Source organism: Chenopodium album, chromosome 2 (genome assembly GCF_948465745.1).
Source record: "Chenopodium album chromosome 2, dcCheAlbu1.1, whole genome shotgun sequence".
In the NCBI taxonomy this organism is placed as follows: domain Eukaryota; kingdom Viridiplantae; phylum Streptophyta; class Magnoliopsida; order Caryophyllales; family Amaranthaceae; genus Chenopodium; species Chenopodium album.
Genome location: NC_137835.1, coordinates 43,709,987 through 43,782,075, shown reverse-complemented (window position 1 = coordinate 43,782,075; position 72,089 = coordinate 43,709,987). Strand labels below are relative to the sequence as shown.

The window sequence follows — 72,089 nt, the reverse complement described above, 5'->3', positions numbered from 1 at the left end:
TTTTATAGATGTGGCTTGAAAAGAAGGGAAAAAGCTCAAATGGTTAGCAAGCAGGCAAATGTGAACCCAAAAAGCTAAAATAAAGAAAACTCAACCTATAAAAAGAAAAATTACCACCCCAAAAAGATGTCTTTGTCCTCCCTAGATGGTTCGGTCTCGTGTTTGAGAATTATGAGTCAAGATTCAAGATTAGGTTTGCAATAGTCAAGGATCCATGCCACTCATTCAAGTAATTGTAGAAGGCTAGAAAAATATGTAAACCTCACATGGATGTAGCAAAATCTCACTAAAGGTGTCAAATTGACCATAGGAAGCAACTACCAAGCATGCCACAAAAAAGTAGAATCGGGTTTCATGATCCCCTTAGTTCTTAAACATGCTACTTGTTTAATTTGTTCATTCAAAAGCAAAAGTCCGTTGGTATATAGTCCAATTCACAAGAAAGTCAACAAAAAGAAAAAGGAAAGCCTCAAAAACTTTATTCAAACCAAAATAATAAAGAAAGAAAAATAAGGAAAATGTAAAGAAAATAAAAGAAAAATAGGAAAAACAAAGATAGAGGAATAGTAGGAAAATAAAGAAAGGAACAAAGATGCAAGTAGAACATGTAATTCCCAATCGTCAAACAAGTGGTCATTCGACAACAACGTCAATGACCCCAAACACTCTAAGGTGTTACAAGCATACATCCTCGAATTGTTCAAGTTCTCCTAAACTAATCATAATCTATGCATCCATGAAAAGAAAATAAAATAAAGCGAATAAGAATGATCTCACCGGGCTTCCAAGCAATGCTAATAAAAATTAGGCAAAAAATCTACCACCTTCATTAAGCTCCAAGAATCAATAGCATCATCAACAAAGCTAAGTTAGAATAAGAATAGAAAATAGAGCTATAAACAAAGAAAACGGTTAGTAACTTCAAAACAAAGTAGAAGAAAGTAAAAAAAAAAAAAAAAAAAAAAAAAAAAAAAAAAAAAAAAAAAAAAAACTAGAAAGCAAAAAGCAAATGAAACTACCAAAAAGAAAGTAAGAAAAGTAGAGAAATCTAAAGAAATTAAACATTAAACTGGGAAATTTTGCCAACAACAACCTTTTAAATTACAATAGAAAAACACAATTACAGGTCAATTATCTTTAATTTTTCATTAAATTTTATTTGATTTCTCAATTAAATCTTGAAATTAGGGTTTATGGTAAAAAAAAATTGAATTAAGGGCTTTACGAAATAGGGGGATTTGGGGCAATTGAAGTGTATAATCCAATTAAGGGTTAATGTAGTGCAATATTATCATTTAATTTGGGGTTTTTGATGGAAATTTTATAAAATAAGCCCCAAAAACAATAAATGTGGTAGTGCTACTCAAACTTTTTGTGTTTTTGTGGTAGTTTATTCAAAAGAAAATTTTAAATGGTATTTGTTATCAAAAGTGGTCATTTAAATGGTAGTTATTCGCAAAATTTCCCATTAAACTGGCATCTAATCATCTAAACTACAAGATTTGGATTCAAGGGATTTGGATATTAGGGCATTGGATTTGCGGGAGCAAACAACATTCATCATCATCAACGCAATCAAAACAACAACATCATCATCAAGAGAGAAAGAATAGAGATGAAAAGGTGAAAGAAACAACAACCAAACAACATCAAGAGGAGACTAAGGCATGCAAATATCAATCATCAAGGCAAGAAGTAGACAAGGCAATTTCCAACAACAAGATTGGCCACCGAGACAAATCCCTAAGAAAATTAAGTTCCCCCAAGCTAAACATGAATACATCTCAACATCTCTTTAATACAAGGTAAACAACAGTTAAGTAAGGGATGGAGGAACAATGCACAAAGAAGGAGAACTAACTACCAATCGACCTGGCATTATCAGTATTATTCCTATCGTAGGAAAACTGGGATGGCCAACCATAAGGATCCCATCCCCCGGTGTAACCGGGTGGCCAACCATAGTGCTTCTTGAAGTATTCTTGTTGCCAAGGGGCAATGGGAGCATATTGCTCGGGAAAGGCGAGCGGTAGTGGATGATTAGGGTGCATATAGGGGTAGTTAGGATCACACCTATAATAGTTCCCACTGGGAACACGGTAATTGTAGTTACCGTGCTCATCGAGGAATGAGCGAGTCTCGGTGTTGGACCTCGGGGGTCCTTGCCAATAAGGATACCCACTTGATGGAATTGGACCAAGTTGGGGTGGAAAGTAAGGATAGTTAACCGTGAGAGAGATTTCCCCATGGTTAACACTAGCATCATATATTTGTTGTTGCTGGAGAAACATACCTTGTTGCATCTTCGAAATGCCTCTCATTTGATTATACATTGCTGCAAAATCTTTATCATACATACATTCCAAATGAATCTGCATCCCCTATATTTGGTTGCTAATAGCATCCATATCGGGGTTTGCAAACTCGTAATCTTATTGTTCTTAATGTTGTTGTTGTTAATGTTGTTGTTGTGGTTGTCGTCGTCGTTGTTGTTGTTGTTGTTGTTGTTCTTCTTCTTCTTCTTCTTCTTCTTCTTCTTCTTCTTCTTCTTCTTCTTCTAATTCTTCTTCTTTACCTTCACCCATCTCTTCATTAAAATCATCATAGGGAAGGAGGTGAATTAAGGGTACATGCAATACATTAGGCACATCCTCATGGTGGATAGAAATCAAGGAAGGATTAGGGAGATAACACAATTGCTTGTTCTCCATAAGCCACTCGAACACCTCATCATCTACATTCTTTGCCAAAAATTCCACTTGCTTCAATTGTACAATATCAAGGTAGAGAGTGCTTGAACTACCCACCAGAGTACAAGAGGGCAAGTAGTGGCCAAGATTAAGGTTGGTCTTAAGCCGCAAGACCATACTACCACAAGGAATCTCACTGGACTTCCTATCTTGCAAAATCTTGCAATATTTCAAAAATATGAACCCCAAGTTCAAGAGATCACGGTATTCCTCCCGGGTAGCCAACCAAAGAATCCGGAGCTCTAATTAACTCATTTTTCCTATTTCTTGCTTCGAGATCACCGAGTACCCCAAAAGCCGATGAAGAACATGAAGACATGGTTGGAATACTTTACTAATCGAAGCATACCGAGTCTCAAATTCACCACCCCCGAAAATATCATCCCACTATGAGTGTTGGTCATAAACATTGTTGAAGAAGTATTCAGGGTCCAAAATCTCCGCCCCCGGATCAAAATCAAGAGCCGCATTGAACTATTCAAGAGAAATATCTTGATGAATGTTGAAGAGTTGAAAAGAGACTCGGTAGTGACCACCTTCTACTGCCCCATACGAGACCGTGGCCAAGAATTACAAAGTAGGCTCAAGATAAGTATGGTAGCTTTGGTTTATGAATGAGCTCATTCGAAGATTAGCAAACAACTCCCTTAAATCCTCGTCAATGCCCAATTTTATCATATCTTGTTGGAAATAGTGTCTAGCGGGCTTGAGGGAACTTTATGCTTTTAACTTGAGTTATCGAGCATTTTGAATTGGGTCGGTGATTTTTATTTTGGGTATAGGAGTGGGTTGTCAAGGTTGTTAGGTAGAGGGGTTAGGAGTGGGTTCTTCAATTGTAATGTTGGTTTTGCGCTTCTTAAGAAGGTTCTTTACATGTTTAGACATGATGATTCTTCAAAAATACCAACTTAAAATTCAATCAAGCAACACAAAAAACACCGCAATAGCACCAACAAACACTTCCAGTTGCCAAAATCACACCCCTTAGCCAAAATCACCAATCACACACTAAGCACTTCACCACCAAAATCCAAAAATTTCAACTTCTCAAATTCACCACAATTTCGCACAATTTTACTACAAAAACAATCAACAATACAATGTGAGGCAATAACAATCATCAAAGAACACAAATAATCAACCAAAAATCAATATCAATCAACAAAATCATCAAAACACATACTACTACTATACACAACAAAAAAAAAAACAATTTAATTCTTGCAACAATATGATATGATAATGCAATTAAGAGTAAAGCAAGATGATTATACCATACAAGAAGCAAGATTCAACCACAATTAGCCACCAATTCCCTCAAGAATGAAAGGTTCCAAAATTGTTCAACAATGGATGAGAGATATTGGAGATTGAAATGGATGAAAGTAGGGTGATTTTTGTTGAAAATGATAAATTTGAAGAAAGAGTTTGATGATTTTTGATGAAATTTGGACAATTAGATAATGAAATTTGATGAGAGTATGGTTAGGGTTTGTGCGGTTTTGAGAAGGGGTGTGTTCTAATAATATGATAGGGAAGAAGGAGAAATGAGGAAAAGAAAGGAGAAAGAAGAAGAAAAGGGGTCACAGCTCTGGGGTACGCGGTTGCGCTGCCTGGCAGCGCGCCCGTGCCAGTGTCGTGCGTGGCCGCGCCCCACCTTGGCACACCTGCGCAGCTCGGCACTCCTCTTTTCTCGCTTCCTTGGTGCATTCACCTGTGGGCTCTTCGTTCAATATCATTCTGGGGCTATTGAACCCACAAAATATGGCAGTTTCAAAACATGTTGATAGTGGCTTCAACATCCTAAAATAATGATATCACCACAATGAACCCACTAAGTTCAAACTTACATCAAATTATAGCACAATTTTCCATATCTTACCTCACTAAAATTTCTTACCCTTTTACCTCAAAATTCAATACAATCGAACATAATCACATTGAAAACCGCAAAACGTCTTTCCATTGCTCATGCTCACTTGAAGTAATCCAATTCTCATGAAATTGACCTATCAATCCAAATAGAAAACAAGTGAAAGAAAAGAAAGAAACAAAAGAAAAAGAGTTAGAAATCCGGGTTGCCTCCCGGGAAGAGCTTGTTTAAGGTCTTAAGCTCGACCCGTCCTCCAAATCATGGAGGTTCAAAAAGCACCACCTTATCCAAAGTGGTGGAGATGGAAAAATCATTACAAAGCTTGTGCAAAATGAAATCATGAACCATGTCATCTTGAATCATAGAAACCGATTCAAACTCTTTAGACTTCATCTTCCTCTTGTATTTCTTGGAAATTAAATCTCTTTCTCTTCCTTGATTTCTTCTTCCTTGGATCCTTGAGATCCTCAAGTTCACCTCATGAAAAACTATTTTTGTCTTCCTTTATAGAAAGATCAAACCAAAAGGGCATCTCAAACTCATCCTCAAGCTTCGAATGATCCTTGTCTTCTTCACTAAAAACCTTGCTTTCAACACTTTTAGGAACATCATCGCAAGCTACAACCATATCATTAGTAGAAGATATAAACATGGAATAATTAACATTCAAAGATAATGAGTTTATGCACATAATTCCTTGCACATAAGATAGAGACTCATGCGACGACTTGAGCGTAAAACTTGCCTTACTATCACAAACACACAAGGTAATCATGCTGCCTTTCACATCTATTAAAGCACCCGAAGTTTCTAAGAATGGCCTCCCTAGGATGATAGGAATGTTTTCATCTTCCGCAATCTCTAGCATAATGAAATTAACGGGAATAGTGAACTTTCCTATTTTGAGGGGCACATCCTCAATTCTACCCTTTGGGAACTTTATAGAACGGTCGGCTAATTGAAGGGTCATGTTGGTTGAAAGGAGCTCACCTAACTTGATTTTCTTGAAAACGGAGTAAGGCATGATGCTAACACTAGCACAAAGATCACAAAGGGCATTTTGAAACAATTTCCCATTAATATAACAAGGAATAGAGAAATTTCCGGGATCTCTCATCTTTGGGGGCAAGTCATTATGGATAAAGGCACTAAAACATTGCCCCAAACTCATCGGTTCAACCACATTGCAATCTTTCATACCGCTCAAGATTTCCTTAAGAAATTTAGAATAGTTAGGCATTTCTCTCAAAACATTGGCATCGGTGAAAGGAAAAGAAAGATGGATTTTCCTTAACATCTTGATAAATCTCCCAAATTGTTCATACAACTTGTACCTATTGAACCTTTGGGGATATGGAAGTCTCGGTTTGAAATCCTCATCTTGCTTCCTCTCTTTCTCAACACTCTTCTCATTAGAGTAATCACTCATCTTGCTAGGTTCATCACTCATCTTTTTCTCTTGAACTTCCTCCTTGCTCACACTTCTTGACACCTCGTTCTTATTTTCCTCACTTAAATCACTCCTCTTCTCATCCTCCTCACTCATCCGAGAATCTCTCTCTTCTAGCACTTTCCCACTCCTTGTGATGATGGAATAAACGGGGTTCTTAGGATAAACTCTTTGAGAGGGTAACGAAGAAGGGCTAGCACAATCTTTCAAGGTATTAGCTAGTTGAGTGATTTGGGTTTCAAGCATCTTATTGTGTGTCATTATCTCATTAAACTTTTTGTCACTCACCGACATGTAAGTGTTCAAAATCTTTGTTTGTTTCTCAAATATCTCCTCGAAGGTAGTCTTGGAAGATGGGGGTTGAGCATAAGGATTATCACCATTGCCTTGAGGTCTTGGAGTAAATCTGGGGGTCCCCTTTGGTTGTTGTTTTGAAAATTGCCCCAATTTTAATTGTTCCAATTACCTCGGCTTAGATTGTTGCCAAAATTTTTGTGTTGGCCACCAAAACCATGATATTGGCCTTGATTTCCATACCTTTGGCTTTGGTTTTGATTACTATAACCATGGTTGTTATAGTTACCTCGGAAACCTTGATTTCCTTGGTTCCTATAACAACAATTTTAGTTATCAAAACTACCTTGTTGGTGAGTATTCCTATTCCCAAAATTTCTTGGACCATCAAATCTCTGGCCATTATTATTGTTGGAAACAAAGTTCACTTGCTCACAATAATTGTTTTCAACATCATCGTAATTTTTCAAAATCATTTGAACAATTAGAAGAGTCATGGTCATAAAACCCACTGTAGACACCCATTTGTGTCTCCCCAAAACCAAACCCAGTGATGAGTACCTTTCACGTCGAATCATAATCGAATGAAGTGAAAGTGTGGAAAGTCTAGTGTTGCGGTTAGTTTTTTAATTCATTTCTTTCTCTCTGTTTTTGAAAACCTATTTTATGAAAATAGCAAATCCAATTTAGTTTTATCAATGGAAAGGGTCCAATAATAGTATATTTGGATTGGGTTCGAAAAGATCTTTCCAACGATATATTATAAGCCCAATTCCGATGAATAATGAGGAAGTTATGGACAAATTAATAAACTGGGCCCGGTTTGATTTTTATATGCGGCCTAATGATCTAGAGGATGGCCTATTATGATTTATCAATCCTAATGTAATTAGAATTGATTATAGTCTTCTAGAATCTTCTAGAAGGTTCTTTTGAATCCTAATTTAATTAGTATTGATAAATTGAGTTTTAAGAGTTTTATTTAGAATAAAAGAAGTGTTTTTAAGGAAATTACAGTTTTACCCCTCGTACGCTTGAATTTTATCGAAATAATAAAATGTGTGGAAAAACTGATTGCAGCGCCGCAACTACAGTCATTCGCCTGGCGTCACGGCAACACGTCTATCGCCTGGCGACAGGGGCGTGTTTGGCGACTACGTCGTATTTTATTCTTTTTGAAACTCTAATTCTTTTTTTTTTATCATATCCAGCTGATTTTCTTTAGAAATAGCCTCCTAAAGCCTCCGTTTTCAATCACCAATTCTCACCAACTCTCATAAAGAAATTCTTGATTCTCTTTCTCTCCCTTCTTCTAAACCAACCTTTTACAAACAAAATTTCGCATTCACAACCTTCTTCTAACCAAGTTCGAAGTTGCCTTCGCCATAGACATGAAAGGTTTGGTATTTCTGAGGGTTTGGTCCCAAATCTAGTCTAAACAATCTCTATTTCAATTATTTAATTTAACGACTATTTCACCAAATGCCACTGAGCAATTTAAAAATTCACCAAATACCATCGGATTTTTCAAAATTCACCAAATGCCACCGAGTTTTTAAAAAATTCACAAAGTGCCGTTATTGTCTAACGGAGTTAACTCCGTTAATAACTAGGGCTTAATCATGACACATGTGGACACGTGTCAGTCAGCTATTGGTTTAAAAAAATTTTAAAAAAATTTTTAAAAAAAAATTCAAAAAAAAACTCTAAATCTTAACCCAAATCAGCCCCGACTACCATAAGCACCACCCAAAGCCAACCGACAGAATCCCCTAACCTCTTGTCGGAATCCGCCGGAACCCCCTAACCTCCCTCTTGAACCCATTGACCCCACCAAAACCACTGACTCCACTTAATCCCCCTTTCCTCCTCCCGATAAATCACCCCAGCCACCGCAAGTCCGCAACCGTCTCACGCAATGCCCAGTTGCCCACAATTCCGCCTGCTCGACGACTACAGCACCTTGACGACGACCTACAGAACTTCGCCTACCCGACATCCCCGTCGTGATCCCCACTCCGGCCCCCGCAACCACTTCACGCACCAACACAACGCATCACCATAGCCACCGAAATTGACCATGGAAACCCAAAATTGAACCCGACTATGGAAACCCTTTACCCTCAAACGGCCAAAATCGATCATGGAAATCCAGAATGGTCGATTTCTATGGCCGATTTCGTCGTTTCAAGGGTGGAGGATATGAGTGGTTTTGCGCGGTGGTCATGCTGTTGTCAAAGCTCGTGCTCGCTGTTGGTTTTTGGGGTCGGGGCAGTTTATGTGGGTGGTTTTGGGGGTCGGCGGTGGGTTAGGTGGGGTGTGAAAGGGTCGACCGACCGATATTTGGTTGTTAATGTGGTGGCAGCCGTTTTCTGGCGAGATAAGGGGAGGAACTAGGGTTTTGCGGTGGTGGGGGTGGCTGGGAAAATTTTGGAGTTTTGTTTTTAATTTTTTTAATTTTTTTATTTTTATGAATTAAGATAAATGGACCAATTATATTATGACATGTGTCATGATTAACCCCTAATGACTAACGGAGTTAACGGCCGTTGGTCATTAATGGCACTCGGTGAATTTTTATAAAACTGGGTGGCATTTGGTGAATTCTGAAAACTCCGATGGCATTTGGTGAATTTTTAAAGTGCTTAGTGGCATTTGGTGCAATAGCCGTTAATTTAATTGTTGATTTTATATTTTCCTTAAAATTCCTAACATGTGTATTTTGTTATTAGAAAGAGATACGAGGCATCCAAGTAATTGCTTTAATTGTTTTATTGATATTATCATATAGAAATCATGTTTAGATTATAATTTTGATTCCTAGTGTCATGTTAGGATGCTTTTCTTAGTATAATGTTTAGGGTAAAGAATAAGTTTCTTAATTATATCAATTATGATTTTTTATGATGCTTCCTATTTTTTTCCTAATATTCATGTTAGTATAATGTTAGGGCTATATGTTAAATATTTGTTGTTTATTGTCATGCTAGAATTTGTTATTAATCTTGTTAATATCATGCCTAGGATTTTGCTATTAATATTATGCTTTAACATGATTATGATAATTATGATTATGATTATGATTATAATTATGATTATGATTATGATTATTTTTGTGTCAAATTATATAATTTAACTAGCGAATTGTTTCGAGTAATTTGTTAATTAGCGAGTTGTTTCACGTAATTTGTTTATTTACGAATGGTTTTACTTAATTTGTTAATTTACGAATTATTTCATGATATTTGTCAATTGACGAATAACTTATATAAAATTTAATTATTATGTTGCTTGATGTCTATTTTTATTGCTTGATCACACCTTTTATGCATGTTTAATGGGAATTGGTACTTGTAATCACGCTAAATAAGATAATTAATAATCTTGTGTAGGGTTAATTTGATTATAATTCAAGTTATCGCTAATAATAGATTTGTTTGTGCATTAATATTCAACCAAAAACAGATAAACATGTTTAGGGAAAACCTATTGATTGCATGTTAGTCAGAAAACGCACAGGAATACGAAAAGAATAAAGTAGAGGTCTATTATTAGAGCAGGTTCAATCTCTTTTAGGTTAGTTAGTACCTTCATCCCCGAACTACCAGTCATGGTTCCAGACCTATTGGAGTTGACGATCTCTTGGATCGTTAAGGGGTGTAACCTTCACCTTGTGAACGGTTTACAAGCTCCTAAAACTTGTTGGCGACTCTTTTGCTCTATCTTCCTTCCCTTTGGACCCCACCATACTGAAGTGTATGATCACAATGGGGTTCAAGTTTGGGGTAATGCTTGAAATATTCCCTACAGTTTTTGGCGACTCCACTGGGGAAAATTTCTATTTTGATTCATAAAATTTATTTTCGCAATGATTTAGAATGAGTGGATAAGACTCGAAAAGTTTTAAGTATTTCATGTGCGTAATTTTGTTTAACCTTATTGTCATATGAAAAAATATCTTTTTGGAAAGACCATCCGTAATGAGTTAAAAACATAGGATTTTTTACACGTAGGAAATTTGAGGAATATCTTTCGTAACTAGGATTGAAATAATGCTGCGAAAAACTAGAAAATTTTATCGAACACAGAAAGCTGCCGAGCTGTGTAGGAACTTGCGTCAAGCAAACATAGCCTGTCGCCGAGCGAAAATTCTGTCGCCAAGCGACAGGGCTAAATTGCGGCGACGGTCTGTGTTAGGTGGCGCTGAGTTCTTCCAATACCGAGCCAGAAATATGAGTTCTAATTTCGACTAGTTCTAGTACTATTAGCTCGATTCTACTTCCTGATTGAGTTTTTCTCTTTTTTCTAAAAACTCGTATGTGCTCTACATGGTTACCACGAAACCCTTGGGTTACTTAGTTCCTATAACAACTATTTTGGTTATAATTATCGTAGATCCCATGGTTGTGATAGTTCCTATTTCCAACATTCTTTTGAGCATTAACTCTAGATCCAAGATCACTATTTTCAATATAATTTACATGCAAATTTTCATTTTTATCGTATTCATCACAGCCATCACAAGGAACATTTGGACAATTAGACGCATCATGATCATTTCTTGCACATAAATCACAAGCCAAACATTCTCTAATCATGCAACAAGAAGTGAAAAGAGGGTTAGAGTAAGAAGATGTACCTTTCCCCTTAAATTGGGAGGAAAGATCTTGTGCTTGTGAAGATGAATTTTCAAGCTTAGCTTTGATAGAAGCCACCTCCTTCCCTAAGTCCGAAAGTAGAGTACACAATTTTTTTATGGCATTGACTTGATTAACCGAGGCACACTCGTTTGCTAAATCTTCCTCAACCTCTTGCCAACTCATGTAGTTCCTCACTACATCATCTATCACATCAACAACCTCTTCCACCGTCTTGTTCATGATTAGGCCTCTGGCTCCGGCATCTAAACTCGACCTACCTTGAGGACTCAAACAACCATAGAAAATTTGAATTATTTGGTAAGTTGGAATTCCGTTGTGAGGACACTCTTTTTGATACTCTTTGTACCTCTCCCATGCTTCATTGAGATTTTCATTAGGCCTTTTCTTGAAATTTAGTATTAAAGCGCTTGCCTCCGCCATTTTCTTTTGGGGGTAGAAACGGGATAAGAATCCTTTGGTAACATCGTCCCATGTTCTTAAAGAATTCAGCTTGACCTCTTTGTCCAACCATTCCAAGGCTCGCCCTATGAGGGAAAAAGGGAACAATTTGAGCCTTATAAACTCTTGTGCAACCCCACTAACCCTAACAGTGTTGCAATATTTCTCAAATTCCTTAAGGTGGTTCAGAGGACTTTCATTCGATGCACCACTAAATTTTCGCCTCTCAATCAAGGTAATCATTGCCGGCTTGATTTCAAAATTGCTATTCGGAATCAACAATGGAGCAATCCCGCTCTCATACTTGTATGCACCCGGAGTGCCCAACTCCTTCAATGTAACTCTTTAAGCTTATCCCATGTTCACTTGCATACACAATCTCAAACAAAAATATTAGTAGCATGGCTACAAATGTAGCCTAATGTTAGGTTATACGATTAATACAAGAGGGGGGGTGGATTGTATCGAGTTCCTAATGTCTACTTTTGCGGAATAATAAAACAATGCGTATAGGAACTTGCAAGAACACACAGATTTTACGAGGAAACCTTCAAGGGCCCAACTGGAAGTAAAACCTCGACCCTACCTTAGGGATTTCAAACACACACACTTCACTATAATAGGGAAAACACCAAGTTACAACCTATTAAACATGGACCTTTATTTCACAAGTTCCTCACTGGACTTGCTACTTGATAGGACCCTATCCTACCCAATCTAAGCACCACAATTAGATTCACTGGTTCTGCCAAAGTACAAACCACTTGTACCACCTAAGTACAAAAATAACCGCTTCACCTAGAAGCTTACACAAACTGTATGTAAAGTAAATAACAAAATCACTCAAATAACCCAACCAATACAAATGTATGACTACTAGTACATGATAGGCAAGCTATGCACGAAATCCGAAACTAATATGACAAGTTAGAAGCTTGGTAAGCTTACTAAATTATAGCAATGTGATTTCTCCACGCATAAACTCACAAAAACCTAAAACCATTTTACGCTCTACTATTTATATAAGTATGACTCGTATAGAAAGTAGGTTTTCTATAAGATAAATAAGTTAACTTTACTTATCTTTAAACACGGTTTTATGTAAATCAATATAGGAAAAATATTTTCTGGAAAATAAGATACAAAAGATATTTATTAAAAAGAATTATCTTTTTAACAAACAGATTTTAAGAAACAAACTCTTTAGAAAATATTTTCCTAAAATCTATCTTTTATATTTTCCATATTAATTATTTTACCAAGCCAACTTTCCACGCTTCTAATAAACTTCGTGCATTAACCTACTTAACATATTAACAATAATCTAGAAGATAAAAACCTTAACCAAATTGAATTGCCGCGCCGCGCCTTTGTACAGGTGAGTTACTTGGGCTCCAAGCTTACTAAGTTCCACCAAAGATCTTAGGCTTGCTGTCTTCAAGTTCCTGTTAGGGAACGTTCCTGTTAAGGAACTCAGTTCTTGCTAGAGAACTTAGTTCTTGTTAGAGAACTATTCCTCTATTTTGTTTAACTCTTTAAATAAAGATCTCTTTATGTCTTCTTAGTTCCAGTTACTTCTTCCATCACCATGATCAACTTCACCTAAACTAATCAAACACTTTAAAACCTTTATTAGTTGAGTTTGCTTTAGTTTAAGTTCCTCATCATCAAAACCTTTAAGCTTCAACAATTTTCCCCTTTTTGATGATGACAAACTTAAGCAAACTCTTGAAACAAGTTAAACAAAATAGAAGGGCGTATTTTGGTATTTTTTTGATTCATTGACAAAAGGATAAACACACAAATAACTAAAAATACAAAAACAAGAAATCAAAGATAAACGAAACAAAACATAAATAAGACTAAGAACTAAAATAAGCTACTTAGCATCATATCAGAGAAATTTCTAATACTTTCTCAAATAGAACCCAAAACAATTTTCGCTTCCAAGTTTGCTTCTTCTTTTCCCTCTTTTGGCATTATAAAAAAGTCATGCTTTTTAAGTTTATTAAACATCTAGCCACAACCCAACAAGCAATTCATCGAGTGTGGGAAACTGAAGGCAGCGCTGCTAACTTACCTTAATTTAGTTCCACTCTCCTGCATAAGCATTCATAACATACAAATGCATACAAGTATAGGCAGTTCCAAAAGCATTCATTAAAAACTAAAAGTTAAACAACCTGCTGAACAAATTTTTACAAACCAAAATAAAATATTCAGACATATAAAAAAAAATTGAAAATGTTCATGGCTGAAATGAGAAAAGGCTAAGATAGGCTAAGTAGGCTAGGTTGAGATTTAGGTAGATCAGGTCTAAAGGAGCTCTAGAATCTTCTTGTTGTCCTCCTTAGTTTGCTGTGCAGAGGCTTCCAGCTTGTCTTCCATGCGTTTGATAGCCATCTGGAACTCCTCCTTCTGAGACCTGAGATTTCTCTCAAGTTTCTGCATAGTTTTCTCCAACTGATGTACCTTCCCAGTGACAACTTTGATCTCCCCCAAGGCACCCTTAAGCTGTTTATCAACAACTTCAACCCGATCAGCAAGCTCTGCTACCTTCCCAACCAATACCTTGTCATCTTCGGCATCAGGTTCCAGAGGTTCATCCATGATTGTTTTAGGAACAGCACTAGCAGAGAGCCTCCAGCTCTTTTTTACAGGCTGCTCTGGAAGTTCTTTCCCTTTTCTTTTACCTCCAGCACTCTTTTTCTCTTCTACTCTTCTCACCTTCACATTCACTACCTCTAAATTGATGCCCTGTAGTGTCTCAACATTTATCACATTCTCAGGTTTTTCTTCGAAACCTTCATAGACCCCTTTCAGTTTTACACCAAGTGACTCAAAAACGGTAGACAGGACAGCTCCATAGCCCATTTTGTTCTTTCCTGGAACATAGTGTGCTAGGTGTTGATACATTAGTGAAGGAAAGTTCACTTTGATTTTCTGAGAGAGACAAAAGATAACAGCCATATCCATCAAGCAAGCTTCACTTTTCTTTTGAGTTTTAGGCAGGATTGATTTTCGAACCAAGTTGAACAACAACTTGTTCAGTGGGCTTAGATCATTGTGGCTCATGATATTCTTCCCCCCTTTTCCTCCTACGGCTTCAACAATATCACCCCCTATAAAATTCCCGACTTTCACAGTTACCTTTCCCTTCATATGCATCTCGTACCCATCAGTTGGTACCTTCAAAATTTTTCCTAATTTTGCAACATCAAACTCAATTTTCTTTTTGTTAACTAAACTAGAAATTTTTCCTTGTTTCACTAGAAATTCAGAACAAAATTCAGTCATAGCAGCGGGATACATGACATTATTTGAAGAAGTTGTTAACAAGTACTTCCACCCATGATATTTAATTAAATCAAGAAATTCAGAATATCTAGACTTCTTGCACCAAGCTAAATCGAGTCTATGGCCAACCACATACCTTTTAGCATCAGGACTGAGTTCTGATTGCTCACCATCATCTTCTTCCACAACCTCTTCTCTATTTTCTGATTCGTTTTGTTCCTCTCCTTCCTCTTCCTCTTCTCCTTCGTCTTCATCATCATCTGATTTAACCCCTCTGGAAAAGTCATCAACCTCTACCATCTTTTCTTTGAATGTTTTTCCTCTTAGCATCTTTTCCTTCTATTCTTTGATTCTTTCGAAAACAGAGGATTCCACTTGTTCACTTTTGCTTTCAACTTCTTCGTCGAGTTTTGGGTTTGATTAATGGTTTAGGATCAGACATTGAGGGTTTAGGGTTTTCAGATTCTTTGATGGTTGATGGAGAGGCTTTGTAGTTCACCATGGCTAAGGGAGAGGTTTCTTCTTGGATGGTTCTTTCTAAATTGAGGGAGTTTTTTGAGGGAACTATTTCAGGAATGATAACCATGGTTTTTGAATGTGGTTTTTTAGCTTTGATGGTTTTTACTTAAGGAAGGTTAAATTGATTTGACAGTGAGGTGAAAGTGGTGGGTGAAAGATGCTTTTATAATTAATGAAGCGGTGTGATGGAATTAATGGATCACTGTTCAGTCATTTAATTTAACACGTTCAATTAATTTTGTTAAATCATTTAGGCAGGATGAATTTACCAAAAATCTTTACTTTCCAAATTCAATTAATTTTTGAAAAAAAGTTCTTGTAAATAAAACATGCAATTGGAACACGCTTTCTACACATATGCAATGTACATTACTACTAGCAAATTTAATTAAGCGTTTAATGAACTAACCTCCATTGATCAACAACGCTGACACTTCAGCTATGTTTAGCACACCAAAATTGTGCTAAATGCTCTTTTTTCTCTATTTACATTATTTTTTACTTTGCCATATCTTAGAACTTCAGAAGCAATCAATTCAGCTTGATCATCCTAAGTTCCAATCTCAATTTCTCAAATCTTTCTTTACTCAAGGGCTTGGTTAGAATATCTGCAATATGATTTTCAGTATGACAATATAATAACTTAATATTCCCTTGCTCCACATTATCTTTTAAAAAGTGATGCCTAATGTGGATATGTTTTACCTTTGAGTGTTGAACTGGATCCTTTGAAATACATATAGCACTGGTATTATCACAGTAAATAGGCACACATTAAAAAATAATACCAAAATATCTAACATGTTGCTTTATCCAAAGTACTTGTGAACAACATGCTGCTGCTGCCACGTACTCAGCCTCAGCTATAGACATTGCAACTGTATTTTGCTTCTTGGAACCCCAAGAAACTAAATAAGGTCCTAAAAATTGTACTATACCTAAAGTGCTATTTCTATTGACAAAATCACCTACATTATTGTCAGCATCAGTAAAGCCATTTAAATCAAAGAAGTCACTTCTAGGATAGAAAAGACTCAGATCATCAGTTCTTTTCAGATATCTAAGGATTCTCTTTACTACTTTCAAGTGAGATTCCTTTGGGTTTGCTTGGAACCTGGCACACAAACCTACACTAAAAGATATGTCAGGTCTACTAGCTGTTTGATAAAGTAAAGAACCTATCATACCTCTATACATAGATTGATCAACACAAGTTCCAGTTGGATCTTCATCCAATCTGGTTGCTATACCCATTGGAGTGTTATTAGTCTTAGCATTATCTAGCTTCTATTTCTTGATCAGTTCCTTGATATATTTTTGTTGATGGATCATGATTCCTTCTTCAGTTTGCTTGATTTGCAATCCGAGGAAGAAGTTTAATTCTCCCATCATGATCATTTTAAATTCTCCACTCATAAGGTCAGCAAAATACTTGCACAAAGATTCATTAGTTGCACCAAATAAAATATCATCAACATAAATTTGTACAACTAATATGTCAGTTCCATTTGATTTCAAAAACAAAGTTTTATCTATTTTACAAAATTTAAAACCATTTTGCAGTAGGAACTTAGACAACCTTTCATACCATGCTCTAGGAGCTTGCTTCAGCCCATAAAGAGCTTTGTCAAGCTTATATACATGGTTTGGGAATTCTGGATTTTCAAATCCATGAGGTTGTTCCACATAGACTTCTTCATTTAAAAATCCATTTAGAAATGCACATTTAACATCCATCTGGAATAACGTGAATCCCATATAAGCATCAAAAGCATTAAGTAAACAAATAGCCTTTAACCTGGTCACTGGCGCAAATGTTTCTTCATAGTCTATTCCTTCTTGTTGATTGAAACCCTGAACCACAAGACTTGCTTTGTTCCTGACAATAATACCATGCTCATATAGCTTGTTCCTAAACACCTACTTTAGACCTATAGTCTTCTTATCCTTGGGTCTAGGTTCCAGATGCCAGACTTTATTTCTTTCAAACTCATTTAATTCAGCTTGCATAGCATTAATCCAGTCTGCGTTAGTTAAAGCTTCAACATAGTTCTTAGGTTCCATAGAAGAGAGGAATGCATAGAATGCACAGAAGTTTCTAAGCTGAGATCTAGTCTGAGTTCCTTTTGTAATATCACTCATGATTGTATCCACTGGATGTGATTTATGATATTTCCATCGCTTTGGTGTAAAATCCTTGACTGGATACAACCGTTCCTGATTATTGTTGACTAGTTCTTCTATAGGAACTTGATCTTGAGTCCCAGTTGGAACTTTAATAGGATGTTCCTCAACCTGATCTTGATTTTGCTCTTGATGTAGAGTTCCTAGTGCAATCTCCATTTCGGATTCTGCATCTGCTTCTAGATTCGTTTCTTCTACATTTTCAACTTGTTGCCTTTGCAATGATGTTGATTCCTCATCTGGATTTGGCTTGCGCACAAGTCCAATTTTAAAGTCATCATCACAATCCTGTACATCATTTAACTATTCAGTTTCATCAAATATAATGTGAACAGATTCCTCAACACAAATTGTTCTCTTATTATAAACTCTATAGGCTTTACTATTTGAGGCATATCCTAAGAATACTGCCTCATCACTACGTTCATTAAACTTTCCTAAGTTCCTTTTACTATTGTTATGAACAAAGCATTTACATCCAAAAGATTTAAAGTAAGAAATATTAGGCTTTCTCCCTTTGATTAGCTCATATGGAGTTTAGTTGGTGATGGCTGTAACAGATACTTTGTTAAGAATATAGCAAGTTGTGTTCACTCCTTCTGCCTATAAGTTCCTAGGCAGTCCACTAGAGATCAGCATTGTTCTGGCCATATCTTCAAGGCTTCTATTCTTGCGTTCCACAACTCCATTCTGTTGTGGAGTCCTTGGTGCAGAGAAGTTGTGGTCCATTTCATGCTCAGTGAAAAATTCATCAAACTTAGAGTTTTCAAATTCTGTTCCATGATCTGATCTGAGGTGAATAAATGGATTACCTGTTCTTCTTTGTTCTTTCTTTACAAAAGCTTCAAATTCATCAAATGTCTCATCTGTGCTAACAAGAAAGAAAACCCAAGTAAACCTTGAAAAGTCATCAATAATAACCATTACATATTTCTTACCGCTTCTACTTTGGATTCTCATAAGACCACATAGATCCATATGAATAAGTTGCAAAGGCCTTTTGGTACTTACTATTTTCTTAGACTTGAAAGACATTCGAGTCTACTTTCCTCTAACACAAGCATCACACACTTTTCCATACAGGAACTTAATACAAGGAAATCCTTCCACTAGTTCCTTAGATCTAAGTTTATCAAGTAAAGTAAAGCTTGCATGGCCAAATCTCTTGAGCTATAATAGAGGATCATCCTCAATAACACTGAGACATGTTAAACTGATGTAAGGAACCTCGTTAAGATCAATAACATATGTGTTCCCTTTACGAGTTCCTTCTAAAATAATGTTCCCAGTGTCATTGTGAATGATTCTGCATTCATTGGAAGTAAAGCTTACAGAGTTATCTTTGTCACAAAATTGTGAAATACTTAACAAGTTGTGTTTCAGACCCTCAACTAAAAATACATTATCAATAGCATGAGAACTTCACCTTCCTACCTTGCCAATAGAACCTATATCTCCTTTCATGTTATCACCAAAGGTCACAGTTCCCCCATAGTAGGCATCAAGTGAGAGAAATCTAGATTTGTCTTCAGTCATGTGCTTAGAACAACCACTGTCGAGGTACCATGTGTTGTTCCCCCTCACTGGAACCTGCAAGAGAAATCATACTTTAGTGTCAAGAACCCAGGTTTCCTTGGGTTCCTGTGTAACATCAGCAGGTTCATTCTTCTTGATCCAGATCTGTTCTTCATGTTTTTCATTTTTCTGTGTACTCTTTTCTTTCTTAGGACACTTAACCTGTTTATGTCTTGTATTGCCACAGAAATAACAAACAATACTACTAGGCAGGTTAACATACTTCTTTTCCTTTTGGAACTACTTTTTGAAACCCAAACCTTCTATTCTTTTGGTTTGAGCTTTGGCGATCCAATCTAGAACTCTGTATTCTACAAGTTGTTATCCTTTCCTGGCTTTCTCAAGTTCCCCCTCAAGTCTTGCCTTATGCGATCTTAAATCTTCCAAATTAGATTTTAGTTTTTCAAAATTCGGATATTGTGTAAGTGGAGGAACTTCAGAATTAGGAGCATCAAAACAGAGTTTCATCAAGGATAGTTCCACATTTAACATTATGCTATCATGTTTCACCCTGTCTATAGTTTCTTTCAGATAATTATTATCATCAAACAGACTAAAGAACCTGTATTGAATATCAAATTTCATATTATCAACCCACTCACTGTTTTCTTTAAAAGTGACCTAAGCTTCATCACTTTGATGTTTAGCTCTATGTAATTCTTTCAATTTTTCTTGAATTTCCAAAACAAAAAATATTAATTTTTCTTTAGAGAAATGTCTTAGTTCTTTTTGAGAAAACCATACCTCAGATTCTAGCTCCTTCAGTTTTTTTTTCATCTGTCTTTTCCATCAAACATAGGTGGGAAGTTTCCCCTGACGATTGATCTTCCTCCTACTCTGAATCCGAATCTCCCAAGGCATCTAACATGGCTTTCTTCCCATTGTCCTTGGTGAAGTAAGGTTTATAGACTCTTGACTCCTTGGATTGCTCCTTGCCCTTTATCTTTCCTCTATCACAATCTGGTAATGGACCATCTTTAATGAAGTGATCTTTAGAGCCACACTTGAAACAAGTTGTGTTTCTGGAACTTGTATACTTCTTGTTCCTATCAAACTTCTTGTATTTCATCATCAGCTTCCGATTCCTCTAAGTCTTGAGCCTTAAGAGCAAGACTCTTGTTCTTGGAACTTTCAGTGTTGGAACTCGGGTGAAGTTCATGAGTCATCAATGATCCAGCTAGTTGTTCCATGTTGAACTTGGTGATGTCCTTAGCTTTCTGCATGGCAGTAAACTTGGATCTCCATCGTTCATCTTGTGGTAGGCTCCTTAAGATCTTTCTAACCTGTTCATCAATAGGAATGTGTCTGCCAAGGGAATTCAATTCGTTAATAATATCATTGAACCTAGTAAACATTTCCTCTATAGATTCCTTTGATTTCATTTCAAACCTTTCATATATAGACATCAATAAATCAATCTTAGAATGTTTTAACTCATTTGTACCTTCATGAGTTACCTCTAGTAGATCCCAAATCTGTTTAGCAGACTTGCATCCCATGATACGATTATGTTCATGAGGTCCTAGTCCACAATGTAAAAACTTTATGGCTAAAGCATTTAATTCAAGTTTCTTATAATCTTCTTTATCATAATCAGATATAAGTTTAGTAGCTACCTCGTTCTTTTCATTAGTTGAAGTTATTTCAAAATCACCAGTTTCAATAACACGCCAAACCTGGTAATTTTCTGCCTTGATGAAGATCTCCATCTTGTTCTTCCAGTAGGTGTAAAACTTACCATTGAACATAGGTGGACGTTGGGTGGAATACCCTTCTTCAAGTTTCTCCTTGTAATTCATCTCTCCAAGAACTTACTCAGCAAAGTTATCTGCTTACACGTGAGAACCTTGCTCTGATACCAATTGTTAGTTGAGACGATTAATACAAGAGAGGGGGTGAATTGTATCGAGTTCCTAATGTCTACTTTTGCGGAATAATAAAACGATGCATATAGGAACTTGCAAGAATACAAAGATTTTACGAGGAAACCTTCCAGGGCCCAACAGGAAGTAAAACCTTGACCCTACCTTAGGTATTTCAAACACACACACTTCACTGTAATAGGGCAAACACCAAGTAAAAACTACTTGTACCACCTAAGTACAAAACTAACAGCTTCACCTAGAAGCTTACACAAACTGTATGTGAATTAAATAAAAAAACTCACCCTAATAACCCAACCAATACAAATGTATGACACCTAGTATATGATAGGCAAGCTATGCATGAAATCCGAAACTAATATGACAAGTTAAAAGCTTGGTAAACTTACTCAATTATAGCACTGTGATTTCTCCACGCATAAACTAACAAAAACCTAAAACCATTTTACTCTCTACTATTAATACATGTATGACTTGTATAGAAAGTAGGTTTTCTAAAAGATAAATAAGTTAACTTATTATATCTCTAAACACGGTTTTATGTAAATCAATATAGAAGAAAATCTTTTCCGGAAAATAAGATAGAAAAGATATTTAATAAAAAGAATTATCTTTTTAACAAACCGATTTTAAGAAACAAACTCTTTAGAAAATCTTTTCCTAAAATCTATCTTTTATATTTTCCATATTAATTAATTTACCAAGCCAACTTGCCACGCTTCTAATAAACTTCGTGCATTAACGTACGTAACATATTAACAATAATCTAGAAGATAAAAACCTTAAATAAATAGAATTTCTACGCCGCGCCTTTGTACAAGTGAGTTACTTGGGCTCCAAGCTAACTAAGTTCCACCAAAGATCTTAGGCTTGCTGTCTTCAAGTTCTTGTTAGGGAACGTTCCTGTGAAGGAACTCTGTTCTTGTTAGAGAACTTAGTTCTTGTTAGAGAACTCTTCCTCTATTTTGTTTAACTCTTTAAATAAAGATCTCTTCATGTCTTCTTAGTTCCAGTTACTTCTTCCATCACCATGATCAACTTCACCTAAACTAATCAAACACTTAAAAACCTTTATTAGGTTAGTTTGCTTTAGTTTAAGTTCCTCATCATAAAAACCTTTAAGCTTCAACATCTAAAGAAGAAAATCTTTTTGTATTTTCAATTATTTGTGAAATAGACTCAACAACAATAGCAATCATCTACGCCATTCGGCAACAGTGCCATTTTTTATCTAGGGCGAGACTAGGTCATTGAAAACTAGTCTACCCTTAGTCGAAACAAAATTTATAATCTCTCAACACACCCCTACACAAAGCATAGAGTAAGTCGAGGGTCGAACTACTATGAATGGGAGGTGAATGCTAAAGTCCAAGCTAAGCTATTTCGAAGCAAATAAGGTTAGGTGTGTCTATTCTACCAATCAAACAATCGAAACGAAAATCAAACTTATCAAGTACTAGGGTATGGATCCACATAAACTCGTAATTAATTCAACTAATTGGGATTGGAGATGATTAAGTCAAGTGCTGCGAGGGAAAATCGATTAAGCAATCAAGAGAATATGGTAGGCTAATCTCCTAGAGGTCAAACTAGCGCTAACTACGAGAGACTCTAGCTAGGAAATTTGCAAACCTACTCAATCGACAAATGCAAGTCACAAATTAATTTTTCGTATCAATGTGAACCTACAATGCAATCTAGTATGAGAAACTTAGGTTGATCACTCCTAAATTGAACACACACATGCACTTAATCAATCAACCAATTTAATCACAACATCAACTCCATCAATTTCCCCCAATTAGCACATTACTCATTTATGCTTCACCATTTCCCTAGCAAGAAAACTACTCACTAATCATGGATATCATTATCAAAACTAAACTAAGCAACAAATTCATCATCATCATATTAATAAAAAAATATACCAATTCAAAAACAATCAATCTTGAACAATTAACAAAGAAATTGAGATCAAAACAAAGATTACATTAAAGTAAAGAAATCCTTACAAACTTGCTGCAATTCTATAGAGAAAAACACTAAGAATCACCAATCTTCAATCAAGAACTTCTCTCTCTACAAACTAGAGTTTCTCTCTCTAAACATCTAACCTAATTCTATTCTAATTTCTAAAAAATTAAACTCTAATGATTCTCTAATTATCCTCCCTCTAAAAATCGAAAGAAAATATATATATAGTAAAACTAACTAAGAGTCGTTAGTTAGATCGTCCCCAAAAAAACCTATACAGGTGCGGCCAACCATAAGGGGTAGCTCAGCCGCGCAAAACTGGCTACGGAACAGGGATCTAGACAAACGCGCCCGCGCCACCAAGCCGCGCAGCCGCGCATGGGAGCAGGGGAGCCCTCTTCCCTATCATTCCGATGCTACTCGTGCGTTCCACTTGATGCTCTTGATAAACACAGAACCTTGTAGCTTCTAAATCCATGTTTCCGGGTTCAAAACTAGAAATCATGCCCCCACGACTTGAATGCACAGCTCAAGGTCTTTAGGAACTTGCACTTCTCCATACTTGAGCTTCAAATGGAGACCACTAAGCATCCTAATCAATGCCAAACTCGGGAAAAGGCTCAGGAAACTTGGAAAACAATCTTAACCTGAAAAATAAAGGAAAACAAGCAAATAAAAGAGAAACTAACAAAATAAACTAAGAAATGCATAAAAAAAGAAACCAAACTAAGAAAATGCAAACTAAAAGAAATAAAGAGTAAAATCAAGGAAAATCTAAGTAAAAGAGCTAAAGAATAGCATGAGATTCACCCTAAAGAGAACCAAATGAGTGCCATAAATGACACTCATTAGGTTCAATCTCTTTTAGGTTGGATTTGTACCTTCATCCCCGAACTTCCAGTCAAGGTTTCAGGCCTATTAGAGTTGACGATCTCCTGGATCGTTAAGGGGTGTAACCATCACCATGTGAACGGTTTACAAGTTCCTAAAACTTGTTGGCGACTCTTTTGCTCTATCTTCCTTCCCTTTGGACCCCACCATACTTAAGTGTATGATCACAGTGGGGTTCAAGTTTGGGGAAATTCTTGAAATGTTCCCTACACCCACAAACATCACAAAAGACACAACCACTTGTCATATTACTTGAAGTAGAAGGAAGAGTAGAGTTAAAGGTGTACCTCTCCCCTTAATGTGGGAGGGAAGACTTGATACAATCGAAGAGGCACTCTCTAGCTTGGCCTTGATCAATGTCATCTCCTTCCCTAAGTTTGAGATTGGGGAAGACAAGTTATTGATCGCATTGAGATGATTTACCGAATAGACCGTTGAGCTACTCTTGCTTGTAGGATCTCTCTCTCCCTCTTGCCAATCCATGTAGTGACGAACTACATCTTCAATTATGTCTATCATATTTTCCTCGGTCTTATTCATGATCGGGCCTCTGGCTCCGGCATCAAGACATGAATTCCCTTGGGGGCTCAATCCTCCATATAAAATTTGTATGATTTGGTAAGTCGGGATTCCATCTGTAGACACCCATTTGTGTCTCCCCAAAACAAAACAGGGTGATGAATACCTTTCACGTCAAATCATAATCGAATGAAGTTAAAGTGTGGAAAGACTAGTGTTGCGGTTAGTTTTTATTAAAATTCTCTTCATTCTTTCTGTTTTCGAAAACCTATTTTATGAAAATAGCCAATCCACTTTAGTTTGGTCCATGACAAGGGTCCAAAAATTGTGTAGTTGGATTGGGCTCAAAAAGATCTTTCCAACAATATATTATAAGCCCAATTCCGATGAATAAAGAGGAAGTTATGGCCAGATTACTAAAATGGGCTTGGTTTGATCTTTATATGCGGCCCAATGATCTAGAGGAGAGACAATTATAAATTATCATTCCTAATGCAATTACGATTGATTATAGTCTGCTAGAATCTTCTAGAAGGTTCTTTTAAACCCTAATGTTATTAGCATTGATAATTGAGTTTTATGAGTTTTATTTGGAATAAAAGAAGTGTTTAAAGTGAAATTACGATTTTACCTCTCATATGGACTTCTACGCTTACTTTTATCAAAAAATATGAAAATGTGTGGAAAATCACCTGCAGCACCAAACGCCAGGCTGTTGCCTAGCGACAAGCCTGTTGCGCGGCGATTGAGGCATTTGCGGCGCCAGCGTCGTGTTTTATTCTTCTCAAAACTTCGATTCTTTTTTATCATATTCTGGAATATTTTCTATAAATACTCTTGTAAATCCTTTTTAAGGCTAACTTTTGGATAATATATCATTTTCTTAGTTTTTAGAGAGAGAAACTAGAGAGAAGTTAGAGAGAAAGTAGAGATTGTAAGTCTTGGATTTGATTTGTAATTCAACATTGCTTCTTCAATCAAGTTTGGAATTCTTCTTCATATCAATGAAAGTTTGTGAGATTTTTCCTTTTAATTTACTTTAATTGCAATTTTCTTTTATGCTTGAATGTTTAGTTTGGATTTTGATTTAGTTTTGAGAATTTGTTGATTGATTGTATTTCCTTTTGGTTTAGATTGAGATGAATATGTTTGTGATTGAATTGGTTTTGGCTTTAAATTTCACCATGATTAGTGAGTAGATTAGTTGCTAGGGAGAAGGGGAAGCATGCTTGATTTATGATTTTTGCTAGTTGATGATCATTGACTGATTGAATTGTTGCAATTAAATTGGTTGACATAGTTGTGCATGTGATTAATTAGACTAGGAGTGATCAACCTATAAGATTAATCTAGATTGCATTGCAAATTTCAATGACATGAACCCTTTATTTGAGAATTGCTTTAATTGATTGAATTTTATTGTGATTCTCCTTGTTAGCCATTCATAGTGAACCCTAGATTGGTTTATAGGAGATAACCTTTGAATTCCTTTTATTGCAACTATTGTTTGTCCCTTGCAATGTTTAAATCAATTGTGTGATCTATCAATTAGCATGATTGTTTAGCTTGCATGTGGAACCTATATCCCTAGTGTTTAGCATATTGATTGAATTCTTTGAATTGTCTTGATTCTTGTTATCTTAGTTACAAAACTCAACCATTGATATTCTTCGATTTAACTTAACATTAGACTATAGCATTAGTTCCGATTCATTCCTTTGGGTTCGACCCTTGACTTACTACGTACTTGTATAAGGTTTGTTAAGTGTTTACAAATTTAGTTTGACCAAGGGAGAATTAGATGACGACCTAGTTTACCCCTTGTCAAAATGGCGCTGTTGCCGGGGAATGACTTTGGTGCTTTGTTATAGTTGTTGAGTCTATTTCATTCTAAGAAAAACAAAAAGATTTTCCTCTTTAAGGCTACACTTGTAGCCATGCTACTAATCATTTCCTTTGAGTTGTATGCATAGAGCACGTGGTCATTCACTAGTACCATTTGATCCGAAGATTGAGAGGACTATTACAAGATTAAGGGTTGCTAGGCGATCTTTAAGATCTAGCATTTCAATTGAGAAAGAATCGCAACAAGAGGAACAAGCAAGAATGGGAGAGAATCCAAGAGTGGCATTGAAAGAATTGGGGATTCCCGGTGCATACAGATTTAAGAGTGGAATTACTCCACCTACAACACCGGCAAATGATTTTGAAATTAGGCCGGCTATGATCGCTTTGATAGAGAGGCGACAATTTAGTGGAGCCAAGCATGAGAGCCCGCTAAATCATCTTAAGGAGTTTGAAAAATATTGCAATACTATCAAGGTGAACGGAGTTTCCCAAGAATTCATCCGCCTCAAGCTCTTTCCATTTTCTCTCATTGGGCGTGCTTTGGAATGGCTAGACAAGGAGGTTAAGCTGAATTCTCTAACTACATGGGACGAGGTTACAAAAGAGTTTCTAACCCGTTTCTATCCACAAAAGAAAACTGCGGAGGCAAGATCTTTGATTCAAGGCTTCAAACAAAAGCCAAGTGAGAGCCTCTATGAAGCGTGGGAGAGATATAAGGAGTATCAAACGGAGTGTCCTCACCACGAAATTAAAACCTATCAAATTATTCAAATTTTCTATGGAGGCCTAAGTCCCCAAGGCAAGTCATGCCTAGATGGAGGAGCCTGAGGTCCCATCAAGAATAGGACGGAAGAGGAAGTGGTGGACATCATTGAGGATGTTGTGAGGTACTATAGAGATTGGCAAGATGGTGAGAGAGAATCAACTAGCAAGAGTAACTCTTCAGTGTACTCGGTTAATCATTTAAATGCAATCAACAATCTCTCCTCACAAATGTCAAACTTGGGGAAGGAAGTGACTGTAGTCAAGGAAAAATTGGAGAGTTCTTCTTCCCAAGCTCCAAGTCTTCCCTCCCAATTTAAGGGGAGAGGTACTCCTTCTAACTCTCATCCCCCTCCTTCTTCTAGTAACATGCCTAGTGGTTGTTTGTTTTGTGATGTGTGTTGTTCATATGATCATGATTCTAGTAATTGCGCTCATGCTTTTCCGGATGGTAATGATCATTTTGATAATAATGAGAGTGAACGTGTGAACTATGTGTCAAACAATAATAATGTGCAAAGGTTTGATAACCAAAGGGGTCAATGGAATAGAAATTACAAAAACCATGGTAATTTTGACAACTATAACCAAGGTGGTGGTTATAGGAACCAAGGTTATCGAGGTAACTATAACAATCAAGATTATAGTGGCCAAAATAAAAACCAAAATTATGGTAATCAAAACCAAGGTTATGGAAATCATAATCAAGGTTGTGGTAACCATAATCAAGGTTATGGTCAAAATCGAAATAAGGGTAATTGGAACAATGAAGAGAGAGGTAATTTTCAAAATAATGCTCAAAGAGGCCCTCTACCCGGATTTGCTCCAAAGACTCAAGTTGATAATTCCTATTCACAATCCTCTTTGATAAGTGACTTTTATGTCAATTTTAGGGTGTTTATTAAGTCGTTTTCTGGCTTATTTTCCAATAATTTAGCCCATTTTGTCCTTTATTTCTATTATTTGCTTTTTCTTGTCTTTTATCTTTATTTTGAGTATTTAAGTAGTTTTTAATAGTTTTTAGCTTATTTTCTTAATTTATCTTATATTCTATGTTTGTATTTTAAGTTTTTAATTCTTGTTTTCTAATAATTTCCCGCTTCTCTCATTTTATTTATTTTATTTTCTTTTAGTTTCTAGTTTGTTTTATTTTATTTTATTTTATTTCATTTTATTTTATTTTTTATTTAGTTTTAGCTTTTTATTTTACTTTATTTGTTTTATCTTATTTTATTTTTATTTTATTTTATTTTATCCTTATTTTATTTTATTTCGTGGTAATACCCTCGTGTTTTTTGTTGTAGGTGTTCCGGGTTTCAAGTTCAAATCGTGTTCGGGGTCCGAGATTCGAGGCAAATAATGCACAATGCTCATCACCTCCTTGCTGCTGCCACCATACCAAACCAGCCCCAGCAACCCACCACAAATGCACCAGCCACCAACCAAAAAACCACCAATCCACACCCAATTCACCACCATCACCCACCAAAACCGCAACAACCAAACCTCTTCCCCCTCACAACAACCCAGCCTCACCTCCCATTTCACCACCAAAATCACAACCAACACCACCTATCAGCCCACCACAACCGCACCAGCACTCCACTTCAATCAAGAACCACCTCCGTCAGCCACCAATCAACCACCCAAACCACCGTCCACCAACAGCTACAACAACAAACACAACACCATCAGCCACCACATCCTCACACCACCAACAACCCAATCAATTACCCACAACAACCAATTAACACCATTTCACATTCCCTGTTCCACCGTCACCTCCCATTTCACCACCAAACCGCCAGCAATTACCACCTTTAATTCGACCCCCGCAACACCAATTAAACCACTAGCCCTTCACCCACAATCAAACACCCAAACTCACCATCTCAAGCCTCCACCGCGGCCGCACAGCCCTGTCAGGAAGCGCGCAATTGGAGTCCAAAATCAGAGTTGAGGTAGAAGCTTTGTGCGACCTGTGCGCGTCTTTTGTGCGGGCGTTCAATTGTGGGTCAATCACGAGCTTTTTATGGATTTTAATGAAAATCGGACAGCCACGATTTGATGCTAGATGATGATAGTGTTGATGAACGGTGAGGATGATTGTTTGCTGTTGATATGGTGAATGGAGGCAGCCAAAATTCGAAAGGGAGAAGGGGAATTAGGGGAGTCTGATGTTTCGTGGTTTGGGTGGGAATTTTGGGGATTTTGGGGTTTGTTTTCTTTTTTCTTTTCATTTTCTTTTATTTTATTTGATTGTAGTTTTGTTTTTTATTGGTTTTTAGTTTAGTTATTTTATTTATTTTATTTATCTTTATTTCTTTTTAGTTTCTTTCTTTTATTTTATTTTTTTATTTTACTTGTATTATAAATACCCCTTTGGGGTTATTTTCTCAAGAACTTTCAATCAACATTTTATTTTAGATAGATTAGTTTTAGTTTAGCTTTTATTTTCTCTCTCTTAGGGTTACTTTAGGAGTAGTGTAGAGAGAGAAAGCTTGGATTTCCATGGAGTTTTTGAGAGGTTGAAGAAGCAACTTTGTGGAACTTCTTCTCATCTATTCAATGAGCATTTTCTAACTTTCTCTCATCTTTATTTCTTGCTTAATTATTAGTTTTTGCTTTTTATTTGTTGATTTGAGTAGATTATTTAGTTTATTTGTTTAATCTTGTTTTTATTCTTATTTTACCTTGTTTTCCATGTCTTTCTTCATTAGGTTAGTTTAGATTTTGTTCTATGGAAATGGATGAAGGTTATGTTAATAAATTGAATGATTCATTGTGATTAGTATGGAATTGTTTCTTGATTATTGTGTATGGATGATGCTTTTATGGATTAGAATCTTTCTAGCTAATTGATTCTATGTTCTTAATTGTGTTTTCAATCGATTGTGCGAGAGTGAGTTGGTTGAGAGCCCTAATTTCTTCCATACCTTTGCTAGGCTAGTTGCACGAGAGTGAATTAGTTTAGTAGGATAATTAACATGCTTAATTGTGCGAGAGTGAGTTAAATATGTTTATTGTTCCTAATCAAGGTCATTTTCATCTAATTGTATGATGTTATTAAATGTATTGATGTAATTGGATTCCACTTTCCCTAGTTTTAGTTATTTGTTCTTAGTTGTGTTTAGTTGAACCTCTCTCTATCTCACAAGCTTTCCTAGTAGTCTAATTAGCACAAATTGATACACTTAGTCCTTTTGGGTTCGACCCTTTACTTGCCACTAACTAGTTTAGTGTAAGTTTAGGTATTATAAATGATTAATTTGGTTAGGGTGGTAGCTTAACGACCTATCTTACCCGATAAAATTTTGGCGCCGTTGCCAGGGACTTAGGCAATCATTAGTTTGTGTTGATTAGATTAGCTAGGTTCTTGTATATTATTTGATTTTATTTGCTTTTCTTTGTTCTTTGTATAAAAATGGCATGCTTATCTTTTCCTCAATTTGATGGTGAACCCTTCTATGCTTACTTTGAAAGACTAGATGGTTTTCTTAGTTACCATGGGTGTTCTCTTAGTGATGCTTGTGGTATAGCTTATTGGGGCATGAATGAGTATACTAGGGGAATGGTTGAGGACATGAATAATGGTAGATTTTGTCATTTGTCTATGCATGATGCTTGGGATTTCTTCACATGGTTTGCTAGGGATTGTTTTGATAGAGAATCTCATGTTTCTTGCTTTGATTCTCAATGCCAAGATTTTTTTAATTTTTGCATGAATTCTCTTGATACTTCTTATGTGCCTTGTGATGATCCAAGTGTGCAAATTGACACCTTTCCCCCTTATGCTCATTTTGATGAGGTTAGTGCTAATTTTGATGATGTGCAATTTAACTTTGATCATGAACCTCAACCCAATAACATTGATGCCCAAATTATTTCTCAAATGTAATATCTCACCCAACAACTCCAAGAGCTTCAAGAGGAACAAAAATTGAGAGAAGTGAGGCTTGCCCAAGTGATGAGTGCTTTGGTTGATGTAAATGGATGTGAGGCATCTCATTTGGAGTGTTAGAGTGTTTTTGAGGATGATGTGGGCCATGGGTGTGAAGGTGAGGGGAGATTTTCTTGTAATGAGAGGAATTTTGAGGATTTGGATCCTTTTCATTCCCCATTAGAGCTTGAATGTCATCCTTTTGCCTTTTTATTCTTTTCCTTATTTTTCTTCTTCTTTCTCTTCTTATTTTCTTGATTTTTCTTTTGATTTTTCTTCTTTCTTTGGCATCTTCCTCCTCACTTACGTGCAATAATCTTGTTGCACGTCCTCCTCCCATCATTTGCCTACTTGTTATCATATGAAATGTGTAGTAGTGCATTTGATAAGCTCTTGCGTTCGTTGCAATATTATTTACTAGAGCGGTCTCGCTTGGACGTTAAACAAGCCTTTCCCGGGAAGTAACCCGAGGTTTTTATTGCTTTCATTTTCTTTTCTTTTTAGATTAGATTTTCTCTCATGGAAATGTTTGTGTGCCTTTTGCTAGGTACATGACTTGATATACTCTTATGCATTGGTTTGGATCAAGAAACAAGGAAGTTTGACTCCTATTTTTGCTAGCATATGGAAATCGAGATTCAATTCAAGAGGAAATCGGCTTTGAAAGGTTAAATTGGGTCATTTGCGGGTATTTACACCCACCTATATCTGGTAATATCTTTCTTAGCTCTTTCTCTAATGGTTGGTGACTCATTGGACGTGTGTTGGTTTGTTGGATTGATTTCTTTCTTTTCTCCTCCCATGGATTTTTTGGTTTATGTTTGAGTATATTGTCTCATTCAAGCTTGGAGGAGGGTATTCTATCATGCTTTGGTGGGATGTTGATTCATTTATGCCATGCACCTGAGTATATGCATTTCCTGGTCTTTTCTTATATTTTGAAAAGTCCAAAAAGATTTTTGTTTACTTTCAAGGTAATTTTGGCAAAATGTGTTTTGTTTGTTCTTATTTTGGACATTCTATTTTGGGAATTGCATTCTTGAATGTTTTTCTTCCTAAGTGGTAAATGTGTGCACGGTTTTAGAGTGTTATTGGTTGACTCTAGGATACTATATGCTAAGGTAGTCCATTAAGAACTTTTAGGGGTCCATGAAGCTTTAGTTCACGGGAATGTGGTAAGATGGAGTTGCTCTCTATAGTGGATTTGAAACCCTTGGTTGGTATTTGTTTGGTTATAATCCCTTGTGAGCTTCATTTGTTATAGCCTTCATCACCTTGTTGAGCGGCTATTTAGGATCCTTGACTATGCATGTCTTAATCCTTGTTTTGACCTCTAGCTCCCAAGATCGTGACCGAGCCACTCTAGGGGAGGAAAAGGGCAACTTTTCTCATTTTTCTTTTTCTTCTTTTTATTTTGTTACAAATTTGGTTTTCTATTTTGCATTGACCTAATTATTAACCAATTTGAGCCTAATGTTTCCCGCTCTTGTTTAAACCGCGTTACAAACCTAATGGCCTATGTCTACCAACCCTTTTAGTTAGTGAAGCATTGGCATGTGAGGTTTGAGTTTTGAGAGTGTTGATCATGAGCAAGAAAACTTTGTGAATTGGTTTAAGTAAGGTCTTGAAAGTTGAGCTTGAAAAAAAAAATATATGCAAAAAAGTTTTAGAAGAAAGATGCAATTCAAGAAAATCAAATGAAGTTTCAAGAAAAAGCCGTCCATAGTAAAAAAAATAAAATAAATAAAAAATAAAAAAAAACAAAAAAAAAATTGAAAAAGAAACGAAAAACACAAAAATATTTTTGTTTGGTTTCGTTTTCTTCCCTAGTTTAAGCATTGAGGACAATGCTTCGTTCAAGTTTGGGGTGGGGGGGGGAGCGTTACTTCGTTTTTGGTATATATTGTGTTAGTGTTGAATAAGCTTGGGGGAGATGGCATTTTTGGTATTTTTGTTTGATATTTTGTAACTTCTTGAGTTTGTTTTTGATAGTAGGCCACTCTTTTGCTTCACTTAGGAAATATCACCAAAATTTTCAAATTTTTACCCCGCCTTAATCCTTAGCCTTACGTTACAACCCAATAAAATACCCTTAGACTTTAGTGGGGTTAGGTCAAAGAACGTTGGAGGGAGATAGACTTCAAACCTATGGAGAGAGTATGCATAGTTGAGATGTCGGGATTACCTTCTCAAAGTTTTTCATTTCTTTATCTTTTTCCGGTTCCTTCGTGGAATCATGAGTAGCTAGTTTAAGGGTTGATTTGAAGCTAGTGGAGAGAACGCGGCCCGATCGGTTAGGGCTAGGGTGGATTGAGTCCTCATTAGTTCTCTATGCTTAGCATATGTTATGTTTCAATCAACCATTGACATCTTGGAACGTGCATACATTTGTCTACTTAGAAAGATTTGCATTTATTGGTGTTTGTTCCTATCTCTTGTCCAAATATGAACTTTGTGTTTTCTTTCTCTTTTTATGTTTCTTTTTCTTTTATTTTTATTTCCTTGCCTTGGTTTTTGTTTATAGTTGTGGGTTAAACTCTTAGGACACCCTCACGAGAGGACACTCGTCCTCTAGGGCGATATAGGCGTTTAAAGGGCTTGTCTTTAGTTGCTAAAATTGACCGTGATTCCTACGAAAGTGAGTTAGTGTACATTCTTGTCTCCTTTAGTGTCTTAATTTTGCTTGAATAATTCACTCTCCTTCTCTCATGTTTCATGTTAATTTACTCGAGGACGAGCAAAAGGTAAGCTTGGGGGAGTTTGCTAAGTGACTTTTATGTCACTTTTAGGGTGTTTATTGAGTCGTTTTCCGGCTTATTTTTCAATAATTTAGCCCATTTTTTCCTTTATTTCTATTATTTGCTTAATGTCGTCTTTTATCTTTATTTTTAGTATTTTAGTAGTTTTTAATAATTTTTAGCTTATTTTCTTAATTTATTTAATTTATCTTATACTTCCTCCGTTCTATTAATATTGCAACAATGGACTTTTTGCACTATTCATCACTCTTAATTGACCATATAATATGATCTATACGTTAAGCAAAATATAGTCAAGTGGGATCTTGTTGGATTCGTCTCATAAAATACTTTCACAATATCAACTTATTATAATTATTACTCTTACACAATTATAGATATTTAGCATATAAAATGTGTCTTGGGATGCGTAATTTCCTCCTTGCTGCAATATTAAAAGAACGGAGGAAGTATTCTATGTTTATATTTTAAGTTTTTAATTCTTGTTTTCCAATAATTTCCCGCTTCTCTCATTTTATTTATTTTATTTTCTTTTAGTTTCTAGTTTGTTTTATTTTATTTTATTTTATTTCATTTTATTTTATTATTTATTTAGTTTTAGCTTTTTATTTTACTTTATTTGTCTTATCTTATTTTATTTTATTTATCTTATTTTATTTTTATTTTATTTTATTTTATCCTTATTTTATTTTATTTCGTGGTAATACCCTCGTGTTTTTGGTTGTAGGTGTTCCGGGTTTCAAGTTCAAATCGTGTTCGGGGTCCGAGGTTCGAGGCAAATGCACAATGCTCATCACCTCCTTGCTGCTGCCACCATACCAAACCAGCCCCAGCAACCCACCACAACAGCACCAGCCACCACCAAAACACCACCAATCCACACCCAATTCACCATCATCACCCACCAAAACCGCAACAACCAACCCTTTGCCCCCTCACAACAACCCAGCCTCACCTCCAATTTCACCACCAAAATCACAACCAACACCACCTATCAGCCCACCACAACCGCACCAGCACTCCACTCCAATCAAGAACCACCTCCGTCAGCCACCAATCAACCACCCAAACCACCGTCCACCAACAGCTACAACAACAAACACAACACCATCAGCCACCGCATCCTCACACCACCAACAACCCAATCAATTACCCACAACAACCAATTAATCACCATTTCACATTCCCTATTCCACCGTCACCTCCCATTTCACCACCAAACCGCCAGCAATTACCACCTTTAATTTGACCCCCGCAACACCAATTAAACCACCAGCCCTTCACCCACAATCAAACACCCGAACTCACCATCTCAAGCCTCCACCGCGGCCGCGCAGCCCTGTCAGAAAGCGCGCAATTGGAGTCAAAAATTAGAGTCGAGGCAGAAGATTTGCGCGACCTGTGCGCGTCTTCTATGCGGGCGCGCAATTGTGGGTCAATCACGAGCTTTTCACTTGATTTTAATGAAAATCAGACGACCACGATTTGATGCTAGATGATGATAGTGTTGATGAACGGTGAGGATGATTGTTTGTTGTTGATACGGTGAATGGAAGCAGCCAAAATTCGAAAGGGAGAAGGGAAATTAGGGGAGTCTGATGTTTTGTGGTTTGGGTGGGAATTTTGGGGATTTTGGGGTTTGTTTTCTTGTTTCTTTTCATTTTCTTTTATTTTATTTGATTGTAGTTTTGTTTTTTTTATTGTTTTTTAGTTTAGTTAATTTATTTGTTTTATTTAATTTTATTTCTTTATAGTTTCTTTCTTTTATTTTTTTTTTTATTTAACTTGTATTATAAATACCCCTTTGGGGTTATTTTCTTAAGAACTTTCAATCAACATTTTATTTTAGATAGATTAGTTTTAGTTTAGCTTTTATTTTCTCTCTCTTAGGGTTAGTTTAGGAGTAGTGTAGAGAGAGAAAGCTTGGATTTCCATGGAGTTTTTAAGAGGTTGAAGAAGCAACTTTGTGGAACTTCTTCTCATCTATTCAATGAGCATTTTCTAACTTTCTTTCATCTTTATTTCTTGCTTAATTATTAGTTTTTGCTTTTTATTTGTTGATTTGAGCAGATTATTTAGTTTATTTGTTTAATCTTGTTTTTATTCTTATTTTACCTTGTTTTCCATGTCTTTCTTCATTAGGTTAGCTTAGATTTTGTTCTAGGGAAATGGATGAAGGTTATGTTAATAAATTGAATGATTGATTGTGATTAGTATGGAATTGTTTCTTGATTATTGTGTATGGATGATGCTTTTATGGATTAGAATCTTTCTAGCTAATTGATTCTATGTTCTTAATTGTGCTTTCAATCAATTGTGCGAGAGTGATTTGGTTGAGAGCCCTAATTTCCTCAATACCTTTGCTAGGCTAGTTGCACGAGAGTGAATTAGTTTAGTAGGATAATTAACATGCTTAATTGTGCGAGAGTGAGTTAAATGTGTTTATTGTTCCTAATCAAGGTCATTTTCATCTAATTGTATGATGTTATTAAATGTATTGATGTAATTGGATTCCACTTTCCCTAGTTTTAGTTATTTGTTCTTAGTTGTGTTTAGTTGAACCTCTCTCTATCTCACAAGCTTTCCTAGTAGTCTAATTAGCACAAATTGATACACTTAGTCCTTTTGGGTTCGACCCTTTACTTGCAACTAACTAGTTTAGTGTAAGTTTAGGTATTATAAATGATTAATTTGGTTAGGGTTGTAGCTTAACGACCTATCTTACCCCGATCACTCTTCCTCTAGGACTGATTTGGAGGAAATCATTGAAAATCAAACAAATTTGTTGAGCACTTACATGGCCGTAAGTGACAAGAAACTCAATGAGGTGATGACTCATAATAAGATGCTTGAAAACCAAATTTCTCAGCTTGCCAATGCTTTGAAAGACCATGTTAGTCCTTCTTCTTTACCTTTCAAAGGTTTAGATCTCAAGAGACCCGTGAATGCTATTGTACCAAGGAGTGGTAAGGTTCTTGAGGAGAGTTTGCTTAGGAAGAGTGGAACTAAGGAGGTCTTAGTAGAGGATGAGAAAAATGGTGCATCTTTGAGTGAGGTTGTGATTGAGACACCTAGAGAGGTCGGAGTGGAGAAAGAAAGTGTGAAACCCACAAATTTTCATGAGACATAAGTTGGATGAACAATTTGAAATATTTATTGACATGCTTAAGCAACTTTATCTTTCTCTACCTTTTACTGAAGTTGTTACCCAAATGCTCAACTATGCAAAATTTCTCAAAGACATTTTGAGTGGTAGGAGAACTTGTGATGTGGTGGAGACCGTCAACATGACCGAGAATTGTAGTGCAATTATAATGAACAAGATGCCACTCAAGTTAAAAGATCCCAAAAACTTCTCTATCCCTTGTGCCATTAAAAAGATGCAAATTGATAATGCCTTATGTGACTTAGGAGCTAGTATTAGCCTAATGCCATATTCTGTTTATCAAATACTTGAGTTAGGGGAACTTATGCCTTCCAAAATTACCTAGCAATTGGCCGATATGACAATTAAGATTCCTAAGGGAAAGGTTGAGGATGTTCCTTTGAGAATAGGGAAGTTTGTAATTCTGGTAGATTTTGTGGTTCTTGAACTGGATGAAGATGCTACCATTCCCATTATTCTTGGTAGACCTTTTCTTCCTACCTTGGGTGCTATGATTGATGTTGAGAGTGCAAAAATTTCACTCAAGGTAGTAGATGAAGTCATTGTATTTGACTTGAATGAAAGCATGAAGTATCTATGTTCTTCCTTAGAAAATTGCATGTTGATTGATTCTATTGATCTTGTTGTATCTTTCATGCATGAGCACTTGCTCACTTCTAATGATCCTCTTGAGAATGTCTTGTTGAACAAGGATAAGATAGGTGCTCCTATCAAGGAAGTGGCAATGTATGAGAATTTGTTAAATGGAAGCATTGAGGAAGTGGATGAGCATATATGCATGAATATCTATCTCAAGCCAAGAAGCTTTGCAAACCGCCACTTCAAAGGAAGGTAAAGGTGTACCAATGGTTGAGCTCAAACCTCTTCCATCACACCTTATATATGAATTTTTGGGACCTAACTCTACTTTCCTCGTGATTGTTAGCTCTTCTTTGAGTGAGCACCATGCTCAAAGGTTATGTGATGTTGTGAGTGAGCATCAAGGTGCTTTGGGATATACCATTGATGACCTTAAAGGTATAAGCCCCGCTTTGTGTACACATCACATCACTCTTGAGGAGGGTAATCTACCATCCATTGAGAGGCAACAAAAGCTACATCCCCAAATGGGAGAGGTAGTGAAGAAGGAGATCACCAATATTTTAGATGCGAGAATTATATTTCGAATTTCTAACTCTAGGTGGGTTTCTCACATTCACGTTGTCCCAAAGAAAGGAGGTATGACCGTCGTTGAGAATGAGAAAGGTGAGCTCATTCCAACGAGGACGGTCACGGGATGGAGGATGTGTATAGACTATAGACGTCTAAACACATCCACAAAAAAGGATCACTTCCCCCTTCCTTTCATTGATCAAATTCTTGAAAGACTAACAAGGCACAAGTACAATTGTTTCTTAGATGGTTATTCGGGGTTTTTCCAAATTCCTATTCATCCCGATGACCAAGAGAAAACTACTTTTACTTATCCCTATGGTACCTTTTCCTATAGGAGAATGTCATTCAGCCTTTGCAATTCTCCCGCCACTTTCCAACGATGTATGATGAGTATCTTTGAAGACATGTTGGAAAAGGAGATGGAGGTGTTTATGGATGACTTTTCCGTAGGTGGAGTTTCCCTTGAGGCGTGCCTTGAAAATCTTGAAAAGTGTTTGGCAAGGTGTGAAAAAGTGAAATTGCTGTTGAATAGGGAAAAATGCCATTTCATGGTTGAAGAAGGAATAACACTCGGGCACAAAATTTCTCACAAGGGCATAGAGGTGGACAAGGCAAAGATTGAGGTTATTGAAAAATTTCCACCTCCGGTCAATGTGAAGGGTGTGAGGTCATTTTTGGGCCATGTCGGGTTCTACAAAAGATTTATCAAAGAATTCTCCCTTATTGCCAAGCCCCTCAATGATCTTCTTTAAAAAGATGTCGAGTTTGGATTTGATGATAAGTGTTTGTAGGCATTCAATAAGTTGAAGAAAGCTCTAATCTCTACTCCTATTGTTCAAGCTCCAAGATGGGATTTACCATTTGAGTTGATGTGTGATGCATGTGATTCGGCAATAGGAGGTGTCTTGAGTCAAAGAGTGGACAAGAAGCTTCATGCAATCTATTATATATCCAAGACTCTTGATGTAGCTCAACGGAATTACACTACAACGGAGAAGGAATTCTTGGCTATCGTTCATGCTTTTGAGAAGTTCCGTTGTTATCTATTGGGTTCCAAAACCATAGTCTTCACGGATCATGAAGCTCTCAAATATCTTTTTGCCAAGAAAGAGTCCAAGCCAAGGTTGATCTGGTGGGTTCTTGAGCTCCAAACCTTCAACATTGCGATTTGGGATAAAAGAGAACCGGAGAATGTTGTGGCGTACCATCTTTCTCATCTAGAGATTAACAAATTCATGATGATGGTTCTCCAATTGAGGATAAGATGCTTGATGACTTCTTATATGCTATTGAAGCAAAGGAGCTCCCATGGTTTGCCGATTTGGTGAATTTCCTTGCATGTGGGGAGTTTCCTCCATCATTTTCTAAGAATCAAAGAAAGAAGCTCAAGAGAGAGGCAAGGCATTATGTTTGGGATTATCCCATCATATACAAGCGAGGGGTCGATGGCTTACTTAGACAATGTGTGCCAAATGAAGAGGTGCCTAATGTTTTGAAAATATGCCATTTGGATCCAAGCGGGGGCCACGTGGGTGTTTCTAAGACTACCACTAAGTTCCTTCAATGCGGTTTGTGGTGGCGACATCTCTTTAGGGACTCATGGAGCTTTGTAAAGACACGTGATCAATGTAAAAGAGTTGGGAACATCTCCAAGAGAAACGAAATGCCTCGACAACCCATACTCGAGTTGGAGGTATTTGATGTATGGGGTATTGACTTTATGGGGCCATTTCCTTCATTTTTCGGAAATCAATTTATCCTTGTGGCGGTCGACTACGTGTCTAAGTGGGTCGATGCCATTACCTCCCCAACTAATTACCACAAGTTGGTTATGAAGTTGTTTAAGAAAATAATCTTTCCAAGATTTGGGGTGTCGAAAGCGGTGATAAGCGACAACGGTTCTCATTTTATTCATCATGCCTTTTTAAAAATGTTGAGGAAGCATGGAGTCCATTAAAGATTTGGCCTCCCATACCATCCCCAAATGAGCGGTCAACTGGAAGTCTCTTATCGTCAAATCCAGCTCATCCTTGAAAAGATGGTTGCGAGAAATCAAAAAGATTGGTCGAATAAATTGAATGATGCTCTTTGGTCCTATCGAACGGCTTTCAAGACCCCCATAGTTACCACTCCATACCGCCTAGTATATGGCAAGTAATGCCATCTCCCGATTTAAATTGAACACCGTGCTTTGTGGGTAATCGAGAAGATAAATTTTGACTTGTCAAGTGCGGGGGAGAAAAGGTGGTTGGATCTTCATAGCTAGAGGAGCTTCGGCCTGATGCTTATGATTGTGCTAGTGTGTACAACGCTCGTTCCAAGGAAACACATGACAAGCTTATTGAGAAGAAAGATTTTTGTGTTGTTGATAAAGTTCTTCTCTAAAATTCAAAAATGAAGTTAATTCCCGGAAAGCTTATGTCAAGATGGAGCTTCCCTATTTGGTCAAGAGTATTTTTCCAAGTGGTGTTGTAGATATTTCGATGATGGATTTTTCTTCTTCGTTTAAAGTTAACGGCCATCGCCTCAAGAAGTATTTTGATGGTGCTTTTGTTAGCCTTGTTCACTCATTGCTTCTTCGACAACACCTTGAATGGGTGGTAATCGTCGAGCTTACGACGTTAAACAAAGGTGCTTACGGGAGGCAACCCGGATTCTAAACCTCTCTTCTCTTTCTTTTATCTCTTTTATTTTTGTTGTTAGTCTTTGTTTTTACTATTTTTCTTGTTTTTGTTTGTTTTGTAGGTTGCTTTCCATCATCAATTATGGATATAGGGTGAATGATAAGAAGAGTACAAGAAGAGTTTGTGATGAAGGGGAGAGGGCACCCCACGGGCTTGGAGAGGCCGCGGTGGTTCTGAGCTTCAAAATGACAAATTTTGCAAATTTCGACCAGGAACTCTTCGCGGGTGAGGAGAGAGGTCGTGGCTCATTTAGAGAGGGCGCGGCTCCTCATTAAAGCAAAATTTGAAGGAAAATAATCAGTATGTAGCCGCGGGCTACCTGCGGGCTTCCCACGGGCGCGGCCATAATGGAGCGGGCGCGTCAATATGGAGAGCCTGCGGACCCTCATTCAGGTAAAAGTCTCCAAATTTTCCAGGGACTTGCCGCGAGCGCGGCAATGTCGAGAGCGGGCGCGGAGATTTGGGTTTAATTTTATGCGGCTGCTTTCTTTTCTCTCTCCTCTCTTATTTTTCCCATCACTCATATTTTTTCCCCTCTTTCTCTCTCATCTTCCTCTCAAACCCTAACTCCCAATTCATAATTTTCACATCAAATTGCTTGATTTCACTCAAATTTTCACCTTAATTTCTTACTTTTCATCATTGTCATCAAGTTTGGAACAATTTTCTCGTGATGTTTTGGGAAAATTCGGGTTTTTGAAGCATTTTCAAGCTTGCTTTGTTCTAGGTTCGGTTTAGTGTTCTTGTGCTTCTTTGTTTCTACAACTTTGGTATAATCCTAATCCTTGCTCTATTTTTGTTGATTTTTAATTATTTTGTGCATTGATTTTGGTATACCTTGGTTTAGAATGCATATGATGATTATGGATAATTGTTTGGTTATTTTGAAATTTTTTTGAGTGAATTGGTTTTACTTTTGATATTGATTGTTAATTATGTTGGTTGTTGTTTGTATTTTGGTTGTTTTGTTGTTTGAAACAGGTACCTTGTAGTATTGGGGGTGTTGTGTAGTTGTGTAGAGTATTGGTGGTGAAATTTGTGTTGAGAAATTCTTGGTGTGATTTCCTTTGAGCTAATTGGTGTTTTTGATTTTGTTATCATGGATTTGTTGAGAAAAACTAAGAGTAGCAAGAAGCGTTCCCATCAATCACTCGGCCAATCTTCTCATGGCCATTCTTCTTAAAGCCAACCTCCTACTAATCCCAATCCTCAAGATACTAACCCACCTCCACCCCTTCCACCTCTCAAATTCTAAAATCGGTTTAAACAAGCTCCCATATATAATAAAATGAAATCCCAAAAGTTTAGACCGACTCGGAATTACTATCGTGATGACATGGTCAAGTTAGGAATTGAATCCGACCTTGACATCCTTCTCTACAACCTCCGTTTGACTGAGTTTGTTCGAACTTCTCCTAGAACATACTTAGAACCCACCATCGAATTTTTCTCAACATTTGAATATAATAGGGTGGGGGATTCAGATTATCTCATTTCATTCCAATTGTTCAATGTCAAACATACTTTAAACCTCTTTGAATTCAATGAAGCTCTCGGGTTCAACCCTCATGCAGATATTCTTGAGCCACTACTTTCAAATCCGGCCACTTATAATGAAGTTTCTTGGTGGAGAACCATTGCTCAAAAAAGAACTTTTGATTCCAAGAATTTAATAGGGTCCTTGGTTATGCCGTATTCAACAAGCAAGATCTTTGTAAGCTTTCTAGAGAAGAGATCATGGTTCTATTGATGGCCACCAAATCGGAATTTAGGCCTCGGGTTAATTTTGGATACATTTTTATGGAGTGTTTCCGGGCGATTACTAGTGGGGTTAAAATCAGTGAAATTCATTGTGGAGGAATGGTGACGAGGTTGATAAATCATTTCAAGAAAGACGGGTTCTTGAAGTCTTGCACTCCGGTTGGAGGGAGTGAAGACATGTTACTAAATTTGAAGCAACTTAACACCCTTCGCTTCATTAATAGTACAAGGAACACCGATATTTATTCTTGGCTAGTGAGAAATGAGCACCACTGCTTGCTCCCAAACCCGGCCTCAACTTCTATAAGTCGAGAGGCTAGGAATGTTTGGATTCCTCTTAAGGATGCAGGGAAAGTAGTAGTGGATATGGAGGAGGATGAGGATGTCAATGATGATGATGATGGTGGTGGTGATGAACAACAACAACAACAAAAACAACTCTTTCAACAACATCGAGGTAGACGACAACATCGACAACAACATGACTACCAACAAGGTATGTATGCCGGTAACCAAATCTTAGCTTTACAAACTAGCGCCTTATACGATGCTAGTGTACGTAGGGGGGAGGTCACTCCTACGGTTAACTACCCTTATGAGCCAGCCTAACTAGGGCCCGTGCCATCTTGGGTGGTGACAACCTCCCTACGTACCCTTATTGGCAAGGGGTCTCAAACCCCAATGTGCCTAGGCGTGATTTCCCTTAAGAGTCCGGTCATTATGACTACCGGGTAGGGGTGTCCGTTCGGTTTTCGGTTTGGATTTAGTCCAAATCCGATCTAATCCGAAATATAATTCGGTTTTCAATTTTCCAATCCGATCGGATCCGAATTTCTCTCTTGATCCAATCCGATCCAATCCGAATTAAAATTCGGTTATTTGGATCCGATCCGAAAATCCAAATTATAATACATTATTTTTTTAGCGCCTAATACAATTATAAAAATAAAGCTTTACTATAAATAAAAGTCTTCAAAATCATGATTAAAATACATAGTTCAACGTCAAGTCATTAATTAATTAATACAAAGTCTCTCTAATTTATTTTATGTAGTATTAAGTATTTGAGCTAAACTTCAAAATATACAGAAATCCATATTTATACAAGCTTAATTTTACAATTCGGTTTTCGGTTTGTATTGGATCCAATGAGGGTCAATCCGATCCAATCCGAAAATCCGAATTTCCATAAAATCTCAATCCGATCCGATCCAATTTAAAGTTCGGATCCGATCCGAATTGATAATTCGGTTTGGATTAGATTGGATTTCGGTTTTTATCCGAATTATGGACACCCCTACTACCGGGTTCCGGGGGGGAGAGACTATAGGGGTGATCCCAACTACCCCTATGTTCACCCCACTCATCCCGAGCTTTGCATCCAACTCGAGCCATATGACCAATTGTCTGCATCCCAACTTGACCTTTTTAAAGGTCATTATGGGTGGCCACCCGATTACACCGGTGGTTGGGATCCCTATGGCCCCCCATCGGGTTTCTCTTATGATGGGGATGGGGATGCGGGTGATGGTGCTGCAAAGCCTAGTGGCCATTAGTCCCCCTTGGGTTGTTTATTTACCACTTTTCGGTACCTCTGCTATAGTTGCCTTTGAGTGAGGAGAGGTGTCAAAAAGGGTGTTTTAGGGTACGTTTGGGGGAGGCACCTTGGACTTGTGGGATATGTTTGAAAAGTTTTTGGTCGGTTTTCTTGCTTCGCTTTTGGTAGTCCAGTTGGTATATTGTCTGTTATGATTGTCTTACCTTTGATGTTGATGTTTTGGGATTTCCACCATTGATGATGATGATGTTTTTCTAGGCTTTTTTATATAGTTTTCTATTAAGTATTCTTTTGTTTGGAAGTTACTAACAATTTTCTTTGTATATAGTTCTTTATTTCTCAGCGTGCTCTGTTTCTTATGCTTTGGATTTCGACGATTCGTAAGGTGCTCTTTAACCTTGATTTATGTAGCATAGCTTTGGCGCCCAGTGAGATCTTTCAATTTCTCTTCGTTTTCTTTTCTTGGTTGCTTAGTTTAGGATTAGCTTTAGGATGAGTTGAATGGTTCGAGGATGTTTATTTTGTAACTCCTAGCGTGTTTGGGGTCATTGGCGTTGTTGCCGAATGACCACTTGTTTGACAATTGGGTATTACTTGTGATTGCTTACATTCTTGTTCTTTTCTCTCTTTATTTTGATTTTTAGTTCTTTTCCTTCTTTCAAATAAGAAATAAAACATTTTTTAGGCTATTCTTTTTCTTTTTGCTTGTTTAGCTCGTTCTTTGGACATTCTACAACTCGGAATTTTGCCTTTGCATGTATGCTTTCCTATGTTTTATTGGTGTGCATGTTTGAGAGTATTTGCTGTTGACTCTAGGATAGGGTATGCTAAGGTAGCGGTTCAGACCTTTTGGGGCCTTAAAGCCGGATTCCTTTGGGTTTGTGGTAAGACGGAGTTGCTTCCTTTGGTGGATTAGACACCTTTAGTAAGTTTTTGCTACAACCTTGTGAGGATTTTTCTTTTTCAAGCCTTCATCATGTTTTGATTGTGCGGCATGGATCCTTGACCTTTGTATACCTAATCTTGAATCTTGACTCGTAATTCTCAAACACGAGACCAAACCAACTAGGTAGGACAAAGGCATTTTATCGGGCTGGTAATTTTTCATTTCTAGGGTTTTTGTTTCTTTTTAGTTCATTGGGTTTACATTTGTCTTCTTTCTAACCATTTGAGCCTTTTCCCTTCTTTTTACGCCACATCTTTAGATCTTGAGCCTTTTGTTTCATTTTCGTTTCCATTCTTGGTTTTTATGAAGCAATTGATCATTATTGTTGGAGTTTGTGGTGAAAAAGTTTGGGTATTTGGTTCTCTTGAAAGCAAGTTTATGTTGTTATATTTGTGTGAATAATGGCAAATGAATAAAGTAAAAGCCGTCAAAAGTAAAACAAAAGGCAAGGACAATGCAAATGCAAAAATTGTAAAAGTCGTCCTAAGTTCAAGAGGCAATGGACATTTGTTTTGAAAGTAATGAATTTTTTTAAAAAAATAAAAAAGAAAAACAAGTGAAAATGAGAAAATTTCAAAAATATTTTGATATAATTTCTTTTCCCTTTTGACGTATTGAGGACAATGCTTCCTTTTAGCTTGGGGGAGAAGCGTTTACACTTTTTGTATATATACTTGTGGATATAGCTTTGAATAAGCTTGGGGGTGTTAGTTTGTTTTTGTTTGGTGAGTACTTTATTGTGATTCTAAGAAAGGGCCCATTCTTTGCTTCACTTTTAGGGATACCACCAAATTTTAAAATTTTAGCCTACCCCTAACCTTTTGCTCTTACGTTACAACCTTTGGGAAAGTCCTTTTGACCTAGTGGTTGAGTCATATAACGAGGTAGGGCATTATGACTTAAAGCCTAAGGTAAAGGGATGCAAGGTCAAGATGTCGAGAAACCCTAAAATTCTACTCTCTTTCCGGTTCCTTCGAGGAACCATAGAGACGCTTACTAAGGGAAGATTTGTAACCATAGGGAGAACGCGGCTAGATTGGTAGGGATGAAGGTGGATTGCGCCTCTTTAGTTCTCTACGCTTAGCATACCTAATGTTTCAATCAACCGTGAATATCTTGAAGCATGCATACCCATTTCATATAGAAAAGTGTTCATGCATTTGCGTTTGACCGTTTGTGAAAGTCCTTGTCAAAAGTTATTTATTTGAATTTTTGTTTTACTTTCTTTTGGTTTTAAATGATTTTGCCTCATTTTATTTCAAAGAGTTGTGGGTTAAACTCTTAGGGAACCCTTACGAGACCTTACTCGTCCTCATAGCCGACTTAGGGGTTTAAAGGGCTTGTTGTAGCTAAAAACAACCGTGATTCCTACGATAGTGAGTCTTTGTGTATATTCTTCTTCTCTCTCTTTTTCTTTCTAAATAAACCCTCCTTATTCCTTTTTAGTTGTTGTTTTGCTCGGGACGAGCAACAGTCTAGCTTGGGGGAATTTGATGAGTGTCATTTATGGCACTCATAGGGTAGTGTTTTAGGATGTTTTCACCTTATTTTTCATGCTTTTCTTTTATCATTTTGGTCATTTCTCCTTTAGTTTCTCTATTTCTTTTTTCTTCGTGCTTTACTTTCCTTATTGTGGTTTTCTTTGTGTTTCTCTTTTATATTGCTCTTTTTCTCTTCTATTTTCTCTCTTTTGTTTCTTTTGTAGGTGCCTAAGGACTTAGCTTCGCAAAGGAATCAAGAGGAGCAAAAAGAGCTATGCAAATGAGACTCAAGCCTCTTGGAGAGGGCTCGGAGAGGGCGCTCTGCTTCTTCTCTTAGCCCCGGGCAAGGGTCCTTAGGGCCGCGGGAGCAATTTAAGTGCTTCAAGTTGGTGATTTTGGGCAGGAACTCCCCGCGCCCTAGCCTTGGTCTAGCCGCGGGCGCGGAGAATCTGGAGAGACCGCTCCAGATAGAGAGACTGTGGCCCCCCTGTCTTTATTTGGAACAGGGCATTTTCCGCGCCCTGAGCCGCGGGCGCGGGTGGCTTTGCCGCGGGCGTGGGTCTTGCCCAGATTGCCCGCGGAGTTAGTTATGGATTCCTTACCCTTTTTTGCGCGCCCGCGAGATCTTCTTGGAGAGGGCGCGACTGATGAGTTTTTTTTCTTCTTTGTCTATAAATACTCTTGTAAATCCTTTTTAAAGCTAACTTTTAGATAATATTTCAGTTGCTTAGTTTTTAGAGAGAGATGCTAGAGAGAAGTTAGAGAGAAAGTAGAGATTGTAATTCTTGAATTTGATTTGTAATTCAACATTGTTTCTTCAATAAAGTTTGGAATTCTTCTTCATATCAATGAAAGTTTGTGAGATTTCTTTCCTTTGAATTTACTTCAATTGCAATTTTCTTTTATGCTCGAATGTTTGGTTTGGATTTTCATTTAGTTTTGATTTTATTTCCTTTTGATTTAGCTTGAGATGAATATTTTTGTGATTGAATTGGTTTTGGCTTTCAATTTCACCATGATAAGTGAGTAGATTAGTTGCTAGGGAGAAGGGGAAGCATGCTTGATTGATAATTTTTGCTAGTTGATGATCATTGATTGATTGAATTGTTGCAATTAAATTGGTTGACATAGTTGTGCATGTGATTAATTAGACTAGGAGTGATCAACCTATAAGATTAATCTAGATTGCATTGCGAATTTCAATGACATGAACCCTTGATTTGAGAATTGCTTTAATTGATTGAATTTGAATGTGATTCTCCTTGTTAAGCCATTCATAATGAACACTAGCCTGGTTTATAGGAGATAACCTTTGAATTCCTTTGATTGCAACTATTATTTGTCCCTGCAATGTTTAAATCAATTAAGTTATCTATCAATTAGCATGATTGTTGAGCTTGCATGCGTAACCTATATCCCTAGACCCTAGTGTTTAGCATATTTATTGAATTCTTTGAATTGTCTTGATTCTTGTTATCTTTGTTACAAAACAAACATTAATATTCTTCGATTTAGCTTAACATTAGACAATAGCATTAGTTTCGATTCATTCCTTAGGGTTCGACCCTTAACTTACCGCGTACTTGTATAAGTTTTGTTAAGTGTTTAAAAATTTAGTTTGACCAAGGGAGAATTAGATGACGACCTAGTTTTACCCCTTATCACCCAATGACTCTCGTAGACAACGGATCGGCAATCAATGACTGTCCACTCAGAACTGCGAGAATGTTAGGAATAAGGGATGAAGATTTAACCCCGTTAACACAAGGAATAAGAGCCTACGACAATACTTTTCGCCAAGTTCTTGGAAAAATCACCATGAATGTAACGGCGGGAGCAATAGAACATGACACTACCTTCCAAGTGGTAGATATTAAGGCTTCCTTCAACCTTTTGTTGGGACTCCCTTAGTTTCATGACCTTAAGGCCGTCCCTTCATCGGCAAGTAAAGGCTATAGTTGGTGGGATCCCTATTACAATAATCGATGCTTCACCTATGTGGATTAAAGCCGTTGAAAATCCGATCATTAATGTAGAGCACGACGAGAATGATGAAGATTTGTGGGGCTTTAATGAAGAGGTCTCCTTAATCGAGGAGGATGAAAGGACCCCTCTTTGCCATGACCCCCACTCTAATATGACAGTAAATAATATCCTCAAGAAACAGGGACACTTTCCCAGAATGACTCTAGGAAAGAAAAAGGAGATTAGCAAAACAAATGAAATTACCTGGCCTCCCTAAGTTAGATACTTTCGGACTTGGTTTCGAACCGACGCAAAAGATCTTAAGCGAGCCTAGGAAAAGTCTAAGACGCATAGGAACGCTCGCACCCAAAATAAAGTAATCATAATGGACCAATATCCTCTTACTCTCAATGGACATTTCATAAGAGAAGGAGTGGACTATCCATGCTATGAATTTCCCGAACCTTTCGTTGTAAATGGCATAAGGCGACCTGGGTTCAAAATCTTTCTGGATTGTTACTTTCTAGATGAAATCCCAACTCCTATTCACAAGGAGAAAGCACCCCCATTCTTTCACTTTAATGTCATGGGACTACTCTTTGGGCGTGAAAAGGATGAGCCAAAATATAGAGAGGATAATTCCTCGCTCATTCAAACGGTCCTATAAAGCGAGAACTTTGACTCTTTGAAGCTCATCACTCCAGCTGAAGGTTTAATACAAGGATGGCGCAAGATGGTCAAGGTGACTACTCTGAGTGGAAGAAAAATCTCAATAACAACAGGGCAAGGAACAATGTTTGAAGAGTCGTATGAGTTAGAGTCAGAGTCTATCCCTGTAGAGTCTTCTAAGTCCTTAGCTGTAGCACCTCTTCCTTCTTCTCCTTCTTTTATGTTAGCATCTTCTCCTAGAATAATTAGGAATCAAGTAACTGAGGACATTTCTTTATTCGATGTAATGGTTTCCAAATTTAATAATGTGTCTTCTTCCTCTTACTCCTCATGTTTTTCATTAACCCAAGATGATGAGCATTGCTTAACTAACAATGAAAATGACAAAGAAATTATTAAATAAATGGAAACACTTGAAAAGAAAACACCGGTAATTGAGGATACTGAAACGGTTGATATATGAAATGATTCAACCATTAAAAGAGAAGTTAAAATCAGATTAACACTTAATAAACAAGAAAGAACCAATTTAATTAATCTACTCAAAGAATTAATCGATCTGTTTGCTTGGTCATATGAAGATATGCAAGGAATTAATAGAGAAATAGCTCAACACACTATACCACTAATTCCGGGAATGAAGCCTGTAAAACAAAAGCTGCGTCGAATGATGATGGGTGTCATAAATGGAACCCATTTGATGAGCATTTAGGTTTTTTTTACCTTCTTTTCATGTCTTTCATGCTTAATAAATGCTTAGTTTTATGCTTTTGGTCTTAGTCTTACCTTTCCTCTCTTATTTTGTAGCTTTTGTGCATTTCTATGGTTTTTCTAGTCTTTTCTCCTTTATTTGCACTATTTACAAGGTTGTAGGTATTGTACAAGGTTCGGGTCTTGATATTGGAGATTTACTAAGGTGGAGGAAGCTTTTGGAGCAAGCTCATGGCAATTGGAAAGCTCAAGATGCAAGGAAGTGGAAATTCCAAGTCTTAGCTCTTGCGCTCTCATGCCGTGCTCTCATGAATATGGGGTGTTGATCCCACAATCATGGTGTTTAGGGACTGCCTACCTTAGTGTTTATCATCATCATAATCGTGCGACCTTAGAGAACGCACGAAGCCACGAGAAAGTTGGAGAAACCCAGAGAAATGCGGGCGCGCAGTCCATATGCGCGGGCGCGCAGCCCATGTGCGCGGGCGCGCCACCCCTGCTCGCGTGGCCGCGCTTCTCTGGGTACTTCCTTGCTTGGTTTTTGTTCGCTACTCCTATATATACCTTTGTAACCCGATTTTAAAGCAAGTTTTTAAAAGCAAGTTTTATTTTAGATTTTGATTATATTCTTAGCTTAGATGAGAGATTCTCTCTCTAGTTTTAGGTTTAGTTTAGGAGTAGATTTTAGAGAGAGAAAGTGTTCAATGGTGATTGAGAGATTGAAGATTCAATGGTGACAATTGTGTTGGAGATCTTCTCTATTATCAATGAGTAATCTTAACTCTATCTGATTTTATTGCTTTGTTTAATGTTCAAGTTTGTTTGATTTGATTTTGATGTTTGATTGTTGATTAGTGTAATTGTTCTTCATATATTGTTGATTCTTGATTTCTTTAGTTGTTTGTGTATTAGATGATGATGTTAGAGTAGTTGTTTTCTAGGGATTGGGTGAAATTTGTTTGATTGATTGATTGTGCTTAATTTAGGGATTGTGTTGATTAATTGTTGAGATTAAAGTGATTAAAGGAAGTTTGCATGTGTGTAATTCGATTAGGCCTTGAGAATTATGCTAGATTGCATTGTAGTTTCTAATGATACGGACCATTGATATAGGAATTGCAATTGTCGATTGAGCTTGATTAGTGATGATCCTAGTTAGAGTCTCTCGTAGTTGGAGCTAGTTTGACCTCTAGGAGATAGCTTTTTGACTCTTTTGATTGAGCTTTCCATTAGTCTTCACAACCATTAACTTGCATGTATTTCTGAGTTGTTACAATTGTCATGATTACTTGTTGATCCCCGTTCCTAGTGTTTTATTTGTTTGATTCTTCATTTTGTTAGTTGGTTAGTGTTTACCTTTAATCCTTAGTCTTCGACCTAGCTTAGGCGCATAATTGAGAGCGCTTGAACATTACCGTTCCTTTGGGTTCGACCCTTGACTTGCCTCTATACTAGTATATAGGTTTGTTAAGTGTTTATAAATTTAGTTTTACCGACGGACGATTAGTTTCAACGACCTAGTTCCACCCCTCATCAAATGAAACCCGACGTAGCTCTTAAAATAAACGCATAAGTTCAAAAGCAAATAACTGCAGGTTTTATCAGGGTATCCAAATACCCCGAATGGGTAGCAAATGTGGTCCCATTTCTGAAGAAGGATGGAAGGGTAAGAATGTGTGTCGACTATTGAGATTTAAATAAGGCAAGTCCAAAGGACGACATCTCTTTACCACACATCGATATTTTAGTAGATAATACAGCAAATCATGCGCTTCTCTCATTTATGGATGGATACGCGAGATACAACCAGATTATTATGTCGGAAGAAGACATGGAGAAAACGACATTCATAACACCTTGGGGTACTTATTGTTACACGGTAATGTCATTCGGGTTGAAAAACGCAGGTGCTACTTACCTACGAGCAGAAACTGCCCTACTCCATGATATGATGCATAAAGAGGTTGAAGTATATGTGGACGATATGATCGTGAATCAAAAAATCGCCCAGGACATCAAGTAGCCTTAAGAAATTTTTTTTAAATGCTAAGAAAATACAACATGAGGTTGAATCCATCAAAGTGTGATTTTGGAGTCACCTCAGGCAAGCTCTTGGAATACGTCATAAGCTTTAGAGGAATAGAGATAGACCCAACCAAGATCAAGGCGATCATGTCAATGCCACCGCCCAAAACCGAGAAACGAATTCGAGGATTTATTGGCCGGTTGCAATACATAAGTGGGTTCATATCCAAGCTAATAACGATATGAAAACCAATATTCAAGAAGCTCAAAATGAATGTGCCAGTATTATGGGACGACGAGTGTTAAAAAGCCTTTGAGAAGATCAAAGCTTAGCTCGCAAATCCTCCTGTATTAGCACCAGCGCTTCTAGGGATCCCTCTTAGGTTGTACTTAACAGTCACCAAGGAGACAATGGGGGCTATGCTTGAAAAAGAGGTAGAAGGAAAAGAAAATGCAATCTACTACCTATGCAAGAAAATGCTCGAATATGAAGTACGCTACACACCGCTGGAAAATTTGTGCCTCGCAATTGTGTGGGCCATAACAAAGCTAGGACATTACATGCTCGTGCATACAGTCTTTTAGTTTCTCAAATGGATCCACTTAAGTATCTATTCGAAAAGTCTACACTCAATGGGCGCATATCAAGGTGGATGGTCAATTTAGCCCAATTCGATGTAACATTCATGCCTCAAAAAGCTATCAAAGGATCTGTGGTCTCGGACTTCCTAGCGGATTTCCCAATAGAAGATTCGACGCGAGTACATGACAACGAATTTCCAGATGAAGACTTGATGGTGACAGAAGATGATACTTGGACTTTATACTTTGATGGAGCCTCAAACCAAAAAGGATGTGGCAGTTGAGTACTATTAGTATTACCTAAAGAAGAGCATGTTCCAATCTCTATAAATCTAAATTTCAACGTTACCAACAACGCTGCTGAATACGAAGCATGTGTGGTAGGCCTCGAAACAGCTTTGGCATTGGGAGTAAAGAAATTACAAATATTCGGAGACTCTTCGTTGATCATCAATCAAATATCTAAAAGATGGAAAGTAAGGAGTGAAAGTCTAGCCCCTTACCAAACCTATCTGGAAACTCTCACTAACCAGTTGGAAAAGGTATAATACACCTATCTACCTAGAGAGGAAAACCAATTTGCTGATGCCTTGGAAAGACTAGCCTCAATGGTTAGGATTCTTACGGAAATCAAGAAAATGCCTCTAACCATAGAGAAAAGGCATAAACCGGCATAAATTAAAGCTATAGAAGATGATGAAGTGATCCAAGATGAAGAAGAAGAAGAAGAACTATGGTATACGGATATACTCAATTATGTCACCAAAGGAGAACATCCTCCTCATGCTGACAAAAGAGCAAAACGAGCATTAAGACACTTGGCTTCCCAATACGTACTCATAGAAAACGAGTTACACAAAAGGGTACCTAAGGGTCGAGCTCTCTTATATGTAGGGAAAATGGAAGCCCAAAGAGCTATGAGGATAGTCCACGAAGGCATTTGTGGAACCCATGTTAATGGAAAAGTGCTAGTCCAAAATATAATGCGAGAAGGATATTATTGGACTACCATGAATAGGGATTTTCATCAATATGTAAAAAGATGCCCTAAGTGCCAAATTTACGCTAACTTACAACATGTTCCTCCGTCTCTACTCTACACCTACACTTCACCATGGCCATTCTCTACATGGGGAATTGATATTATTGGTAAAATCATCCCTCTCGAGACAGGACGTCACGAATACATCCTATTAGCAATTGATTACTTTACAAAGTGGGTTGATGCACAATCATATGTTAAACTCACTACAAAACATGTAGCACTCTTTATCGAAAGGAATATTATTTGTCGATATGGAGTCCCACATGAAATGGTAAGTGACAATGGAACTCACTTTCAAGCAGAATGTGAAGAATTGTTACAAAAATACGATATTCAACATCATCAATCTTCCCCTTATAGTCCTCAAGCAAATGGAGCAGTTAAGGCGGCTAACAAAAATCTAAAGACTATTATCGAGAAAATGGCAGAAAATTATAAGGATTGGCCAGACAAACTCCATTTTGCAATTTGGGGTTATCGCACGTCAATTCGTAGGTCAACAGGATAAACGTCATTCTCCTTGGTTTATGGAATGGATGTCGTAAAACCTGTAGAGCTAGAGATACCATCTCTACGCATCGCACTAGAAAGCAAACTCGATGAAGTTGAATGGACTAGAGCAAGATATGAAGAGTTAATTCTACTCGATGAAAAACGACTAGAAGCTCTACATCATACCCAATGCTATCAAACCCGTATGGCTAGGCACTTTAATAAGAAGGACAAGACAAGAAACATCAAAGTAGGAGACTTTGTGTTAAAAGCATTAAGGAAAAATGTTTTGGATCCAAGGGGAAAATTTAGTCCTAATCGGTCTGGACCATATATTGTCAAAACCATTCTGTCAGGAGGTGCAACAAAACTAACTGATATGGATGGCAATGAATTCTCAAACATGACGAACCTTGACCAACTTAAAAAGTAATACCCATAATTACTTAAGTAGGAAACTCAAGAGAGCTACGTTTGGCTTGATTCTTTAGGAAAGGATACGTAGGCAACCCTTTACAGGGTGCGGCCACTTTAATTTTTGCAAACCTCGCATCCTAGAAGCAATAAAAACTTAACGCAATAGCAACGCCACAAAAAGGAGTCTATCGCCAAACGACAGACTGCAGCATGAGGCGTCAAAGCTTGTCGCCCAGAGACAGGCAGCAACGTCTGGCGACAGACGGAAAACAGCGGCGCCAATTTTCTGCGAATATTTGGGCAAATTTCGGTGTATTTCGGAAAATTTTTGACTTTCGTACTCGAGAAAATTTCTGGAAAATAATTAAAGTTGTTTTCATTGCTTTCATAAATTAATTTTAAAAGTTGATTTAATTAAAAAAAGCTAAAATTGCATTAATAAAATAAATAAAGAAAAATTACATTATTGATGGAATTTAAATAAAAGCTTAATAAAATAAATTGACTTTAAATTTAAACTAGTCTAATAAGTTGGAAATTAAGCAATGCTTCAATATTTCTTCTCTTTCTTTGCCCTCTTCCAATTTTTCTCTGCATCCTCTTCATCATCCATGACTTTAGCTAGTAGGCATCCTTTAAAGAACCTACATTCAATTTTAGAGTAAATGGTTTCTCCCTTAGTTAGGACTCCATGTTTCTTTTCTACCCAAACCTTCTTTTCTGAAGTGTTAGCTTTTCTTTTCCCTTTATCCTTTGTAGTGTCTTTCTTCTTAGGCATCACGGATGTTTTAAATTCAACTTTTTCACCTAAGCGTTCCTTAACAGGAATCAATTTGTCACCTAGACGGTTCTTCACATTGGTTCGACTCTGATTTTTCTTCATGTCCTTTAAATTTGTAGGCTTATTAAGAAGCCATCTCTTCACATCATTAGGCAAGGAAGGAGGAACCTTTTGGGTAATCACTTCCCATAAAGGCCTAGCACTCCAATATTTGTAAAATTTCTCTACTTCTTGTGAAACAGAGAATTCATAGGGACGACGGAGATCCCCAGAAGGAATTGTTTGAAGTAGATCGTACTGCCTTTTTACCCTGCAGGGATAATAAAAAGTCATCGTGGTTAAGCTTGGAAGACGGCAGAAGGGTTGCTTGTTGACACCAACCATCTTCTTAATTTTCCACCATGGGACGACCCACTTGATATCAAAGTCACAAGAGGCAAAAAAATTTATTCCACTCATAGCGACCAATCTTAGAGAAACGCTTCTTTTGCCTCACAAAGCAATTTGGAGTGTATTTTTCAATGTTTTCAAGAGGACTACTTAATTCTAGTCTCTCCATTAGCCATATCTACAAAAAAAAAAAAAAAAAAAATTCAATGCAAATAAATAATATTACTATACAAAAATATGTTTTTGATTTCTGTAATTTAAAATATTATTTTTCTACCTGTAATAAAATTGGAGAGCCCCAAAAAGGTGCTTGTTAATTCATCTAGACTAAGCATAGTCTCTCCAACAATTAATGGCATTGGGTTTCTTCCAGATTCAATTTTCTCCAAAATAGTTAATATAATTGTTTGACCCTCATTAGTTCTACCACTACTGAGGAGATATTGGTTAAGCGTGCAAAAGAGAAAAAACCCTTCTTCTATAAACGTGAAAAAACTCAGAATAAGGTATATCAAAGTAATGGCGTGCAAATTCTTTTAGATTGACTACGCTACCAACTACAATATTTGTTAGATCTCTGTCTTTTGAATTAAAGAAGCGCTAAAAATCTTTATAATAATTTTCATTCACTCTAGGATTACCGCAAGATCTAATGAAGGGAAGACTAGGATTGCACCAAATTCTTCCAGTAAAGGGCTAATTTCATCACACCCTAGTCTAAAGCAATGTGTATCTATATCCCAATATTCTAAGGCGGTATGAATAAAATCTATGTCAAGATCTACCCCCTTAAAACCATAAATACCTCCCATGTGAAAAAATTCGAGTTCTTTTCTCTCTTTAGCAGTTAAGGACCAACACCATCTACGAGTTAAATTGCTAAACTCTTAGTGACTAAGTACATGATTATTTGTTGAGAATCTAAGGTTATAATTAATCTGTTCGAATTATACAGAAAATCGGCAGATTAGGGGGCTGTTTATTTACAAAATTCATGTAGTTTGACTCCAAAAAGGATTCGGAGGCAGCGCACTGCAGCGCAAGACGACAAGCTTGTCGCCTTGCGACAGAGTCAGTCGCCTGGCGACAGAAGCAGCGTTCGGCGACAGCGCAAAGTGAGTGGCGACAAATGGCGTTGCAACGCCACTTCAGTGTGCTATGCAAACCGCGTTTTTCTGGCTATGATTCGAATTTGTACAATGACTTTACAATTTTTCCCTTTGTTCATACATATCAATTCAATATTTTTTCCTTCTTTTTTATTTTTTGGATTTATTCAAGCTTAATTAAATTTAGGTTTGTTTTAAGTCTGATTTTTTTTTCATTTTTTTCTTTTCTGGGGAGAAAGTCGGATACCCTCCAATAGTAATAAAAATGACAGAAATTTTTGCGCAAAATTAATCACAAATTTTTTGCACACATACATATGCACATAAATAAAAAAATAAATAGATAAAAGAGTCATAATAGATAATAGTCTGTGTATACAAATATGTCTAACAAATGTGTCTAATAAATGAGTTAGTTTGCAAAGTCCTACAAAAGTCAAAATAAAACAACACAGGTATAACTACGGTGCTGAAGGATGCACATGATGAGGGATGTTCATCATATCAAAGAATAACGCAGATCGAGGAATATGCTCCTCACCAGCTCTGGTCTCGCCAGGAGTAGGGAACCATAACTTAGGACTAGTCCACCCAGGGTCGCCCTGGTGATGAATCAGCAAAGGCTGAGGTTGCTGCGACAACGAGCTAGTCTCGTATGTCCCACCACCTATTGGAGCCGATGTCGCCTCTCCTTGGCCCATCGGCCTAGTCCGTGCACCCTCAGAGAAAGAACACAAGCCCTCCACTGCCTCGGTTCGAGTAGAGTCACATCGGCTGCCTCAGCCACCAGAAGTAGTGCGGCGACGCCTTGAGCCAGACCTAGCAGGCTCCCTCCTAGCCTCAAGTCTCGTCCGGGTACGTGAAGTAATAGGATGTCCCTGCAATGCTCAATCAAGTCAGATATATAAAGAAATAGAAAAATAAAATACTGCAAAATAAAGAGGAAAAAGGAATACCTCCTAAGTAGTGTCGTCGCGACGACAGGAAGCCACATTCCTCATCCTCACCAGCTGGCTCTAGAAGGCGTCTATGCACCTCGCCATCGCCGTCACCACCTCGCGTGAGAAATGTCAGAAAACAAAGTCAGTAACAGTACAAGACAAGTATAAACAAATAACAAGTAAGTAACTCACCCAAGTCTGGTGACGAGGGATGGATCGCTCCACGAAGCCCTGGTCCTCAGGAGCCGGAGGAGTCAACTCCTCAATAGGGTCGTATGTCCCCTGATAGCTGATGGACATCCAAGGAGGAACGAACACAGCAGGCTCAGTCTGGCAAAAAGCAAACCATAGTGAATAAAATACCACTTGCGGGCTACTTAGCAAAGAAATAAAAGAGAAAAATCATACCGCCGCCTCTGCAGACAAAACAGGGGCCGGAGCTAACAACGGCAGCAAGTTCTCCTCGTAGCATCGCCTCGAGCTAGCATGATATTGCCAAGGAGTACCAGCAGGTGTAGACATATACTTTTGGCCTCCTGTCCCGACAGGAAGTGCAATGACGATAAATAAAACCATCTTCGTGTTAGATTGAAGTGGAGAATGCTTATGGATAACTAGTTAAGCCACAAAACACAAAAACTAGCCCAAACTAAAAAAACAAAGCTAAACAAGGTCCAATTAACTAAATCCTATCAATATTATGCTTAAGCTCGTGCTTAAAATGCAATAATGACGGATTTAGCAGCGCCTAGGTTAAATTTTAATGTTGCCGCAGGAAAATCTGCGTGCATCTCAATCTCGCGCTGGGCAGGTGCGCGCAACTATTTTAGTTACGCACGACACTCAGAAAAACCTAAAGAGATGTGCTCACGGAAGATTCAGAATTTTATGAAAATATAGAATCAAATCTTACCATAATGTCGCGCGTAAGACACTTAGTTGCGCCGCCCATAACAGCGCAACCAAATCACTTGCATTGGGATTCCGCGCACATATAATCCTGTTGTGCGTGACACCTGCTTCGGATGAATGTTCAAAACCCTAATCATACCCATTCCCTAGAAATAGAGGCTTAATCCGAGGCTTAAAGACATAGAAAAATAACCTAAAACTCTGGCGGAATACTAGTGAACTTATGCTACCTAAACCCTCTTGTCCTAAACACTCACCCTTTGATATTTTGTTACTACGGTGGAGGTTCCCCAACAAGAAGTTTCCATAAGTGTTCTAAACGGAGATCTAGTAAAGAGAAGTAGTAAATTCCCGAGAACGTAGATAAATCATATTTATTTTCTTGTTTAAAGGAACCTTAATTAATTAATAAATGTTGTTTGATCACCTTAAAAGGACTAATCAATTATTTCCACATAGCATGTTGCGTTAAATAAAGATTATAATTGGATAATTAATTGTTGGTTGATCACTTAAGCGAAGGTGAATATTGTTTATTTTCTTGTTCCTTTCACGAAATTGATTAAATAAAGAATAACGACGTTGCAATGTAATTCCTACGTGAATTAACGTGTGTAACTAAAATCAACTAGCTTAGTTTTAGGTATTGCGTTGCATATATTGTTTGGTAATGAAATTGCAAAAAAGGAATATCTAGTAGAGGCCGTACTAGGGCTAGAATAGCGATTCCTCCCTAAAAGGAACGTTACTTTAGTACCCTCGCTCCCGAACTCATTTCTGGTTTATGTAGACCAATTTTGACATGGGTAAACTTATGATTCATGCTAATTATTTCATGAACTCCACATGGAAGAAAGGCATGAACGAGGTTTATGAGTTTTCCTAAAACTCATTGGCGACTCCTACTTATTTCTTACAATAATGCGTGATGAGAGTATCATTTCTAATTCAAGGTCTCCCAAACAATCAGGAATTCAAATCCTAATACACCCTAACAAGTGTAAATTCCTAGGCTTTTAAGTGGCCATGGGCATCTAAGGAAGGACCCCTGTACGATGGGATCACCCTCCTTATATTGGCGACTCCACTGGGGACTTAGAGGTTACATTATTAGTTCTTAGTTATGGTCCAAGGTTTCCAACACTAGGTTGCCTATGGGTTGTAACGAGAATTAACTTGGATAATCTCTGGTTAGAGAGCGAGACTCGAACGCATAATATCTTCCTTTTACGCAAAATAAAAAACCAAACAAGCAACATTGCATCATGCATAAGTATAGCACACTTTTACCATTTGGGATTGGCTCATTGATTAGGGATCGCCAACACTAGGCTTCTATCCCGAAAACAATAACAATCATCCCACCCATATCACCAACAAAATGTTGGGAGGACGATGTTATGAGTCAACACGTTGAGTGATTGATTGGTGCATCGTTTCTTAAGATATGGTACCCTTGGACACCCAAGCCTCTTTGACCATAGAATGGTATTGCGTAAATCTTGGCTTATGACATGCTTTATGTGCTAATGTGACTATGTACAACGCGTTAGGATAGTCTTCTTCTTTTTCTTTTTTTTTTAGTTCGGTCTAGGTTCCCAATTACGAAGTAGTCTCTTCGTAATTTTGAGTCATATTCGAAGGGTAACATAAAAAAAATAAAAAAAAAACGATGACAAAACAAAAAAAAAAAAAGCGCTCGAATTTTAAAAAAAATAGTAATTCTACGAGCAGCTCAATCTCTTGCGCGCGCCCACTGTTACGAGTCAATTTGATTTCTCAAAAAACAAGTTGACTCGTTCAAACAATACCTTCATCGGAGAATTATTTAAGGGTGATGTTATCCGTTCGAATATATCTTGCGTCATTTCTTCTTTTTTTTCCTTTTAAACAAGCGTATCGATTTACTTATCCTCTCGTACTTCCTTTAGGGCCGGTTCTCAAGCTTGGGAACGAAGACTACCGGGCGCTCGTCTTCTACGTTTATCATCAAGTAATCCACTTCTTTCAAACCACCTTCCCTCGACAACTAGTCCTTGTCCAACAACAATATCAACTATCGAAAAACTCTAAGAAGAGATTGCTCGATTAAGAGAAGAAAAGGCTCAAGAGGCCGAGGAAAGAATAATTAAGAAAATTGAAAAAGCTGAAAAGAAAAATGTCGAGGCTCTAAACTTACAACAAAAGATGGAACAATTATATGTCAAAGAAAAGTTGTTAGAGAAGCTTGTTCCTCGTTCCACCACGGGGAACAAGTACTTCGACGCAGAAAAGTTTTCCCCTCCCTCAGGACTTGCTTTTCTAGAAAAGTTTGTAGCTACGGACTTGCCAATATTTAAGGTGACCAATAATCCACAAAATCACTTAATGTGTTTCACTGGCACCATGGCATTAAAGGGAGTTCATCTTAAGTTTATGCTTTGACTTTCCCTTTATCTTTAGACCCAACCGCGAGAGAGTGGTACTATAGGTTAGATCCAAAATTTAAAACAACATGGGAAGATGTAGTTTCGGCTTTCATTACCCAATATGAGAGTCACATAGAGTTCAAATTGACTCTACGTGAGCTTGAAATGCTTAAGCAAGGCGACGATGAAGGTTTCCTTGCTTTCTATGGTAGATGGCAAGAAAAGGCGGCCCATCTTGCCTAAAGGCCACCTGAACTCGAGTTGGTACAAAAATTCATCGACAACTATCATGAATAGTACAACAAACATCTACGCAACCTTAGTCTATACACTTTTCAAAAGGTCTATTCTGTGGCTACTAGGATTGAAGATGATCTTGCTAAAGAGAAAGCAAATAAACCCCATTATCATCATCAACCTAAGAATAACTACAAAAAGGGGAATGATAATACATCATCTTCTGTTGATGTATTTGTGACCACTACGCAATACAATAATACAAATCAATACAACAATAATGATCCTAGAAGGAGGTGGACAAAAGAAAGAAAATTTACACCATTTCCTGTAAGCTATAAAGAGTTATTAGAAAAATTAAGCTAAAAAGGCTTACTTGCGCCAACAGGGCCGACACCACCCTCTCCACCAGAAAGAAGGTTTCCTCAATGGGATGGCAATGCTTATTGTTCTTATCATAGAGGCGTTGAGCATAAAGCACAAAATACAAGATTTAGCAGACGATGGGAGAATTCCCACGCCTAAACCTAACAATAATGCATCCCCATTAGGGGTGTTTCATATTGATGAGAATCATATGGGAAGTGGTACGTTCAATCCTTTGGACTATATCACACCTATAGAAAAACCTCTAGCCACAATACTCATAGAGGCAACTAACTAAGTATGTGGATTATGGGGCGACGACTTTCAAGACCTATATGTTTCTAAGTATGCCGCCGTCCCACCTCCATCTTGTTTACAAAATGAGACAAATGGAGCGCTTAATTGGGATCATTTCTTGGGGAAGTTACAAGACCTATCAAATCTCTCCTTGGATGAACAATGGCATCAAGCACAACTCATGGAACATCTCGAAATGGAGGCACATCCAAAGCCTCTAGAAGAAAGTTGGTTTGTGAGTCCTACGACTAATCCAAATGAAGTAAATCATCTAACTCATTCTGATCGAGTTTATCAAGCACCACCACCACCAAATGGATCTTCGACCACACAAAATCAAACTCAAGGTCAAATGAAAAACACAATACCACCTCCACTTGAGGTGGAAGATCCATTGGTTAAACAACTTCGCCAATCCAAGGCAAATGTTAGCATTTGGGAACTCTTAACTACTTCTAAAGAACATAAGAATTCTCTTATGAATGCTCTAACGGCCTTGTCTGTAAGCACAGACACGATCCCACATGATCTCCTTAGCTTCCTTACTAGCAAATAATCCGACAAATCAATCATTTTCACTAATGATGATTTGCCTTCAAAAGACACTACCCGCAACAATGCATTATACCTAACTGTGGGGTGCAAGGGATACAACATCCTTCTTATTTTGGTAGATAAGGGTTCAGCTGTAAACTTATGCCCATTGCGAACTGCAAAATACCTAGGCCTTAATCCAGAATAATACTTTCAATCGACAACACAAAGTATTAGGGCTTACGACAACTCGAGAAGATCGGTGTATGGAACTGTTAAGCTACTAATTACCATAGGCCCAATTCAAAAGATGGTTGAATTCCATGTTATGGACATTAAACCTACATTCAACCTTCTACTTGGACGTCCTTGTATACATGAGCTTGGTGCAATACCATCCTCACTTCATCAAATGATTAGGTTTAACTATCAAGGGCTTCCTATGACTATACATGCTTATCCACTCAAAATAGCCATAAATGACCAATCACTTTTGGAAATAAACCATGATAATGATGAAGACGACATGTGGGGATTTTCCGCAGAGCCAATCTACACAATTGAAATGGAAGAAAGCCTTGAAGTACCATTCAAGCTTGATCCATATTCTACCAAGATAGTAAAAAACATCTTATTCAAGAATAGTTACTTTCCTGGGATGCCTTTGGGAATGGGAACGAAGAAATTCCTCTTACTTCCTACCCCAAAGAAAAGCTTCTCCTTTGGGTTGGATCATAAACCAACCATAGAAGAATTAGAGTCTCACGATGCAAAAAACAAAATACGTAGAGACAACAACAAGAAAGGGATAGTCACTTTACTCCCATCCTACCAACGAACCCTTAATGGACAATTCATTAGGGAGGGAGAAGATTACCCATGCTACGATTTTCCAGAACCATTAGTTCTGGAAGGAATCAAGAAGCCTGGATTTGAAATATTCCACGATTGCTACTTCTTGAATGACGATCTTAAATTCGTCGAATCAAAACGCCCAACTCCAGGGTGCTATGATGGGCAAGCATTTAACTTGCTATTTGGACTAGAACAAAATCATGTCGCTACAATGACCAATCAGAATGCCATTCAAGATGAAGCTTTTGACCCAACCTCGTTGATCACCCTTTCTAATGAAACCTTTGAGCATGGATGGAGGAAATCTTTCAAATGGACTAATCACAAAGGCGATAAACTGGAGATCATCACAGGGGAAGGGAATATGTTTGAAGAATCAGACGATGAATTTAGCATAGACTCTAGGGAAGCTGAAAATTTAGGCCTTGTGGCCATTACTAAATCTTTATTTTCTAGTTCTAAGGAAAAGGATCCCAAAGAGGATTCTTCTCTTGATGTACTCTCTTTTGAATTTAATAATATGAGCTCTATTTCCAAGTATATGCCTTCTCTTGAATCTTTCGAATGCTATAACAATCAATCTAACAAAGATGATAACATTAATAAATTGGTTGAACTAATGAATGAACGAGAACAAAAGATCCCTATCATTGAAGAAACTGATATAGTCAATATAGGAACCAACGAAAACAAAAGAGAAGTCAAAATTGGCTTAACTATAAATCCGGAAGAGCGATTGACCCTCATATCGACGCTCAAAGAATTCGAAGACGTGTTCGCTTGGTCATACAAGGACATGCCTGGAATAGATAGGGAAATTGCGGAACATACCATTCCCTTGAACCCTACCTCTAAACTAGTAAAACAAAAACTTTGACGAATGAAATCTGTAACACCCCGACCCCAAACAAATTAGGGAGGGGCCTATTGTCACGAAATGCGCATCGAGGGCCAACAACTGTCCTCACAAACCAACACATGTCCTTCCGGCGCACTTTGTCCTCACTCATGCGCGCCCCGAGAAAACTTCCAAGGAGGTCACCCATCCCAAGAATACTCCCAACCAAGCACGCTTAACTGTGGAGTAACTTAGCAAATGAGCTCCCTAAAAGGAAGATGCACCTTGTTGATATGAGTAGTATATCAAATCCTTTTTAAAGCAATCATGAGGGGTATTACATACACCCCCACTTGAGAACGGCAACGCCCTCGTTGCGCCTGGAAAGCTAGAGACTCCAGTATTACGCCTGATGGCAACTGGGTAGCCAAAGTGTTACATCTAGTCTGGCTATGGCCATATGGCCCCAGAATTCTCCCCCGCTAGGCGACTGACATAGGATTAATTATCCACGGTCAGCACGCGGTCGCAGGGTTGCTCTGATACCATTTGTAACACCCCGACCCCAAACAAATTAGGGAGGGGCCTATTGTCACGAAATGCGCATCGAGGGCCAACAACTGTCCTCACAAACCAACACAAGTCCTTTCGGCGCATTTTGTCCTCACTCATGCACACCCCGAGAAAACTTCCCAGGAGGTCACCCATCCCAAGACTACTCCCAGCCAGGCACGCTTAACTATGGAGTATTCTTAGTGTATGAGCTCCCTAAAAAGAAGATGCACCTTGTTGATATGAGTAGTATATCAAATCATTTTTAAAGCAATCATGAGGGGTATTACAAAATCGGATGTCGCATTAAAAATAAAAGAAGAAGTACATAAACAATTGAACGCAGGTTTCATTAGCTTATGTAATTACCCAGAATGGGTGGCGAACATCGTCCCAATCCCCAAAAAGGATGGACGAGTTCGCATGTGTGTCGATTTTAGGGACCTTAATAAGGCTAGCCCTAAAGACAATTTTCCTCTACCACATATTGATATATTGGTAGATAACACGGCTTAACATGCGATGTAATCCTTTATGGATGGATACGCAGGTTACAACCAAATTTTAATGGCAAGAGAAGACGAAAAAAAGACATGCTTTATTACCCCTTGGGGTACATATTGATACACATTCCTGCCATTTAAAAATGCAGGAGCTACGTACTAAAGAACGACTACGACACTCTTGCACGATATGATTTTAAAAGAAATAGAAGTGTATGTGGATGATATGATCATAAAGTCCAAAGATAGAATGGGACATATAAAAGCTTTACGCAAATTTTTCGCTCACTTAAAAGAATACAAAATGTGATTGAATCCACAAAAATGCACCTTCGAAGTAACTTCTGGCAAGTTACTCGGATACGTAATAAGCACACGTGGTATTGAGATCGATCCCTCTAAAATAAAGGCAATTGTTGAAATGCCTCCCCCTCAAACAGAAAAAGAAATTAGGGGATTCCTTGGCAAATTACAGTACATTAGTCAATTTATCAACAAATTGACTATTACTTGTGAGCCAATATTTAAAAAACTGAAAAAATAGGAAAAACATTAATGGGACGATCAATGCCCAAAGGCCTTTGAGAAAATCAAAGATTATCTCAAAAGTCCACTAATTTTAGCACCACCAGTACCCAAACTACCTTTTAGGCTATACATCACAGTTACAGACACGGCCACAGGCGCCATGTTAGCATAAGAGGTAGAAAAATTCGAGCATGCAATATATTACATAAGTAAAAAATTTATTCTATATGAAACAAAATATAGCACCTTGGAAAAAATGAGTCTAACATTAATATGGGCAACTAAAAAATTACGACATTATATGCTACCACACACCACTCATGTAATTTCTCAACAAAATCCGATAAAGTATTTGTTTGAACAACCACCTATACAAGGAAGGATATCCAAGTGGTTGGTGATGTTGGCCAAATTCGAGCTAAAATATATTACTGAAAGGTCAATGAAAGAAAAAATGTTTTTCGATTTTCTAGCCAAACATCCAATTCAAACAAGTCATGCAGAAACTACTCATCTTCCAGATGAAGAGATTCTCATGACACAAGATGACAAATGGGTAATGTACTTTGACGGTGTGTCCAATCAAAAAGGATGTGGCGTAGGGGTGCTACTCATAAGTCCAGAGAGAGCACATTTTTCAATCTTTGTCAAATTAGACTTTGAGGTTACTAATAATGCCGCGGAATGTGAAGCGTGCATTATTGGATTAGAAGAATCCACTAGCATAGGTGTGCAAAAATTAGAGGTATATGGAGATTCTATTTTGATTATAAATCATATACTAAAAAATGGAAAATAAAGAAATCCACAATGATATTATACCAAGCACACTTAGAGCAACTCATCGAGCATTTTGAACATATTGATTTAAATATCTCCCAAGGGATGATAATCAATTTGCCGATGCGCTAGCAAAATTAGCCTCAATGATCAACAATCCAGATCACTTACATATGATGCAATTATGCGTTGATAGAAGAGAAGAACCAGCATATTGCAACGCAATAGAGGAAATAAATGACATTGAAGGAGATACTACTTGATACGATCATATCCTCCAATATATTACCTATAGCACATACCTTGAAAATACTTCATCGAAAGACCAACGAGCCTTAAGAACACATGCGGCACAATACGGTCTAGTAAACGGTCAACTATCCAAAAAAGGACCTAATGGTCAAAGCTTATCATGTATAAAACAACCCGAATCCACACGCCTTATGGAAGATACTCACAAAGGTGTTTGTGGACCTCACATGAATGGTAAAATGCTTGCAAAGATTATTTCACGACAAGGGTGCTATTGGTCCACTATGGAACATGATTGCATAAAATATGTCAAAAAATGTCCAAAGTGCCAAATGTTCGCTAATTTACAACACCTTCCACCATCCGAACTATACAACCTCACTTCCCCTTGGCCTTTTTCAATTTGGGAAACTGACATAATTGGTAAAATTTCTCCAACAAGAGCAGGAGGGCACGAGTACGTATTAGTAGCAATCGATTACTTTACCAAGTGGATTGAGGCTTCATCTTACGTGAATATCACTTCTAAACATGTCGCAAAGTTTCTCGAACGAAACATATTTTGTAGATATGGAGTTCCACAAGAACTAATTAGTGATCAGGGATCTCAATTCAAAGCTGAAGTCGAGACCCTCTTAACTCGTTATAAAGTAAAACATCATCACTCATCTCCATAGAGACCTCAAATGAATGGAGATGTAGAATCGGCAAACAAAAAAAATAATAGCCATCATTAAGAAAATGGCAGAAAATTATAAAGACTGGCCGAATAAACTACACTTCACATTGTGGGGTTATAGAACGTCCATACGAACATCAATAGGGGTCACTCCATACTCCTTAGTTTTCGGAATGGACGCGGTTCAACCAGTCGAACTGGAAATACCATCCCTACGCATCGTACTCAAAAGTAAGCTACCGGAAGCTGAATGGGTTAGAGCAAGGTATGAAGAGCTTTTATTCCTCGATGAACGACGATTAAGAGCTTTGCATCATGTACAAGTCTACCAACGGCGCATTGCGCTTCATTTTAATAAAAGGGTAAAACCCAGAAATATCAAAGAAGGTGATTTGGTACTAAAGAAGGTTAGGGGTGCACCAACCGATCCAAGAGGGAAATTCAAGCCTAATTGGATAGGTCCCTACCGCGTAATTGAAATCCTATCAGGAGGAGCCGTTAGATTGATGGATATTGGAGGAGATGAAATTCGCCAATTAATAAACATTGATCGACTTAAAAAATATTACATATGAAAACCGGATAAACTCGTTCATTCATTAAATAAATCATTTTTAGCATTCAATCAAAAGATTCTAAGTGTTATGCACTTTACCGAATAACACGGCAAAGCACATAACACTTGGGGGGTGATGTAAATTAATAAGATCATTCTAAGTGTTCAGATTTTACAAACATCACGAAAAACTCTTCACACTTGGGGGGTAATAATGCAATAAAAATATAAAAAAAAAAATTTAACACTCATAGCACAGGTCTCGCGTGCAACTGGAATAGTTGCGCGCGGATGTCACGCGCAACTACTTTCGTTGCGCGCAACAGGCTCACGCAACCTCGGATGTTGCGCACGCCACCTGACGATGAACTACAAACCTGAATTTTTTATGCTTGAAAAAGTTTCGACTTTTACTTGCGACAACAAGAGGGTGTTTCTTAAATATAATATATACGCAAAAAATAAAAAAAAAATAAACTTTTATTTGAATGTTTTCTTTTTAAACAAAGTTTGATTAATATTTTCATTTAATTTCTATTCAAGAGATTAAACCAAAAAAATAATAATATTATAATAATATACAAGGAAGAACTACGCAAAGACCTGATTTCGTATTACGAATACGTAGGCAATCTTTATGATTCGGTCATATAAAATTTTAAAAAAAAAATAAAGCTCATTTTTATTTTATTCAAAATCCAATAAAGAGAGACATTATTGAATTAGATAGTAAACGACAAAAACAAAAAGGAAAATTGTAAACTAATAATCCCACCTTTAGTGAGTCTTATATAAACAATCCCACCTTTTGAAATTCCATAAATAATCCCACCTTTGGTAGGGATCTTCCATTAACAATCCCTTTGACCTATAACCTGTTAAGCAGGTTAATTTTTTTTTTCTTTTTTCTTCTTCCTAATCTCTCTCATTGGGCCACCAATCCACCACCATAACTCCACCCTGCTCACGCACCAACATGCTCACCATGTTCACCTCACCTTACACTAACAACAAGCTGTTACCCTCCTCCCACTTCACCACCGGCAACAACTGCATGCAACAACAACAACAGCTCACAACAACCTAACTACCACTGAAAACACCACCTTGAAAACCCGTAACCACAATCCACCACCCAGAATACCCACTTGTCCCTTGCCGCCCCCTATTCACCACAAACCCCAAACCATGCCGGAAAACCCCTTCAACCACCGCGAAAAACCTCCACATTAGCCCCAAAAATCTCCACCCCCAGCCAAAAAAACCCCACCCCAACCTCGAATAACCAACCCCCAACAACGAGTTTCCTGGAAAATTAGAAATTGCGAGCCCTAAAAACCAGTGGATTTCTTTGTGGTTTAATTTCTATTCGTACTCTCTTCATTCAATTGGTATTTCTAAGTTTTGATTATTTTCTTGACTTGTTTTGTTGATTTTGTTGTTGAAATGGAATTTAGGGTGAGTGATCGAGATATTGAATGCTTTCCTTGGAAACTAATCTTAATAATCTGCCATTGACGACTAACACTGCTACGGCGATAGGGCGGCGATGCGGTGGGGAAAGCAGTGGTTGGGTCCGGCGCCTTGGGGGGTAAGTTGGGTTGCTGGGGAAAGAAAGGGCGAGGGAAGGGGAGGGGAATGCACTGGCGGGGCTGCGGCAGGCCGAGGCAGAGGTTGGGGGTTTTTTTTAAATTAATTTTGCTTTTTTTTAATTATTAAAAATTAGAATAACCTTATTAAAATCCGACACGTGTCTTAAACCTAAGAAATCCGGTTACTAAAATAATCAAACCGGGCAAGGATTGTTAATGGAAGATCCCTACCATAGGTGGGATTGTTTCTGGAATTTCAAAAGGTGGGATTGTTTATGGAAGACGCACTAAAGGTGGGATTATTAGTTTACAATTTTCCAAACAAAAAAAAAAACATAGTAGTGATTACACTTTATTCGAATTAAACTAATGATAAAATTGTGTAACACTATAAGGTTTTACTATGTCCTCGATTGTCACGGATGATAGAGGAGTAGTTTCCATCGCAATATTGTCAGAATCCTTGGAGTTTTCCCCTACACTCTTTATTTTCACCCAAACATTGTTCTTCAATTTAGGGATTGGGCCTTTACAACCTTTTTTCCTTTCCCTTTGACAATTGGAGCTTTCTTGCAAATATTTGGTGAAGGTTCTTTGATTTTCACACCTTGTTGCGCGGGTTTGGAAGGATCTTTCCTTTTTGTTTCCTTCGAACGAGCCTTAGGGGATGAGAAGTCTAATTTTCTTCTCACTCCTTTGTTTTGGCCACTAGGAGGAGTAGTAGTGGCCGAATGCATCAAAGGCTCTAATGGATTGCGAGCTGTGGCGGCTTGAAGTTGAGATCAAGCCTTGTTTAATTCGTCCTTATCGGAGAAAAAGCACTAATAGTGTTGTTCAATGGCAGTGCAGTCGAGCGAAACTCCAGTCCCGAGATGAAACTGAAGTCGGCTGGGGTGACAGTCATCTCACCCCAAGGAAAGTGAAAAGTGTTGGTGGTGTCCTAGAAGAACTCCACCAAAGCACAAACCACGTGGTGGCCCGCATCGAACGAATACATGGCCTGAGTAGCCTGAAATAGGGTAGTCAGCCCACAGGACTCCCAAAGTAGTCGCAGCCCCTCATCGCCGCAAAAATACTTGTTTTATAGCTGATCGATGGTCTCGTTGCCCGAACCATGGCTACGCGTCCTACCGCTAATTATCCCACGATGCACCCTCTTTGAAATGTGGTGCTCGGGAGTTAAAAACAACGTCCACTCATCCCACTCAGGGAAGGGACCAAGAGAAGTGGACGGATCCGTGTCCTCCTGCACGGGCTCGTGCTCCCGTCGTGTGTCTCGGGACCAGGAACCAGAACCTCGCTTTCTAGACATACTACATTGTGCAAAATTGACAAAAATTAAGATTCTATAGTATCTAAGGTTCGCCTAGCCGCATGATACTATGTTCGTAGAAAATAGAGTACACAATACTAAAACGGAGCACAATTTCAATAAAAGCATAAATGGCATTTTTCAAGCAATCAAACAATTTCTTGCAATATTATGATAATTATTGCGACAAATTGGACAAGAATTTCTAGCAAAAACGTCAAGAATAAGCCACATTGTTCTCACGACCTTAAGGGGTTCAACAATGGTGAATCCCTCATTTCTCCACCAAATTGAGTCAAACAAGTCTCAAAATACTCCCAAGGCAATATACAAACATAATCAAGCAACTTCATGGCATAAAATTTGACAAACAAAGCTAATTGAGCAATATAAGTTTTGAATTTTCAAGAAATTCGTGAATAAACATGTGCAAAATTCAGCAAAATTCGAGTGAGTTTGAAGAAAACTTACATAGATCAGCAAACTAGATGAATTAAGCTTCGATTTGCAACAAATTTGAGCGAATTTGGTTGAGAAATGAGCGAAAATGGACGATTTGAAGTTTCGTGGCGAAATCTTTAATGAAAACAGCAGCAGCAGCGAAATGAGGAAGAAAGGGGTTTTATTCGGAAAACCTGAGTGCAGCGCCGCGCGACAAATTTTTTGCCGTGCGACAGAGGCTGTCGCTGGGCGACAAGAAGAAATAGCGACGACAACTATTTTTGGCAGCCTTTGGAGTTGCGACGGAACGTGAGGCCTCTCAAAATGATAATTTGGACCTCTTGCAGCAGTTTGGGTTCCTTGTTACGCCAGTTAGTCCCTCTAAGCAACTTGACATGATTTAGTAATCGGCTCGGTTACAATCACATTAAGTGATTGATCTAATAAATGATTGTCTCACTTAGCTTAAAGCGCCTAAACATTGGCTCACAGCAAAGGCACCGACATAATGGTTCATAAATAGCAAAGGCACCGACATAATGGTTCATAAACAACAAAAACACCGACATACTGGTTCACGTTATTATGGTTGTTATTATTTGGATTATAACACCGACATGATTATGGTTGTTATTATTTGGATTATGATTATGATGATTATTATTATTTTGATTATTATGTTGCTTGATTTTATTGCTTGATCACGTCTTTTATGCATGTTTAAAGGGAATTTGTACTTTTAATCACGTTTAAAAAAATAATTAATAATCTTGTTTAGGGTTAATATGGTGATCGCCAATAATAGATTTATTTGTGCATTAATATTCAACCAACAGAGATAAGCAAGTTTAGGGTTAAACCTATTGATTGCATGTTTGATAAAGAAATAAACGCGTCGTCAATTGTCTATCCCTATATCACATACAATTTATACAACCTAAACAAACCTAAT

At 37.5% G+C, this 72,089-nt stretch overlaps 1 pseudogene; it reads right to left on the bottom strand.

Annotated features, from left to right (window-relative positions):
- Nucleotides 1–26,791: 26,791 nt before the first annotated feature.
- On the bottom strand, nucleotides 26,792–26,905 carry LOC145607355 (small nucleolar RNA R71; annotated as a pseudogene).
- Between the last annotated feature and the right edge of the window lie 45,184 nt (nucleotides 26,906–72,089).